Here is a 72,089-nt window from a genome sequence, read left to right as displayed (position 1 = left end):
GGCAACAGATTTTATAGCAGCCTGCCAATCAAACTAGAGCTTGCATTAGAGTTTGTCATTTTTTGTGCTCAATATACATCACTGTTGGTGGTGAGAAAAGGGTGTGAAGCACAATAAAAACACCTATAATTCAAGTCGACAGGTATTTTCATGGGATTCATGAGAACAGAATAAATAGGTGTTAGGTTCATTTAGCTCAGCGTTCATCCTGTTGTATCCCTTTGTTCTCCAGAGCACCCATGCTTGAGTTCAGGAAAATCCTATGGATTTACAGCAAAAGCGTTCAATTCACACACCTAGCATTCAATTTAAAGAATTTTCTTGAATGCTGAAAGGAACATGGAAATGCAAGCAGCCCAACTTTTGACATAAACATTCTCTAAAAAAGAAGAATGAGAATAGTTATGCTTAGCAAATCAACTATAGGCTAAATATAAACAAGTAATATTCAGACATGCTGCCACTGCTGCACTATAGGACACACTCTCCTTGTGCACATTTCATTACAATTTAATTTGCATAGCTCTACTCATAATTTGTTTAATGGTAACTGAAGACAGAGATATATAGGACAACATGAGCGTCACACAAAAATTATTTCTCTTTGGAGAACAGGAATATAATATCCACATGAAAGTACCAAAATATATTACCATTATATTACAACCAGTTTGAGTAAAAGGGTTTGTAGAATTTTTTGACACATGAATTCTTGTCAGCCTTTAATGAAACACCTGTAATGAGTTATAATGCTGCATTTGAGAATGCTGTGTCTGCCACCAGGTGGCCAGATTGCACTCTGCAAATAATTTACTGTTCAACCTGCCTCTGAATGCAGTTCTACTCCTGCATTAACTCACGGCCACTAGCAATGCAGGTGAAAAAACAAAAACCAAAGGATGGAGCCCGAACATGCACATAGCTCAAAGCAGGGGAATATACACTGTAAAACATGAACTGTTGCTTTTTACAGTCGATGCCCTAAGAATCTGACACACAGACACACACACACACATACATATATATATACATATACATATACATATATACATATATATATATATATATATATATATATATATATATATATATATATATATACACACATATATATATATATATATATATATATCACATCTACATCTTTTATTTGCATTGATATTCAGTACACTTCTTATATTCCACCCCTTCGGTTAATATGAAATGTTCATATTTTGACAATATGTGCTTTTAATTAAGCAGTTTCTGTGGAAATATCCAGTACACGCATATTCCCTGCTACGTCCAGTGAGAATATTAGTATGACACATCTTGACAGTGTTTCTGGTCAGGTGCCCTGATTTCGATAAAGTATTACAATATTTTACTAGCGATCATACTGAACATTCATGTGCATATTTAGATTTTGTAACTTTTATAATATACTAACCTTTACGACCCAAAAATTTTGAACGGTGTATACAGATAAGTTGTCAATAAAATAAAATAATCAAAATAATCTCATGGTTTCTGATCAGTCATGATTCATGAGTAATATTATCCAATTTTAACTGAAAACAAAAATAAATTAGAATAGAATAGAATAGAATAGAATAGAATAGAATAGAATAGAATAGAATAGAACAGAACAGAATTGAATACTTTTGGTACTTTTGCTTGTCATGAAAGATTTTTTCTCTTTTTCTTTTTTTTTTAGAGCCAGTTTCACATGGATGAACATCCCACTGAAGAGTGTTCAGGGGTTTACTAATGTCTTAAGGGAGGCTAAAATGTCTATTTCCTACATATTAAAGTCTTTTTTGCATTTTGTCCCTTCCTGGCTGGGGAAATGCGGACCTAGCACTCCTCTAGCAGGAGCAGATGTCAACACACTCCTCTCTCCTCTACTCACCATTGGTCCTTTTCTACTTAAGCTGTGCCCATTTAAGCATCCTTTTCATAAAGAAAGGCTTGCATGAGCAAAACACACAAGCCTCGTCACGAATGGGCCTTTAAAATGATTGATGTTTGATTAGTCATTTAAAGTGCCTGTAGTTTAATTAAAATCACCTAGCAATTAGCAGTGGCATCATTTTAAGTGTATCTCTATCATCTTCAATTCATTAACTGGTCTTAATAATCATAATTGTGTCAGTAGTGCTGTAGTCTGTGTAAACACATTGCTTGCAGTGAGCATTGATCAGGACATCCCACGTGCACCTCATTGAAGAAAACATAGACAACAACAGAGTTATGGATATCATGCGATTAATAGGACATGCCCATTTAAATGAGGTACTCATTAAATTGACAGATTATTCCTGAAAATAATGATCAGCTATCTGATCAGCATGAATGTGGTCCGCAGACTATGCTTGACTGCTGATGAGTTGGTGTCTCCAAAGGGTTTCATCTGTCATAAAAGCATGAATTACTGAATTGCATGATGAGTGATTACCGGGTAAAAGAAAAAGAACAGACATGACACACAAAGAGAACAAAAACTTCTATCCATTGTTATGACTGAATGGAGTTTTAAAGAGAAAACACACTCAAGTTTGTCTATAAATACACACATAATCTTTCAGCCTTGGCAGACGAACAATGAAGCTTGTAACACTAGCTACTTACCTGACTGGAGAGATAATGCAAAATCGTCTATGTGATATTATAAAATGCCATTTCTTTGGTACACTGTGCATTGTAAGACTATGGCTTATTTCCAGTGCTAAAAATATTGGAAAAATGTTTTACAATTTTTCTTCCACTGCAAATACACTATAAGTAATCAGTAATCACCCTAGTTCCCTATAGTAAAACAAGGTACCATTAAGACAAGATAAATGTTTAAAAAAGTTATTAATTTACTTTGATATTATTTTCATAGAATATAAAATATATTGTGTATATTAAGTCTCGTTATTATTAGTCAGAGCAATAACCTAACAAAAATGTATATTTTCTAACATATATTTTGATTAAAAAAAAAAAAAATGGCTAAAAACATGTACATTTTATTACATTACATGAAATATCAAACCAAGTGGCATCTGCAAACAAATCATGCTAGACCTTTATTCAGAACTGGCATCATTAATGTTTGAAACCAGAAACTTTCCATTTATAATTTTATGACTTGCAACCAAATTTCTTGTACAGTGTTTTGCTTGGAAACAAAATTAATATTCTATTTTATATTTTGTTATCAAATGCATTGACATATATGCATCTTTAAAGGGGTCATATGACATTGCTAAAAGCACATTATTTTGTGTATTTGGTGTAATGCAATGTGTTTATGTGGTTTAAGGTTCAAAAAACACATTTTCCACATAATGTACATTATCGTTGCTCCTCTATACCCCACCTTTCTGAAATGCTCATCGTTCTGAAAAGCGAGGTGAGCTCTGATTGGCCAGCTATCCAGTGCATTGTGATTGGCTGAATGCCTCAAGCGTGTGACGAAAATGTTATGCCCCTTACCACAGCGGTTCCCAATCCCAATCTTCACGCCCCACTGCTCTGCATATTTTGCATGTCTTAACACACCTGATTCATATAACCAGCTCGTTAAAAGAGAGCTACGTGAATGAACTGCTTTCCGATTGATATGATCCCTGCACTGTGTTCAGTGCTACCTACTCCCTGAGCAGGGGAAATCCGTTGAAGTTTACTTGACTTCCAAACATTCATTCATGGATTTGCGATGCGATACTGCCTTTAGCGTCTTCACACACAGACGAGTGTGACATCTTATACCTCTGTAAATAAATACAATTTAAATTCACATCTCGCAAACTTTAATGCCCTGTGAATGGAACATATAAACTTGTTTTGAACTGTAATCATGGCAGAATATCCAGTGATGTCCACTTCGCAGGGCACTTACGGTTGAATAGAACAAACATTGTATGTGATAAGAGGACTGGGATTGGGAAACGTTGCTTTACCATACTGTGATACCGTGTCCCAGAGTGACAAGACAAAAATAATATAACCCATTATAAATTAGGCATTTGTTGCAACCAGTGGGGACATAATTACTGATTATAATGACTTATACTTTCTTTTTACGCATTGTGTTTCGCCCTGTGTAAACATAAAACCATGTCTGCATTTGTGATCGAAGAAAAGACAAACAACAAACGCTACTCTACACTGCTTAAAACTCACGTTTGAATCATCAGTGGCAAATTCTTTACATATGAAAACATACTTACAGACTGTGAGTCAGAAGTGCCAGACTGTCCTTGCAAAGCTGGTATTGCCCCACTTTACAGAAACAGACACCAGCATTGTAGGCTACTCTCACAGGAAACAGCCCTTGTCATCTGTAAAATGCGCTGCACAACTGAATAACAAAATCAAGACTTTGAAAAAGGGCATAATAGGACCCCTTTAAAGGAGTAGTTCACCCAAAAATGGTTGAAAGTGTACTCACCCTTAGACCATCCAAGATGTAGATTAATTTGTTTCTTCAACAGATTTGGAGGAAGTGTAATTATGGACTCATATTTTGGATAGAAGCGACAGTTTGAAGTTAGCACGCCTTAATTATTATTTTTTTTATTTGTTTATTAAAAACACAGATTTTAACTTCACAAGACATTATTTGGTTGACTGGGGTCATGTGGATTACTTGCGGGTTATTGTGATATTTTTATCAGCTGTTTGGACTCTCATTCTGACAGGACCCATTCACTGTATAGGATCCATTGGTGTGCAAGTGATTTAATGCTATTTCTACGAATCTGTTCTAATGAAGAATCTTACTCATCTACATGTCAGATGGCCTGAGGGTGAGTACATTTTCAGCAAATTTTCATTTTTTTAGTGAACCATTCCTTTCAGATTACTGTATGCCTCTGAAATATCTTGCATTTATGTATGTATACACACACACACACACACACATACACACACATAACTTTGACATAATTTCATACTACCATACATATGCATACACTGTGAAATGTAGACCAGAATCAAGCATGCATTACAATATCTTCAATAAATCTGAATAAACGGTCTGCCATTAGAGCTCTGACCTCTGTTCAAACGATCAGTTTCCGAAAATTAAAGTCACTTGCAGGCCTGCCTCGCTAATCACCAATGCATGTCATGCATTTCATAGATTTCTTGCTTTAAAAAGCAGTGTATTTCTAAAGAATAGGTCTCCTCATTGTCTAACAGCAATTACTGAAATCCACAATGGCACGTTTGTCTGCTTTTATGTGTGCTTTTCCTCTAGCGTGCTGTTCAGTTCTCCCTTTCTATCACATTCATCCCACACTGCCTCCAGCTTTCCAGATGAGCCTTATTCCCATTCCACCACTTAAACATAATCAAAGGCATTACGCAAATCCATGAAAGACCTCTAATTCACAGCAAGGCCATAATCACGGTCTACCCTCTTTATTTTGCATGCCACTTTTTCTGAAAGCCTGCTCCATGTAATCAAGGGGGTTCTGAATTTGACACAATTCTTTTCTCTGTCCCCATTGAAGGAGACAGGGCTAAAGAGAATTTCTTGTTCACCTGACAGCCTTCTTTTTGTGTTCTTCAAGATCTCTGATACAGCTATGTGCTTTCTGAATATGTGCTAATGGATTAGGCCTTAAATGAAAAAAGTACAACTTTCAGAGGCTGGCTCACTGGCTCTCCTCTCTCTTTAGAGGAAAGGAGTTTTGTGGGTTCACAGTTGCCATGTTTTACTGTAGCATTCTCTATGGTTCAGTCACTCTGTCTCCTGGCAGTGTAAAGGAGATCGATCAAAGCTTGTTGTGAGGGTGCTGAACTGCCTTTGGCTCATTTTGCTCATCAAATGCATCCTATTACACATAATGTGTCCTCTACATTTTATTGCCAAACTCTCTGCCTCTCCTCTCATTACACTCAACCCTAACAAACTAGCTCTTCTTCATCTCAAAAATAATTTTATCTACAAACTAATGTCTGATATTGATGGATTGTAGTATATATTAGGAGCAGATCACTCGTGTATTTCCATATCCCATGTTCTTGAATATGTTGGCGTAAACTTTTCAATTATTATAAATTGTGTTCCAGGAAAATGAGAATTGTAGCCTTCCTCACCCATTTGTCTGCATGATATATGGGTTTTATAAAGCTATCAAATTGTCAGTGCTATCATTAGCTTTCACCAGAAGAAGGTGGAACAAATTAGCAACTGATTTTTTTTTTTATTTTTTTTTTTAAACTACATTAGGGCTGTATATATTTTATTTCATTCAATTTCCGTTTCATTTTTTATTGTCAGGAAATCCTAGGCAATATCATAAAATGAAAATTACAATAAAGCAGTAATGTTAGTAGCCTCAGGTGGTCATAACAACCTTCTTCACATCTGCTGAGTTTTCCATATGCATAATGGACACTACAGACACAACTTGATTAAACTATGTATAATTTTATATGGGTCATAGTAGGCAATTACATACAACAGTAATGGCTTCATGCTGCATTTGTCCACTTCACCAGTTCAAAGGATATAGATAATATACAATAACAATAAATCTTTTCTTGGTGAAATTTCAATTGCAGTTATACTGTTAAATGTAAATTCATAATGAAGAAAACCGTTGTCATTTAAAAAAAAATATAAAATAAAAAACCTTAAAGACTTTATCGTGGTAGAAAGAAAATAGTCTCCCCTGATAAAAGATTAACAAATAATGTTTATCAAATATAGACTAAGTATATCCCTGTTCAACATATATTTGTATAAATGTAGGACAGCCAAGTATCACAATTTAAAATCCTTTTACCCAACTTATATACTGTAAACTGAACAGATCACCCAACATTTCTCAGTCTTTTTGTTTAATTGTGAATTTCCCTTAAGCTCCTTCCACAGATAAATGAAATTGAATAAATGAACAGAAATGTGCAAGCAATGTTCATTCTGTTCAGTCTGTCAGGAACTCTTTCTTATATAGCAGCAGTTCTGTACTCAACTGTAATATACATGATATATAATATTTAACTTGTTATATATCATGGGCATTACAGTTGAGTAACTGTGTGCATTACATTAGGTCATATATGTAGATTTAAAATATATAATATCAAAGTGTCACAGCCAGAAAATGTGCATTTTATATACAAAAATGCTTTTATTTACACATCATGTTTTGAGGGTGCAGCTTGGACTGCAAAAAAGGCATGTTATTACAGTCACGTTTGAAAAATTACCTGCTTTGAAAAATATATCACCTTTATTTGAATAAAGCAGTGAGCTTTCGTAACCCTCACATTTTTAGCAGTTAGATTAAGCATTTCGTGGTGTTTACTATAAGCAGCTCTATTAGTCAGGATTTTAAGCTGTAATGTATACTGTAATATCTCAGTGCCTCAGCTGTTCCCTGGGTTTATGACAATTCTCTGTTCTGCTAACAAGCACATGTTAATGCCTGACAGGTTAATGACTGTGTGTTTAGGTGATAAGTGTTTGTTTACAGTGTGACATCCACCAACAATTCCTTAGCGTCTGTTCTCTAACAAACAGAAAATGACTTCTCTGGAAGTATCATTTCAGAAGATAACTGCATTGCAGATGTGTCAGGCTCTTCAGCTCAGCTGGGGGTGTGAAATTCAAAGTAATTGGGATCTGAAGCATTCTGATAACTCCTTATGTCCCTGAGAGTTTATACAAAGAGGGTGTCGATGATTCATAGCATCTACGGACACATTAAAATGTCTATTTGTGAACTGCAAATCATTCAAATATCTGTGAAATTGAAAGCTATGAAAAAGGAAGTGTATGTTAGACTGGACGGTGAATGTGTAAATGAAAACAGAGTGTCTGCGTTAGATGTCATCCAGACATGATCAAAGTTTTATTTTATGAACAGGGAATAAATAATATATCATTGCCAGCAGAGGGCAATAGAGTGTAAAAAAAAAACTGTATATGGCTGGGGTGTTTTTTTCACAAACTAACAGTAGTTTTACACATTATGTCCACCTCACCTACAGTAGAGCTTGAAGATGTCACCATGATTTCACATAATTTAAAATGGACATGTATGACCTCTTAATGGTAAATAACCCAATATTAAATATTTTTATTAAGAATTCAATCCAGCATTTTCACATATAGTGCTACTGTACAACAGGAAAGCACTGAAGTAAAATTCAAAAATGCAAGGATTGAACTGTAAAAATGAAGTTTTGTATCCCATTGGCATTCATCATATGGGTAAAAACAATTGTCCAAACACTTCAAAATATCTTCTTTTGTGCTTCAGAAAGGAAGTCAGTATGGTTTGGATTAATGATGACAGAATTTACATTTTTGTGTGAACTATAGCTTTAACAGCAGGATTTATTTCTGAAAACAACAGGTCCAAAGCAAAGAAAGACCACATACTGTTTCCATCTCTCATATGTTACGTAACTTAGTGAAAGGTAAATGTGCCCCCTCAAATTATATTAAAACAAGAGGACAGTGTGTAATAGTACAGTTTGACCTCTACCGAACAAACAGTACAAAAACATGAATTCCATGGACACAATGAACCCATCAATGAAGAAGAGTAACAATTTAATTATTCTAACAGCCTTCCTTTAAAAAAATAAAATAAAATAAATAAATAAATAATAATAATAATAATAATAATAATAATAATAATAATAATAATGCAACCACTAAATAAGCCATCATTCCATAATTTTAATAAAATTAAATAATAAATTTTTTGTTTAACACAACGGCTAAAAAGTTTAAGGCCATTATTATTTTTCCAAAAAGAAATGAATAATTTTATTCAGCAAGGATTAATTAAATTGATCAAAAGTGAAAATAAAGACTAGTGTTTCTTGAGCACCAAACCAGCATATTGGAATGATTTCTGAAAAACCATGTGACAGTGGAAATGGCTAAGAATTCAGCTTTGCACCATCACAAGAATAAATGACATTTAAAAAAAGAATAATATTAAAATATAATACAGTTGTTGTAATAACATTTCACAAGTTACTGTATTTTTTATTCAAATAAAATCAGCCAGGGTGAACAAAGGAGACCTCTTTCAAGAATACTAAAAATTCTTATGCTCAATACCAATATGAACAATACGCATAATGCCAGAACTGCTCAAGCTCTCAATATATCCTGACCTGAACCTGACCACGAAACCTGTTTCAGTCTGTACATATAGCATAGATGTTTCCGTTGCCTCATCCTACACTGCAAACCATTCAGCAGACCATATTTTCACATTTATAACACAAAAGGCCATATAAATAACGAACTAACCAAATATACTGCAAAGAAAATTCAGATTCATCTCTCCAGTGGCAATCTTTCAAAGCATAAGCAGCATTATTATAATATAGTATTATATATTTCAATTATTGATTACGTAAACGTTATGAGAAAACTGTGCTTTCCTGCCTCATGATTATGTGCTTGTCTGAGAGCGGAGAAAATAAATTACAATTTCACCACTGAGCTTTTTGCTTAGAGCTGCACTTCATTCTTGTCACGGAGCGATGGGCCCCTGAATCAAGTCCCATTTTCAATCCAACAAAAGCTCTATTCTCTCTAGGCTAGCGGAGTGATGCTGTTACCGCCAAGTCACATTTAGTGGAAAACAATATACGACATTCTGATTAAGACAAAAGCTTGAGCTTAAACGCAGTGCTTTGGGTTAATAAAGGTATTGACCCACACAATGGAAAAAAAAGCTTTTGAGGCCTTTTAGGCCTTAACTGCACTGTCCTTCTCAAATTGAAAGGAACAGAAAAGAAGAATGTTTAAAGAATCATCATGCAGCTATTTTCCATACATCAACAGTTCAGAGTGACCACAGCTGTCAAGCTTTAAAAAAAGGCCAAAAATAAAAACAATGCACATTAATCATGTGCTAAGTAGGCCTGTCTAGTTATTAGTAATATTCTGTTAATATAAATTGCAAATTTTGTGCAAGAAAAAAACAGCATAATTTACTGTGCATAACCTCAAAATCTGTCATTTCGGTTTCTCTTAGACGACCTATCTGCCAGTAGGACTACTTTATTTGCTGTAAAAATATACACAATAAAACATTTTAATTTAAAACATGGGAAGGAATAGTTATCCTAAATAGCTCTCATGTACTCACCACTATGTTGCTCCGAATATGTTGTTTACTGATCGTGGATCCATCTGGCTCTGTCAGGATCTGGATCAGGATCAGCCAGTTTATGGTCAGGTGTTGGGTTTGCGGTGACAAAATCTTGATTCCCAAGATATTCCTGAACAATATGTATGCTTAACAGTATATATTCAACTACTGGTTCAGTTGTAGAGGCAATATGCCAAAAAGAGATGTTGTTACTCACATTCACAACCAATTTTGACTGAGATAATTTTTTTGAATTTTATTTAACTGGAAAAAAAAAAGAAGAATAGCATCTACTAATTAATATTGCATTAATGCATTAATAGACTGAATGAATGATGACAAAGTATTGATTTAGAAGTGGAAAGGGGACATGTATCACTGCCCTTTCATATTGCTCATGCCCAAAACTAATCATACGGTACACAATACAGTCACAATTTAGAAGAAAAAAGTAGCATCTTACGTGGTAAAATGAGTGGTTCGTTTCGGTGTTAGTGTGTGTGTTATGCCAAATCAATGGGAACACCACTGCAGAAGACAACAAAAAGAAGAGTGGCTTAACATTCCAAAGGGCTCTAAATGAATAAGGATGGAGAGGAAACACAGGCACATTCTGTTCCTTTAATTCTGAATGAAATAGTTTAGGGCTACTGCTGTGTATCCATGCCAACATGATTCTATTCTTCTGGGTTACTAGGCTCTTAGCCATCTCAAAAGAACCATCCAGTGAGCAAATAAACACACACACACACACACACACATTCTAGTACTAACTATATAACAAGCAACTTTACCTATCCTTGTTATGTCTCTTATTTTTTTACACCGCTGCTAAGTATATTCTGTTTCTTAAAAACATTTATAAATATTAAGAATAGATACACAAGTATAAGTTAACTTTCTTATGTGAATTACACTTGGAAATGTAGTCATCACTTATAACCTGAACAAAAACATCACTGGCACATTAATAAGTCCATAAATCTTACCATACTAACAAGATAACTGACATGTAAGTACAAAAAAACAAAAAAACTCTGACCTACAAGGCAGTAAGTTATTAAATGAGACCACATTTTTGTGAAGTTGACACAGTTTATTCAAATTACACAATTAAAAACTTTTTCAAGTCTATATTTAGCATGTCAGCAGAATCTTAGTACTACAATCATTCTATATAAAAATATTTTAAAATGTATAGGTTAAATTCAGAACAGCAAAACTACTGTTACACCACAAAGATAACACAAAGAAGAAGTGCTAACATGATGGTCTAGTAGTATGTCTCTCTTTCCACCCAACCTGCAAAGAAATAAAAACATTTTTTTATGTTTACAGTTGAAAAAAATTAAATGTACTCATACAGTACTTAGACATACATTTGTGTACTATTCATTTAAATCCTACAATAAAGTACAATTGGTTAAAACAAGGTTGCAATTCCCTGATTACCTCCGGGGTTCCGTCTAAGGATGAGCTTTCTGATTTCATCATAAATAAAGATGAGAAGAGAATACGGGAGGGCACAGAACCACCAATTGAGCCTGTAGATAAAGCACAGAATATAAACCAAAGAAGCAGCCAAGAAAAAACTGCATATTTATTTTATACAACTACATTTTAGCCTACTTGAGTGGGTACATTCTGAGAGCCACATCCATGCCAGGGCAATAAGACAAGAAAGCCGCCAGTGCTGTTTCCTCAAACAATCCAAAGATCAAGATTTTGTTCCTTGTAGGACAAAAATGCAGTAAACAGACAATGAATAAAAGAAAAACTCCTCAAGAACATGGTTTACGCTTATTCAGAGCTCATTTGTTCTTCCAGACTCACTTCATTCCCTGCTGGAAGACAGAATTACGCCTGGTCTTGCAGATAATCAGATCGGCCCACTGCACGATCACAATGCTGGCGAAGAATGCTGTGTGGCAAGTGAACTCCACAATCTTTCTCTGTTCATATGTCTGAAAAAAACATAACATTGTTTTGGTACAATAATTCCATAGTATCACTTATGAAGACTTATGCACACCTAAATTGACTAACTGTTGACTACATTAAATTTTAGCTGATATACAGTAAGTCAGTAAGATTGTTTCAAAAGAAATTAATACATTTATTCAGCAAGAATTCATTAAATTGCTCAAAAGTGACAGTAAAGGCATTTATAATGTTCCAAAAGACTTCTATTTGAAACAAATGCTGTTCTCGAAAGAATTCTGGCAAAAAAAAAAAAAAAAAAAAAAGTATCACAGTTTTATCAAAAATATTAAGCAGCACAACACTGATAATAATAATAATAATAATAATAATAATAATAATAATAAAAACGTTTCTTTAGCATCAAATCAGCATATTAGAATGATTTCTGATGGATCATGTGATAGTGAAGACTGGAGTTATGGCTGCTGAAAATTCAGCTTTGCCATCACAGGTATAAATTGCATACAAATAAATACAGCCTTGGTGAACATGAGAAGAGACTTCTTTAAAATAACATTAACAATTTTACCCATCCCAAACTTTTCAACAGTTTTGTATGCATTTAAAAGGACTTCCTCTTTTGGGAAAATACAGTAATATTATTGACTCATGTTGCACTTACACTAAACATATTTTTTATCCAAAATAATGCTCTCTAGAATAAGAATATCCCTCCCCCTGACTAACATGTAGCAAATTTATGGTTCACAGCTGTAAAGTAATTCATAATACCTACCCATTGTTGCCCATAACTGTCCTCCAGGTCATTAATATGCTTGTCATCCCAAAATACACGAATTCCTAGTAATCTTGATGGTAAAAAGCCATTCTCAGCGAGAATGACAAAGTATGTGAAAAATCCAGCCAGAGCCTGAATCATACCTGCACAACGAGATAAAATCTTGCATTAAAAATATTTTTAAATTTTCACATTTTCACATTTTGACATGAGAAGCTTTTATATGATAGCATGTTAGTCAGGAAAAACTTGGATCAACATATTAATTTAGCACCTTATCAAATTTCATTAAAAATGCCAGCATTCTGGAATCTTCTTCTTGGATGTATTTTCTAGAGAATTTACTGACTATTTTATCACTTTTAGCGCCATCCTCTACCATTTTAGCTACTGAAACAAAGACACAAAATAAACACCTACCTATCTGTCCATATGCAATGCTAATAAGTCTTTCATTCACCAACTTGTCTGTTTTAGGGTTTCTGGGCTGTCTCTTCATGATATCACTCTCAGCAGCCTCGTATGCCAGAGAAATAGCAGGGGCTTGAAAACAAAACAAAATGATTAACTGTCATCTCTTGTAGAGATAAAGTACCAAATGCAAGTGTGAAAAAGAAAACAACCCAGTGAGTTCTGCACTGACCATGTCTGTTCCCAGGTCGATACACAGAATGGTAACAGTTCCTAGAGGTAAGGGGATGTTGGCGATAATGAAGAACAGGAAGGGTGTGATCTCAGGGATGTTACTGGTCAGGGTGTAAGCAATGGACTTCTTCAAGTTGTCAAAGATCAGCCGGCCTAGAGTGGAGAGAAAACGCTAATAAAGGAGCCCAGAACATTGAGAAGAGATGAAAAAAAAAGGTCTCCCATACCTTCCTCTACACCTGTGACAATTGACGCAAAGTTGTCATCCAGGAGGATCATGTCAGCAGCCTGTTTGGACACGTCTGAGCCAGCAATGCCCATAGCAACACCAATATCGGCCTTCTTCAGTGCTGGAGAATCATTCACACCATCCCCTGTTACAGCCACAATGGCTCCCTTTGGAACAGAAATGGTTATTTATTTATGTATGTATACATGTATGTTTAACATTAACCCCAAATTGCAATTTTCTAAACATTTTTTGTGAAAACTGTGATACTTTTTTTAAGGATTGAATAAAAGTATTAATCTCTTTCAAAAACTTCTGTAAAGTACATAAAAATACTTAGTTGCATTTTTATTTTAGAAAGGGGATCCCTCACAAGGGGGATCATATTTGGTGATCTTTGGCATCATAAAGTTAGAAAACCACTGTTCTGAACTGTCTAATTGGTGTATTTAGTACACAGCCCATTAATTAGATATATTCAGAAGTTCAGTGATTACCTGACGTTGACAACCTTCAACAATAATAAGTTTCTGCTGTGGGGACGTTCTGGCGAACACAATTTCTGTGTGGTACTTCAGAATATCATCTAACTGTTCAGCTGTGAGGTCCTTCAGGTCTCCACCGTGAACCACACAGGCCTTTGCATCTCTGAAAAGAGAGTATTTTATTGACTTATTAGTGTAATGTAAGGGGAAATTAAGAGTAACATTTTTAGTAAAACTAACACGATACCTGGGATTGACCTCATTGACAGGGATATTCAAGCGAGCAGCAATGTCTTCCACAGTCTCATTACCCTCAGAAATAATCCCAACACCCTTTGCTATGGCTTTGGCAGTGATTGGATGGTCACCAGTTACCATGATAACCTAACAGTTGAGAAATGTACTGTATGTGTAAACTATAATTATAGAATCATTTCAGCACATTGTAATGGATTTGCATCTCTGCTTTACCTTGATTCCTGCACTTCTGCATTTGCCCACAGCATCAGGTACAGCAGCACGTGGAGGGTCGATCATTGACATGAGACCCACAAAGCACAGATTCTCAGTAGGGAAATTCACATCTTCAGTATCAAACTGGAAGCCTTCGGGAAACTGTTCATCAGGGAGGTAGAAATGACAGAATCCTGTTGGAGAAGAATGCGAATGATCAGTCCACAATGTGCTTAGGTGAACTCACAACTTTTCTTTGAAGAAGCAGCTTTTTCTCTTTTACCTAAAACTCTTTCTCCAAGGCCCCCAAGCTCCAGATAAGCATTCTGAAAGGCTTCTTTCATTTCATCATCCAAAGGTTGCTCCTTCCCTTGGATCAATATAGTGGCACAGCGGTCCAGGATTCTCTCTGGGGCTCCTTTCATCACCAGCAGGTGTTTAGACTCTGTGCCACCATTTGGGTTCTTGTGCACTGACAGCTGCCAATGCAAGCACCATATAATTTCAGATAATGATGAGATATATTTTATTAGTAATATTAAGGCTGCCAATTTAACATGTAAATGAAAACCCATTTTCTATACTATAAGTAGAGATGGAAGATCTTAATTCCAGTACCTGATATTTGTTTGTAGAGTTGAAAGGGATTTCTGCCACTTTGGTGTACTTGTCTCTTATTTCTTTCACTGATCCACAGCAAAGCTCAATGCATTTCAGAAGAGCAGATTCAGACGCATCACCAGCAACATCTCTCTAAACATTTAAACACACAAGTGAGAAATTTATTAGAAAATATTGCAAACAATATCCACAATGAAGAGATGACATACGTGACATTATTGGATGGAACAAAACATTTAAGTAAATAAATAAACATAATTATATATATAACATTTGAACCATTATATATATTTTCTTTCAGAGAGTCAAAAGTCATTGTATAACTTGTGCACTGACCTACACCCTGTGACACATGTTAGCCATATAATTGCTATGCATCAAATCAAAACCTAACCTTCAGAATTGGCACATCTGTCTGTTCTGCCAGGAACACAGCCCTGTTGCAGAGCCCAGCAATACGAGCCAATGATGCCCAGGTGGCCGAGCTGCGGTCAAAGGAGGTCCCGCTCTGATTCTCTGTGGTGTCAGCCTCATGGATCTGGTTATCAAACCACATGTGGGCTACGGTCATGCGATTCTGCGTTAATGTGCCAGTTTTATCGGAACAGATGGTTGAGGTTGAGCCCAGCGTTTCAACAGCCTCAAGGTTCTTAACCAAACAGTTTTTCTTAGCCATGCGTTTAGCTGTGAGGGTGAGACAAACCTAAAGAACAAGAAACAGAGAGTAGGTGTCATGCAAATATTAGGGCCTAATCTTCAAACAAAGTAAGTTTTAACTAACTAACCGTGACTGTAGCGAGAAGACCTTCAGGCACATTGGCCACAATGATGCCAATAAGAAAGATAACAGCCTCCAGCCAGGAGTAACCAAGAACGAGAGACAGAATAAAGAAAGAGACGCCCAGGAAGACAGCCACGCCTGTGATGATGTGGATGAAGTGCTCGATCTCAATGGAGATGGGGGTGCGCCCAACCTCTAGTCCAGACGCAAGTGTTGCGATTCGGCCCATTACAGTACGGTCTCCGGTGCTAATGACGATGCCACGTGCAGTACCTATAACAACAACATGTGAAGTACTGGATGAGAAACAGAGGACACCAAAGTATCAGGCTGTTATTCTAAAATTTTAAATGTAAAATATACACTAACGTAACACTGTTTTTTATATTTATATATATGTATGGTGTCCTATATTTGGAATTTGTGCTCTGCATGTAATCCATTCAAGTAAACACACACACACCGTGAACACACACCCAGAGCAGTGACTCATTAAATTGATCAAAACTGACAGTAAAAACGTGTAATATTACATAAGATTTCTATTTCAAAATGCTGCTCTTTTGAACTTTATATTGAGAAAATAAAAAAACATTTCACATATGATATAACTCACATATGTGATACTGCTTTTAAACAGCAAGATTAATATTAAGTCATTTTCATTTTAGATACAACATCACAAGTTACTTTGTCTATTTTTGCTTTGCCAACAAACGTAGCTGAAGATAGCTATAACTATAGAAATACAGTAGAAATAGCAACACAGTAGAATTAATCATTGGCATTCCACTGTTTCATTTCTGAGCAAATCAGTGTTTTTTAATGAATCGATTGAGTCAATGACTCACTGATTGACTCCTTAAGACAGTCATTTGTCACCACCTAATGGCAAAGTGAGCAATAATAAAATAAAAGTATAAATATAAAAATAAAAATAAAAATATGAATTAATATGAAATAATATAAATGTAATTATAATGATTTCTACTAGATATTTAAGAATAGGAGTGAAACACTTTATTCAATATCTGTAGTGAATGAGAATATAAAATACCTTCTACACAGTTGGTGGAGAAGAAAGCAATATTCCTGGTCTCTAGAGGATTATCATTTGAGAAATCTGGGGACCGTGTCTGAGGCTCTGATTCTCCAGTCAGAGAGGAGTTATCCACTTAAAACACCCAATTTAAAAGCTATTTTTACATAATGTCACTGCCACAGCAAGGAATTGTGATGTTCACACTACACTGATCAGGCCAGATATAGCGGCTCATAATAACCTTGCAGCCATGTGAGGCTATGATTCTCAGGTCAGCAGGGATCCTGTCACCACCTTTTACCTCCACCAGATCACCAACCACCACCTCTTCAGCGTTGATATGATTCTTCTCACCATCACGGACAACCAATGCTTGCTAGAAAGGAAAAAGTTTAATCTGAACAAAAAATTCATAAGGATACAAAACTACTATTTATTTATACATTATTATACATTAGTTTATTAGATTTCAAGACAAATAGAATTGCAAAAATAACTAAATTGAGAAGAAAATAAAACTACCTGGGGAACCAAATTCTTGAAAGAGTCCATAATTTTTGAGCTCTTAGCCTCTTGATAGTATGAGAAACATCCAGTGACGATCACCACAGCTGATAGCACAACTCCCAAATACAGCTGCATTACAAAAAGAGATAAACAATACTAAGTAAAACATATCTAAGAAGCAGAACACACATTTAAATATTTTTTTCAGCATTCCCTCTCACATTGTCATTAGCTGGCTCATCTTCCATTGCCGCCTGAATGCCATATGCAAGAAAGCAGAGAACGGCACCAGTCCACAACAGCATGGAGAAACCACCAAACATCTGCTTACAGAACTTCACCCACTCTGGGGTGGTTGGAGGTGGAGTAAGGGCATTAGGTCCATCACGGGCCAGAATCTCTGCTACACGGGCGCTTGTGAGACCCTGGTGAAGTCAAAGAGAGGGCGATGTAGTTATTAATCACTAGAGATTTATTAAGAGTCATTTCATAAAAGAGAATGACACTTGGAGACATTTCACGAACTTACCCTGCTCAAGTCTGTGCCATATTTACGGTGGAGCTCTTCCAAAGTCAGTTTGTGATCATCCTGAAATAGATTTTATACAGAAAGACTCAGCCTTGGAAAAATTATCAGAGTATACCATAATGACCAAAACTAAGTAAAGTCTTACCAAATTTACTTCCTTTTTTAGCTCATCCATATCTTTTTCCTTTTTCTTGTTTTTGTTCTTTTTCTTTCCTCCTTGCTCTGACGTTGCCGCCAGCTCGTACTGGTCCCGTCCATCCTGAAATAGATGTTCGAAACATCAAATAACAACTTTGTAAGATCTTGTTACTGAGTCAATTGTTTACTGAGTAAGTATTGTGGAAAAAGTTAAAGAAATAATTAACCCAAAACAAAACAAAACAAATAGAATAAAATGATTAACCCAAAAATAATAAAATAAAATAAAATAAAATAAAATAAAATAAAATAAAATAAAATAAAATAAAATAAAATAAAATCTGTCATTGCTTACTTTCATGTTGTTTCAAACCCATTTGGCTTTCTTTCTTCTATGGAACATAAAATAAGAAATTCTAAAGACTGTGCTGCTAACAAATTTTTCATGCAGTTACTAAGCTTTCTGAAGTTTTCAAGCTTCTAAAAAGGTTCAAAATCAACATTTAATTGATCCATACGATTTGTGCACTACACTTTCCAAGTTATCACTTTTATGATACCTTTATGATGCTTCTACATACGTCCTGAATCTTGAACTAATTACCTTGTACCTCATATGGTGAAGATGAGAGCAAGCCAAGCTATCCGATTACCAAAACATATTCAAATTGCTGCCAACCTCCTGAGTTATCAAGGGTCTTTTATGTATTTCGAAGGGATCTGTTTTTTCTTGACGTGATCTGCTACATGGAATGCAGAAATATAATAATGTTCTGTGGCAGATTGCCAATCTCAACTAGGAACATGGAAGCAACCATGTCATCTTGGATTCTTTCCAATGAAAAGAAATAAGCAGCAACAAAGCCTTTTCCCTCAGTACATTTAATTTCCCAAAGAGAACATGAGTAAGCAACGGTGGGTGTATCATTAGTTTATCTCAGAATAACACAAAGTGTTCATGTTTTATTCACCTGTTCAGTCAACCAGAGTGCAATTGTTGCCTCAGGCAAACATGTTATGCCACCTTAGTGGCGACACACACAGGAGTGTGATAGGATCAACTGTTTGTGAGAATGAAAAATGAATTTGAAGATGTTTTTCCAAATTAGATATGATTTAACTGTATGACCTCAAACAAATTCACAGCAGTTGTAAACAGTCCCAATTAACAAAGCTGTTTGGTTGTACAGTAAAAGAACCTTTATGAAAATAGCTGCAGCACATTAGGAGGCAAAAAGTAACTGCATGTTGACATATTTGCTTTATTCTTATTACAAAGGATTAGGAAAGTTTTGTGGTAATTCAGGTGCACTGACCTAGATAAATCGCACCATGTTCTTAAGGGAAGGAGAGAAAACTTCACTCTGAAACAACAACCAGGGGCTCTAGAACTAGCGTTAGGAAGTAAGGAAAATGCCTATGCACTACACTACACAAGAACAAATATAAAAAAGTTGAACATTATTAGCAAAACAGTGAAAACTCAATTTTAAATCCTGATTCCACACTAAGTATGCAAATAAAGCCATGAATAGTGATGAGAACTGCATGCACTGCACAGGTCATACTACAGCCTACTACACTCCTACTTCTCAGTCAAACTGAATATAAAATGCAATCATAGCATAAGAAACAATAAATTACTTCAACAGCACAATTACACAAAAATGAATCTGAAACACACATAAAACTTTTTTTGGTATTGTTTAATATATATATCACTTACATATCACAGACTTTTTATATCTAATTAATTTGGTCTCAGACTTTTGGGTCTCATGTACATAAATTCCATATCACCTATGCATATTTGGTGTGTGTTTGTGTGTATAACTTTATAACAGCCATACATTTTTTGATAAAATATAAGTATATTAATAATATTTTCGTTTAAGTTATACAAAATTCGTGGTAACGTCTAGTTATTTAATACAGTGCTGGTATTTGTCACCAGCGATCTTCACATACTCAATATAATCAATATAATACTCAGTTATCGAAACATATTTTACTTACCCCAACTCCCATTTTCGCTTGTGAACGGCGGCTGTGCTAACTTCACGTTCACTTTCAAAGCCCCTTTCAAGTGTGTGGAGCAGAGCATCAGATAATCAGCGGCTCTGCTGCAGCTTAACTGATATATGTGAGTCTCAATCACACGTTCGTGTAGAAACGGAACAACCAATAGGAATAGAGTAAATTCTTTGTGTAGCCTGTGTGTCTCTCTGTGTGTGCGCGCACGAGAAGGGAAGTGTAGTACATCTAAGGTCTGAATCCCCTGAGAGACAACGTTCTTTTTTTTACCAATGCATATTACTCTTAATAAGTAACAATAAGGCAAAATTCACAGCACTAGCTTGCCTGCCTGGAATAAGATAAATAAAACAGGATAAACAAAACTTTGACTTGATTCAAATGTTAATTAACCAAAAAAGTTTATATTTAATTTATTACCGTAGCCTATATACAGTACCGGTTAAAAGTTAATATATTTTTTAATGTTTATGAAAGAAATCTCTTCTGCTCTCCACGTTTGCATTTATTTGATCAAAAATACAGTAAACCGTAATATTGCGAAGTAGCCTATTACAACTTTAAAGAACTGTTGAATTATTAAAATATTTATTTAAAAGAACTATATTAAAATGTCATTTATCCTGCGATAGTAAAGCTGAATTTTCAGCAGCTTTTAATCCAGTTTTAAGTGTCACATGATCCTGCAGAAATTATTCGAATGGTGATTTTATGATTTGAATTAAAAAAAAAAAAACTTAATTATTCCAAATTTTGAGCAATACAGTGTCATAATCTTATAAGAATAATAAAATTATGTATTTTATGATGCACAAAAAAAATCATTAAAGGGATATAAGGAGTAATAACTGTAAAAATCTTGCAAAATTTGATCACAAATAACTTAAAAATAATGTGATGAACAAACATTACTGGAAAAAATATAAAACACACACATACACACACACACACACACACAGAGAGAGAGAGAGAGAGAGAATAATGTCTGTTTAGTAGGTGAGCAAAAATGGCAGAGATGTTCTTTTTTCAACATAAATCTTTCCCTATGTTTAAATGATTAATTAAACAAAACAAAACAAAAACAAAAAAAGTGAAAATCAGTTTCATCATTGTTTGGTTTTTCCTCCCTTGCATGTTTTACACTGCTTGTGAGGAAACCATGGCAATGTGGGAAACCAAGAACAGCGCCAGGAAACCTCATGTGGCTAAAAGATAATACAATCCTGCTGTTGATCTGTATACTGTGGAGCCAAAGAGAGGTTGTGTAGTATTAGTATAGTATAAGTATTATGCAACGTCAGAAATGTTAGCCTATGTCTAAATACTATTCCATGTTAAAGCCGTTGCTCTGTAAATCTGAAAGCTTAACATGAGGTCTTAGAACCTATTATGCAAGAGCTTTGGCGGTAATCTGTGTATATAGCTAAGCTGCGCTTTTCTGACACCAAACATTCTTAAACGCCAGAGAAAAATCAGTCACACACAAGAGAAAGAGCTGCAGATGATGTGAAGCGAGGCCATTTTGATGAGTGTTCCCATTTCATTTAATGCATTGCTTTTATTTTGTGTGTAAGCCTGTGATTACAAATGGTTCTCTGTGTCGTTTTATCTATTTATGCTAGAAGGACACAGATGCAACCTTAGACAAATGCATTGTAATTCTCCCCTTTCAGTCCCTTTTGATCTGATACAAATCCATTAAATGTATTTCTCTCGTTGGGCCATATCAAAGACCCGCTGTTTTTTCTTGATCTCCGTCCAGCTCGCATTCACCCTCTCCCCATTTCAGATGTCTTTAGAAGTCCAAATTTAGACCACATACACACACACACACACACACACACACACACACACACACACACACACACACACACACACACACCTTTTTAAACAGCTTGGGTGCTCTTTCTTATAATGGATCCTATAGTAAACAAACACAAACGTGTCGTGCTATAGACAAGGTTTCAGATAACACCATCCATATCTGCACTGAGATACAATGGCCACTGTAACCGTTCTGTCATTTGATGGACAAGCCATTTCTTCTTTCCTAGAAGAGCACCAATGCTACTGGGCATTCTGTCTGAGATCGAATGACCTCGCTTTATTGATGCCTTTTTGTAATGACGTGTCAAATTCTGTCAGACAATGAGAAAATTAATTACTGGGGATGTGACCTGAGCCATGACAGCAAACAGAATGACACTTCATATTAACATGGCATATCAAACATCAGGTTCGACAAAATACATCTTTATAAATGCAAAACAGATGCTTGTATGTGCATATAGTGGAACTAATATTTATTTTCAATTTAATATGCAATGAGAAAGAGACAAAGTTGCATCAAAGGTATAAATATGGTGAATGGCTATATGATTTGGGATACAAATTGTCAGTATTAAATTGTATTGCTCATAGGTTCATTGTAAAAGTATCCTGTTAAATTTACAGTGGATAACTGGCTGTAGTTGCAAAACAAACAAACAAAAAAATGTAAGAAATTAAGAAATATGCTGACAATGTTTTAGGTATTGCAGGATACCTGTATATTTTACAACCAAAAATTAGTAATTTATGCTTTTTAATTAAAAAAAATATTTTACATAATGAGATTTTACATTCAATTTATAATTTAATAATCACAGAATATTCAGTTTGGATAAACTACACCTTTTTTTATTAACTATTAAGTACAGTATAAACTTTCTATAATTTGTTTCACCAAAAATACTGAGGTAAAAATAAGACAGTTGTTGACATAGTAAGAGTACACAATCATTACAATTGCTCTGATAATTTGGTCTTGGAAGAATCTGATGAGAGTTTATATGGAAATCTCAGACTTTTTATTACAGACTTTGACATCTTGGCATCTAAAATTCAGGAAAATAAATCTTTAGCTCAAAAACAAGACGTAAACAAAAAATCTCTTCCCATATTTATCTCTTTCAACATTGGCTGGGTTTCCCAAAGCAATAACCTTACTGTCATACTCTAGTTATCATACTCCTTGTTTACTCCCTTAGTTTCTGTCTGTCTTTGTGTATTTGTAACTGTCAGTCTATATCTGTGTCAACGGCAGACACTTCATCTTCACGTCAGTCCTATTGTCACGCCAGCCTTTCTCTCTCCTTTCCTCTGCCCGCAAACAAACTCCATGCATTTCTCTCTATCAGAGCACCTGTCACCGCTGTCTGTCTGTCTCTTAGACTGTGCCACTCAATCTTGTCTTGATGCTGAACATCTTCGATTGAAGCCATTTGATGTTAGCTTTGTCACCAGCTATGAAAGATGCAACAGATGTGGAAATATCTCAGACTCGAATGTAACATTATTCACATTAAAGGAATAGTTCCCCAAAACCCAGAAATCTGTCATGATTTACTCATTCTCACATTTTTTCCAAACCTGTATGCTGTTATTTTTTACTGTGAAAGACAAAATTGTATCTGTGCCATAGGAATCACTAATGGATTACTTTTATGATACTTTTATGGTGCTTTTATAGTATTATGTGCCACTTTTTATTAAAAGTAGTCCACGTGAATCATGCACTACATTCCAAGTCCGCCCCATATGGCCAAATATTTTCAGATGTATGTTTAAATATATTTCAATATACATAAAATATACAAAAAAGGTGTAAAAATATTTATAAATATTTATTATAAATGTTATAATTGTATAATCATTATAAAGTTATTTACTAAATATTATATAATAAAAATGATAGATTTTAAATTATTTAATTTACTAAGTTGTAGCATTTCCACACAAATATTGTTTTTGCCTAATTATATATATTTTCAATATGAACATGTTAACCAAAATATATTTATCCAAAATGTATTTTAAGATCAGAAATGTCTTGTCTTTTTTTTCACCTTGCAATACATTTTGTAATATATATTGACATCTGAGGTTAAAATAATATATATATATATATATATATATATATATATATATATATATATATATATATATATATATATATATATATATATATCCTTGCTGTTTACAACATTTAGCGTACATATGTTAAATATATTTATTTCAGTGAATACTGACTTAAATTTTGATCTTTTTTAACACAAAGACATGCTTTTTCAAAAGGCATGGAATTTAACATAAGTTGTATAGACTAATTTTATGATATTTCTTCTTTTCTGTGGCTTTTTATAGCTTAATCATTATAAATATTTCGACATCATTATAAATATTTATTTGAATGGATGTATATAAAGATAAAAAAATGCAGCATACAGGTTTTAAATGACACGAGGGTGATTAAATAATGACAGAATTGAAATTTTTGGGAAAACTATTATTTTGTTTTGTAGCTTAGGTAGATATCTTGCACTCAGTGGTAATGTTTATACTACATGCGGTTGAGTAGAAGCAGAGAATATGTTTGCATTTGACATTTTTATGGGAAAGGGGGGTTTATTCCTCAAGCCTTAACATAATAAATCTTGCCACCCAGATGACAGAATGTCCAGGGAAAGTTGTCTCACACTGAAACCATTATGCCATCGTCCCAGCAGGATGTTTCGCACAATAGTCCCTTTTCAAAGCCAGCGTGAAAGAAAGCGTGTAACAAAGAGTGAAAGAGAGGGTCACTATGCCGCCATCCAAGGGAATGTTCCCTCAGTCATTTACTGAGGCAGTTGCAGGGCTCTCCTCTACTTGAGTGCCCTCACTGAACTCAACCTACCTCAAGGGCAATTCATGTTTAATAGTACATGATGCAAAATGTGACTGATTTTTATTGGATACCAGTCTAATCACAGTAATCAAACTATTAGAATTAGGAGAGTGAAGGAGATAGATAGAACAAAAAAAGGTGAAAGAAGGACAGAGGGAAGATGAGGGTCTCCCAATCTATTGCAATGCATGAGAGGATGCCTGGCACATAAAACAAAGAGCTGCTTGTTTCATGAAATTCACTACAAGTGAAAAGGACTGCATTAAAACACAGGGCACAACAAATAAACACAACTGGAGCTATATGCACAAAACAGGCCTAAAGGGCAGAACTTTCCAATATGGTTGAAAGAGAAGAGTGAGGAAGTTCAGTCTTTCCAGAAGTGTTAGGAAGACACATTAAATGAATCCTGCGTAAAGTTATTAATAATTGGAACTGAAAATAAGAACAGTGCAATGATGATTTCTCAAAAGTAAAAAGTCTGTAGCATGTAGACATTACATAGTCTACCATGAATACACTGTTCAGAGGTTTGAGATCAGTATTTTTTTTTTAGAACAGTTATTTACAATATCTGTTTTCTGAAGAACTTATTGATGCTCAGTTCTGCTGATGAAAGCTACTGAAGAAGAGAAACATGCTTTTAGCCGGCATAATTGTGTAGTTATCCAAAACTCCATCAGTGACAGAAATGGAGGAAAAAAAAAAAAAAAAAAACTTGGGAGAAACCAGGCTCAGTCTCCTCTGGACAGATGAAACCAACATGGTGTGGTTTAATTCCAGGCTGCAGTGCACATCAGATTGAGCAGAGGACTATGGTTCTCGTGGTCTTGTGGTCGAAGAGGTCTAGATTTGTCTAGTTGACATGGTCTCCATTGACATTCAGGGACTGGATATGGACTGGATCCAGGTGACTGCAGTCTCCAAAACAATAACAATGCTAAGTGGATTGTTCCAGAGTTTGGGTGCTAAATAGGAAAAGGATCTGGCACCCGCAGTTGATTTTGATATTCTAGTTATTATCAAATGGCCTGAGTTTTGAGACTGCAGTGGACGTGAAGGACTATATTGTGATATGAGCTTGCTCAAGTATTGAGGAGCTAAACCATTCAGGGCTTTATAAGTAATTAGCAAGATTTTAAAGGGGTCATGAACTGAGAAATCAAAATTCCCTTGATATTTTGACATAGAAGAGGTCATTGTACTATAAAAACATCCTGTAAGTTTCAGAACTCAAAACTTTCTCTTTAGTCTAAAAACAGCTTATATTGAAGCCAATCTGCCAAAACGACATCATGACAAAATAGCCACTCTAAAAAACAACATCCGCACAAAAAAACGCCTACACAGAAGATCAACGCCTGCTTCAGCATCACTGCCTGTTCAGCCCCGCCCACTGATTCACACATGTGGTGTAAATAATGTGAGAGGCAAACGCCGGACAAAAAAAAAAAAAAATAGCCTATTACTTCTGAATTATTATGTTATTTGATGTAAAAATCTTGATAACATTATGGACCTCAGAGAACAGTACACAATAATATAAAAGGCAGTTCAGGACATCTTTAAAATGTTTACGATGTTGAATAGGGAGCCAGCGCAGTGTTGACAGAGCCGGGCTAATATGGTCATACTTCCTGGTTCTAGCTGCTGCATTTTAGACCAGATGGAGTTTGTTTATTAAGCGCGCAGAGCAACCACCCAATTAAAATCTAACCTTGAGGTCATGAATGCATGGATTAACATTTCTGCATTTGACATTGAGAGCATAGGTCGTAATTTGTATATATATTGATATATTTTGAAAAATTCGGTTTTACAAATGCGAGAAACATGACTTTCAAAGGGAAGGTTGCTATCAAGTAGCACGCCTACTCCCCTTAACTGATGACTAAGAACTGACAGCACAGTCATCAAGTGTTAATGTTGTAGTTTTTATATATTCTATTGGTTTTGCGAATTGGTATGTTTTGTCAGGCCATGAAGAAATATAGAGCTGAGTATTATCAGCATAACAGTGAAAGCTAACACCATGTTTCCTCATTATATCTCCCAAGGGTAGCATGTAAAGCGTGAAAAGCAATGGTCCTAGTACTGAACCTTGTGGTACTCCATACTGCTCCTGTGAAGAATATGATTTTTTTTATCCACTGCTACGAATGAATGTCGGTGAGATAAGTATAATTTGAATTTGCAGCTTTAGCTATATGGAATACACAAGACTAGATAATGATCTGAGATATCATTGCTCTGCTGCCGAATTTCAAAGCCATCAGCATCAATTCCATGTGAGAGTATTAAATCTAAAGTAGGGTTATGACAATGAGTAGATCCTGACACATGTTGTCTAACCCCAATAGAGATTCCGGTAGAATGCCTATAAATTCTGATCCCAATGCATCCTTTTCATTATCTACATTGATATTATGAAATGTCCTTCTAAATGAAAGATTACAGTACAACTAAAGAAGAGACAAATTAAAAATATGAAGTAAAAGACAAATGATGGAACTGTTTGATTGTTTGATTTTTAGGAATATGATATGAAGAAAAACTTTATGTTTAGAAGATTCAAAGCTCACAAATCTGACACACATTTCTGTAACCTCAGGGAGATAAAACATATTCAATTTGTGCTGAGAAAAGCTAGACTATAGTTTTTCTTTTTTTCATAAAGTCTCCCGGCCTCAGTTTTCCATATACTTACCCTGCATTTCCACTTCAGTGATGGATTTCTGCACTGAATAGACACAGAAAACAATGCTTCAAGCTGGATGTTGTATATTACTCAGTACTTCATGAAATGTTCTGGGTTGCTGTTGGATATGTTGATGCTGGACTGTTATTGTCAGTTTGCAGTTGTAGTTCCTAAAGGGGGTTTGGGTCTTCGAACTGTAAATGTAAACTTGTGTAGACAATGTCAGATGAAAAAACTCAAGAAGAATTGTCATGAACGTGCTAAATTTATGATTAATTAAAAACCACCAAAAAAAAGAAGAAAGAAAGAAAGAAAGAAAGAAAAAAAGAAAGAAAGAAAGAAAAGCCCAACAAATAGTAGTCTAGACTCTCCAGTGTAAATGTACCTCATCCTTTTTCAGCATCAAGTTGATTTCATCATGTCATATCAAGACTATGTGCAGATTTCACCCTCTAGTAACCCCATAAAACCTGGTTAGGAAGTGAGTAGGTATAATGCTTTTTGTGTAGTTAATTCATTTATCTGAATCTTGTATTGGTGATCTGTTTTAATAGATCACAAAACTTTACGGAACTTGGTCTAGTTCAGTTATAATACGGATTATTGTTTTGGTGAATGTCTGTTTCACTTTTGGCCCCCCACTAAAATTAAATGCTCCCTCCTCCACCCACCCAGCTGTGTTGAACTTACCTTTCCATTCTGCAGGTACAGACACACTGAGCTAAAGAAAGAATTCAGCTGATATATGAGAATGAAGGCATGAATCTTATTAGAACATGTCTCATTGTGACGTCACTGAGACTGGCTGTGTGTATTTGACTATTTAGGTGCACAGAAGACTAAGGCCGCATGTCCACCAACACGTTTTAGCCAACAGAAAACCAGGTGCTCTCTGAAAACACCTACCTGTGAAAGCATTTCTGCATTGCAGCATTTTTTATTTTTATTTTATTTCTCTGACAGCATATGTACATCACAGAGACTCTGTTGATGTCTGCATTTACATCTGCAAGACTTCAATAGCATTCAAAACGCGCTCCCTTTGAAAACAATTTATGCTTGTCATTGTTCCACTCGGAGCGCGTGCGCAGACAGAAAATCCTGTCAGTAGCGGATTCAGTTCTCTTTCTTGGCTTATTGCTCTTTTAATATTTCTTTTTAATATCAAGCACATCTCTTTACTTTCTCATTCATCCATGTTTCTTTATTAATAATTTCAAACTTTCCCACCCACTGAAAGCTGCATGGATTATCATGCAGAAATACGACACATTTAGAGAATATAAAAGGTCTGTGCGGCAAAAGCGGAAGTACAAAATGTTCCCATTGCACATTGAAAACTCCCACTGAAATCAATTAAAAAAATACAACTGAAAAATTTTGGTGGACACACGGCCTAGTGGTTTTGAGTTTATTGCTGCTGCAAACAGCACTGAACAAGCAAACGAGCTGTGATTGTTTTTTTTTTTTTTTTTGCAGAAAGCTGAGTGATGTGTCTAATTTTTTCATTGATAATTTCTTGGTAAAGAGTGGAAGACCTTGGGTACATGATTTCTGTTAAAGAGACAGGTTTGGCTCACGAGCCAGGATCTTGACCTCTGAGTTAAAGAGTATAAGACACACTATTAAAAAGGAGTTATGTTCACACTGCTCTTTTTTTTCTGTACAAAAATAGCATATAGTGACCATAAGTTCTGAAACTGACACAAAACACCATCAAAGCAAATGTAACCTCCAAATCTTAATCACCAAATCCAGTGGTTCACTTTAACCACTGGATTTGGTGATTAAGATTTGGAGGTTACATTTGCTTTGATGGTGTTTTGTGTCAGTTTCAGAACTTATGGTCACTATATGCTATTTTTGTACAGAAAAAAAAGAGCAGTGTGAACATAACTCCTTTTATGTTTTATGGGGAAAAGTTAATATGGGTTTGGAATGACATAAGGGTGAGTAAATAATGACTGAATTAATCTTTGGATGAACTACTCCCTGAATGTCTCCTCGGATTCACTTACTACTATGACAACTTACTCAGTGAATCTAGCTTATTGGTGATGTGTTTTATTTATTTATTTATTTTTGTAACAAACATATTATTAGCTGAAATTGAAAATAATAATTCTTTATTAATGACTTGTGCTATTACCTCGTCATGTTTACTATGGATATTTGTAACACGTGTTGCTGTAATCACAGTGCCCTCTGCTGGAATAGAATAGAATTAGGGTTCCTGTAGTATGCTATGAGATCAACATGTAAAGTACTCAGATATCTTATTTAAGCAGACTATGCTTGTCCAGAAAAAAAAAAAAAAAAAAACAAGGGAATTGAAAAAATATAAAATACAAAATAAAAATAAAAATATAAAATAAAAACATTTCTGATAAGAAAATATTTAATTATTGGATTAAGCATTCTTCAAGTCAGTCATTCAACAAAGTTTACAGCCTACTGTATAAAAAAACAACAACTGACATCATAATTCTGGTGAAAATTTTAGGATGCAAGGAAATCCATGCATACTTACTTTATCCAACCACAGCCTATTTCCATGATCATCTCATCAATATGATGCAGTCAGAACAGAGCACAGCTAACATAGATCTATGCAGTCTAAGCCACAAGCTCCTAATGAACGTATGTTCCTGGGTTGTCCAGGAAATTATTGATCTTCTTTGGCACGTCATCAAGCTCATTAGTATTGCTATATTTCAGGAGGTTGTGGGATCGTACAAAGTAATGCCGGAGATGATGCTGGCTAACACACTTATGTAGCTTTTGCATCAGCCGTAATACTCATCCTCTGAAGTCTCTCCAGTCCCTGGTGCAGGGGTACTTCTCACATGTCCAGAAAAGCAGCATCTAAATGATGTAAGGACAGTGCGAAAGTGTGTAAATTTGAATTTGTGTACAATGTATGATGTTTCAAAAGCCATATTTACAGAAATCACTTGAAAAGAAGTGACAGGAAAGGAGTAGAAGGCTGTTTTCTTGGGCTGGTACCTGTAGGTGGTAGGCAGTGATGATGGGTTTGCTTCCAGGACACCAGACACCCTCCTTGAGCTGTCTGACCACCCGATAACACTTCCTGCGGCAGCCACCGTCCCAGTCAATATTACTCAATAGCACTTGCTCCGCCCATGAGATTGACAGCAGCCAGTGGTAGTTTGATGTGGCCACCGCTCATCTGTCATGAAATCTCCACTAATAGCTGCAAACAAACTTTTCCTGATTGTAACCAAAATACTTACAGTGGGATCCTTCTGAGACCATTTGCATTTTTCATTCAAATTATTCAATTATATTTTATGAAAAAATAAATGAGAGAAAAGTTTAATTAAACAATGCAGTTAATGTGGCCAATGTAACTAATTAACATAATTATATAATTATTAAGTAATGTTATATATTACATGTGAATAAAATACATTAAATATTACTTATTCTTATACATAATTCTTCCAGGTTAGATTAAAATTATGTTTTTGATCTTAGATTGTCAATGTGAACTTAAGCACTACTGTATATTAAACATTATAAATTAGGGAGACACCAGCAAGTATTGGACCACTGTCTGCAAACACCCTTGATACTCTGTTTGTGGTTTTCATGCAAATTCAGATACAGTTGCTATTTATGGAAATCAATCAATCAATCTGTTATCCCAGAAGAGTTGTATATCAGTAGAGTATGTTTGTTGGAGATTTTTGATTATTCATCAGACAATGTGTGAAAAATGAAATCAGAAGTAGATAGAAAATAGATCTCGTTCTGTTTGAGTAAACAGGTGGATACTGTAAAAGCTCTAACTTGTTAGTCTGCAGGTCTTTATGGATGCCTCAAGATGCTCTTTGAAGACATTCACTACCTTGGCTGGCACAATATCACCCTCAATGATCATACGGGCATCATGCCACTCCTGACTCAGATTGACAAAACTCTCCAGCTCCAGCCACTGGTGGAGCTTCTCTGGCTCACGGACCGGTGAGAGGAGATGAGACCCGTTCTGTGTGTAGTACCGCCACTGACGTGTTCGCCTCTTCTTATAGCCCATCAGGCCCTGTAGGGGCACTAAGATCAGGAACAGAGTTGGGGTGAGCACCTGCAAAAATTAGCCCAAAAATCTATTAGTACACAAAGCAATGAAAATCAGCTGTACCGTTTTACCATTAAAACACTTACTTCTACATGTTACAGTACAACAGTTAAAATTATACCTCCCTTACATTAAGAAAATTTAATAAATTACATATTAACAGTCAATATATTTAAGATTTAATGTATATGAAAATGTACAGATTAACATTTTGTGTTACTATATTACAGTACAATACATACAATATTACTTGGGGAATTGTAGCTTTTTATATTGACAAATATGTGACAATATATTTTCTTATATATCATATGTAATTTAATATTAATCAAAACACTTAATAATATATAGATGTATATATGTGTGTATAAACATATTTGTGTATATCTATCTATCTATCTATCTATCTATCTATCTATCTATCTATCTATCTATCTATCTATCTATCTATCTATCTATATTTATTTATTTATTTATTTTTGCCAACAAGACATCCAAATGTCCAAAAATATATATTATATATTTTCGTACATGAAATTTGTAACTATGCCGACAATGAAGATAAAGGTTTATGAATATGTGTTCAGCTTTATATGCAAACTTATATGTTAACTTATGAAAGAAAAATAAATTAAATGAGTTTTAATAAGGCTATTAAAAGTAAAAATGTAGTGCAGTTTTGTTTTCATTGCTATAAATATATATATATATATATATATATATATATATATATATATATATATATATATATATATATATATATATATATATCCATACATGGTCCATGCATATATTGCAGTATACTGAAAAATTGTTTTGTTTTGTAAAGGATATAGCTGACAGTTTTGTTGCTTACTTGGATGGCAGGGTTGTATGCACATCTTCCCCGGATTAATGCAGAACATTTTGACACTAAATCTGGCTGGTCCTAAATAGGATTGTGGACACCAGAGGAGTTACGATGTTACAGTAGAAGCCATAATTAAAATGCAATTATTCATTGTATAATAGACAAGAGGCCTACTTCAAGTATTACTTTGAGGATGGCATTATGAACTCCAGAGTTTGCAATGGACTGGAAACGAGCATCCTTTGAGCTGACCTCAGCTATAAGATCTTTGATTATGTTCTGCACATCTTCTACAGACTTTGAAACCAGACGATGCCTGAGATCCACCTGACAATATCACATTCGACCACCATTAACATATCATAACAAAATTAGCATCTTGTAAACAAGCCAAAGCAATCACCCTTGTCTTTGAGCTATCTGAATAAAATAAAACAATAAAATAAAAATAGCAAATACTTCAAGCTTTATAAGATATATTTTTTTTAGCTGATTGCAAATAAAATAAAATAAAATAATAAAATACACACAATAAATCAGTTAAAGTTCATACTTTAGTCCGGTTTAGGTCTCAGTACCCATGAAAGCATAAATAGGTCACCTGATTTTGCAAATAGTTGTCCAGATCTTCATCTGTGAAGTTGGTCATTTTGCAGTTTATCTTTAGAATCAGTTCTCTTTGAATGCTATTTTTATGCCCTTTTTTTCAGCTGCACAGCTGGATGCAAGGATTTTTGTGGCCCTTTTTGTGGTTCTTTTGTGTCCCCGTGTACGTGTGACACAGATTGTGCGAGGGAAAAGCACTTTAGTGGCGACCCATTGATCTCACAATATTGATTTCTGAGATGCTAAAAAGCTCTCATGGTCCTCTGGGCAAATGAGTTCACCAATTCCTTACTCACATGGCAGATCACACTCATAGAGAAATCTGAATGTAAACATCTGTTTCATTTTAATCTAGTGGAATATACAAACATGCAACTGGATCCCACTTACTTCTTTCTAAATTATGCCTTTATATCAGAATATAATGCCTTTATATGTCTGAATAGATCCAATTAATATAAACTGATTTCAGAAACAACATCAAATAGAGGCCATTTTATAAATGAGATTATATATAATTATATCTAGCCTTGAGGTATGAAATTGGGGACGTACATTTGAGTCCATAAATTTGAGACCAATTTGAAACATGGATTTTAATTAATTCTGGATTTTAGGTAGAGAAAACTATAAACTCTCCTGGAAAAACAAACAAACAAACAAACACAAAAAAAACCCCTCAAACTAACCTGAATTGTTTGCTGATCTTGCAAGTCTCACAGAATAGGCAGACTTTCATCATACTGTGCAAAGAAAATAGCAGCAGTTATGTCCTGCACAGTGGATGAAGCAGTGAATTTTCAAATTGATTTTTTTTTTTTCTTTAAGGAGAAAGAAGCCTAAGTTATGAATGTTCCTGCAATGTGGCTGTTAAGATTTGTCTCCACCTAAAGGACAAATACTATAACGCGCTTTGCCCTGCAAACAGTGACTTGATAAATCCGCATAAAGCTTTAAATTTCCATTTCTTTGTAAAAATTCAAACGCTTTGCAGTGCTTTGTTCAATTTGCACCATCAAAATTAAACAAATGAAAAATTGGCTTCAAACTTTAATTTTCCATTTCTTTGGAATAATTCACAAACGGATAATTGTTCCTCAGTTTAATTTTCAATTCTACAAGCTTGGGTTGTTGCGTCCGAGTCTGATTTTTGAACAAACATAAAAAATTACTCATTGCTCTGATTTTCCATTTCTCTGTTTTGCTCGCGGTTGGACCGTACCAGTTCCACCGGGGGGGTGGAGCGGGGGGTGGGGATGTGGATGCATCAACCATAGGCATTAGAGCGCTGTATGACGTTATGTGTATGACATGTCTGAGTCTGACCATGATTTATCGCCTACATATCAGAACCCTATTTAATGTGTGACTGCGGTTAACAACAGATTTTCTGGACGATGTGTGAGTGGAGTGCGCTTGATGATTATGAAACTGAAATTCGTAGGTTAGTAGAGGAGCAGGGATACACATGCACACAAGTTCAAGAGGTCTTACAGCAGCAATATGGACTTGGGATAGGTTCCAGTATTTCCTCCATTTCTAAATTCTGCGCAACGAGGAATATTCATCGTTTCGATTACGCACGGCTAGGGAGAGATGGTGTGGATGCAGTCGTTCGACCAGCAGTTAATGTTTGCGGCCCTGTGTACGGTAGAAAGATGATGACTGGGATGTTGAGAGCCTCGGGATACAGGCTAGGTGAAAGAGCTGTAAGGCGTGCACTGGCACAAATGACCCCGCAATACACACAGATGCGAAGAGAGGGAACTGCTCGGCAAACTAATCCACATGTCTATTACGCGGAGTATGCCGGTCACAAAATACACATGGACCAAAACGAAAAGCTTGTGGATTTTGGAGTGACTGAAGTTGTTGCCACTGATGGTTTCAGTGGGAAAATTTTGGGATTTTCTGTAATGCCGATCAAAAATAATCTGATAATTTATGACGATGTGTACAGAGAAATCTGCTTGAGACATGGCCTATTTGATCAGCTAAGAGTTGATCATGGACGTGAATTTTATTTATGTCTGTTTCAACAAGACAATCTTAGGGACTTTCGCACTAATGTCAATAGACCCCCTTTCATTCAAAGTCAGTCAAGACAGAACCACGCTGCTGAAAGAAAGTGGGTCGAAATCAACTCGCGAATAAACTACCCAATTAAGTACACATTGTGCGCCTTGGTCAACAATGGTTTTTTGGACATTGATGACCCCTTTTGGAAGCACTGTGTCTCAGCCATTGCTTCAAAATGCTGCATGGTTGGGCTACAGAATTTCATCCCTGCCTGGAATGCACATACAATCCCATCCAAGGGCATACCCGATGCTGAACCAGAACATGTCACTACTCTGTCATGCTTTATTTCTACTACCCATGTTAATCCTCACCTGATTCAGATAAATCTGAATATTATTTTAAACTGTGTTGGAGCAGGGTTTAAACTAAACTCTGCAGGGTTGTGGCCCTCAGGAACCCCTGGATTTTCTATACTTAGATCTGAAATTCCTGTCATTCCTGCAATTGGATCTTTTGATCTGTCTGTATTTGTATATAGCCATTAAATTGTACAGTACCCATTTTACAACCAGAGCTGCAATTGAGACTAGTTTATAAAGACAATATCATTATTCTCTAGCATTTTATTATTATCTGACATCATATTGTATCTCTCTCTCTCTCTAGAAATGTGTCTTGGAGTGACTTGGAAAACCCTGAATTCACCCTATATATAGGCTACAGTAGCCTAAGCCTATATACTTTATAAGTACCTAAAACAATAATTAGGCTACTAATGATGACTTATAATAGCTATTAATAAATCGTTATGTTATTTAATCGGTGATGTCTTATTCTGTTTGTCGACAACTTATAAACACATTAATTTAAAGAGATTAGATAATTATATAAAAAGAATTGAGACTGGGTCAAAAGGACCAAGACTGAACGTGCACGCGCAATATTTCAGCGAGTCAGCGAGAGCAGAGAGAATTTTGAAAGCGTGACCCGACATTCGAAGAGACCCGCCCTTGCGCATTAACATCCACTCAAGTGTTACAATAATACGCTCTTGACAGTCGTTATTAAAATTACACGATAGAAAGAAACTGCCTCAAAAGACCTATAGCTAAAGAAGAGAAGAATGTCGTGAAAGCTGGCGCGTTGCCACTGTCTGATATGTAGGCGATAAATCATGGTCAGACTCAGACATGTCATACACATAACGTCATACAGCGCTCTAATGCCTATGGTTGATGCATCCACATCCCCACCCCCCGCTCCACCCCCCCGGTGGAACTGGTACGGTCCAACCGCGAGCAAAACAGAGAAATGGAAAATCAGAGCAATGAGTAATTTTTTATGTTTGTTCAAAAATCAGACTCGGACGCAACAACCCAAGCTTGTAGAATTGAAAATTAAACTGAGGAACAATTATCCGTTTGTGAATTATTCTAAAGAAATGGAAAATGAAAGTTTGAAGCCAATTTTTCATTTGTTTAATTTTGATGGTGCAAATTGAACAAAGCACTGCAAAGCGTTACACGGACCAACAACAAACCCCAGTGCACATATTCAAAACATACAAAACCGTGTCCTTCATAACACAAAGACATGCTTACATAACTCACTCTGCAGTGGAGAAATCCGAGCTAAATCAGTGAGGTATGGCCTTGCTATATATTGTTCGTGTTGTATTTATTCTGCATTATCGAAAGTGTTCATTCTTGATATGCAGGCTAGTTTTGAACATTAGCATTTATGCTACTACACACTTGACACACTGGAGTATTTTGTAAAATTTTATCTATTTATATATTTACTTATTTATTTTAGTCATATTGATATATAACCCCCCTTTTTTGCCCTACAATCAAGCGCAGCAAACCTGGAGTATCTATCTATCTATCTTGAAAGTATTAGTTAGTAAAATAAGCACTTTAATACTTTGCAAGTAAAATATTTCACAAAAATAATTTTGACAAGTTTCAAATTCTAAATATCTATAGTATTTGGAGACTTTCTGGTGTTTGGTTTGATATTTTTTTATTCAAATTTAATTTTAATTTGTTCAACTCAGTGTAGCTTTATTTTGTAATTTCCTTATATTTATTAGCTTTTTGCATATATAGACACAACGAGCTGCTGGATGTTGTTACGGTTGCACAACGGGGACCTCCACAGATCTCTCCTGCCTCTGTGCTGTTCCCTCAGCCTGCGAGCTCTCAGTTCTGGAGCTATTAGCCGCAGCTTGAGAAAGAGTTACCGTATACTGCAGCTGCCTGACGATGGAGCCAGCGACCCCGCAGAGGTCAAGGAAGCTTACCTACATCCAGATTCCGGTGCTCCCACGGCAGACGCAGCTCGGAAAAAATACTGAAAACTGATCAGCTGCTCAGGCAGGAGAAGGAAAGAGAAAAAGAAAGGAAGCGAGCAGATGGAGACAAGAACATCTCAGCACACCAGAAAAGGACTCGTCACATGGATTCAGAATCTTCTTAATTGAGGGGGCATTAAAATGAAGAGTTGTATTTCACCTCTTGGACTATTGTTAATTAGTGTGATTAAGATTAGTTTGCCCCTTCCTTGTTCTTTTTATAACTGTAATACAGTATGAAACATGTATCGTCTTGTTTTATTAAAAACTAACAGAAAATTAATAAATATTAATAAATATTACCCTGGTGATGTATAAATAGTTTAAAAATTTTACTAGAAAGGAAAAGTATTTCTATCTATCTATCTATCTATCTATCTATCTATCTATCTATCTATCTATCTATCTATCTATCTATCTATCTATCTATCTATCTATCTATCTATCTATCCATCCATCCATCCATCAATCCATCCATCCATCCATCCATCCATCCATCCACATATTATTAAATATATTATTTAAATAAATTTATTAAATTCATTTTCTTATTACAGAATAAAATATTTATTTATTTTTATTTTTTTTTTATTTTTTTTTTACAATGTAATTGATTACTGTGATGGCAAAACTGAATTTGGCAGCAGTCATTACTCCAGTATTTATTTAATTTTGGGTGATCTTTAATATTAATTATTAATATGAACAAATCAATTAAATCATTTGGCAGATAAATATTAATGTAATATAGTAATCATGTATAGTAATAAGGAGGCTTGGCCTTTTTGACACTGTATAATTTGTCTAAAATCTAGAGCCCTAAAATCTCTGAATAAAAAGGAATTTAATTCCAATTACAAGTTCCTTTAAGAAAGAAAGAAAAAAGAAAAATGTGACTGACTATTTTGTCCACAGTCTCTAGAGGGCAGAGTAATTATTTTGTTTCTGTGGAGTTGGCAGGAAAACTTGCCTCATTGTCATTCCAGTCATTCATGATCAAGCATGTAAGGTATTCTTGGAAAATCGAGACTTCTCAAACATTCCATGACCTTATAAATGCCAACTGAACATGATCATTTCATGACAACAAATGGCAACAGTTAATACACTGATCCAACAAAATCCCACAACTGTTGAAGGTTCGTGTTTGTTGGGACATTGTGAACTAGCCTTAAGACTGCAGCTGAGATAAAGCTGTGGCATTTATAAAACAAAACCGACTGTAGAATTCAACTGTTTGATTTATTTTTGACGTAATTAAATGAACAACGGTGACACTTATATATATATTAAATTTAATAAAGCAGAACATCAAACATAGAAATTACTTAAGTTACTGACAGTAATCTAGGCCTGCTCCTGCTCTCTTCCACTGTAGCCCGGAATGTGTCCGAGAGCAGCTGGGTTGCTGATGACCACAGGAGATGCTACACTAGCCCAGTCTTTAGCTATATACTGATGATATGGATCCTGTGAGTTCTCCACCTTCTTTGAGCGAATATAGCTGAACATGATGCCAAAGGTAAAGAAACTAAAGAGTCCCACCATCAGACAGATGTAGATCATGCCGTGACCTCTATCTTGGACCGGAGCTCCACTCAGATGGACAGGTGGATGATGTGGCGGCGCATACGGAGCTGCTCCCACCAGCCATGTCTCATTAATGTAGTGCTGCAACCAGGATACCAGCAGAGCGTGTACATCTGTGAAGTTCTGATCTAGCATTCTTTCCACTGTTGATATAGAGTGTGAACTCAATGTACTGTATACATACAGATATGGGATTCATCGTTAGTTTTTTTTTCTTCTTTTTTTCTCCATAACTTGGTTAATTGATCTGAAAGAATACTATATAGCCAGATATATACAACCAATCAAATGTTTGAAGACTCTTGACTGATTTTGACTCTCATATTCTTAATACTTTCATCTACATTATAATGCCTAAATGTTTTAAAGACTGTTTTAAAGTTTGGGATCTGTACTGCAGCACAGCGCTTTTCAGTATTGATAATAATAAATGTTTAATGACTACCAAATCAGATCATTCAAATTATTTCTGAATGATCATGTAACACTGAAGACTGGTATAATGGCTGCATAAAATTAATCTTACAGGAATACATTATACACACATATAAAATTAATTATATACATAAGTAATTTTAAACATTTGAAAAAGTTATTTTAAATTGTAATTTAAATATATATATCTTTTATTTTTATTATTGCCAAGTTTAACATCATGGGTAAAGTATAGCAGCCAACAGGTGTCGAGTATACAATATAAGTATACAAACTGATATTTAAGCAAATGAGAAAGTATATATTATAAAATCAATGTAAAAGACATACCTTTTAGTTTTTGGTGCTAATAGGAAGTTTTAGTTTAATGCAGAAGAGCCAAAAATGTACCGTGGATCTTTCCTGCTAGTCCCCTTGTTGCTCTCCTAGTAGAAATTCACTAAGAAAGATAGGACAGTGTCTGAGATCATGGTTCCACCCCATTATGAACAGAGACTTATTCACGATGATCCAACCCTCTCAAGATGTCAACAGCTTTAATGAATCTAAAACAAGTCAAGGTCATCAGCTGCTTCATGGGGAAAAGTCTGGGTCTGAATAGAAGGCCAGCTGACCAATGACGTGGTCATATCCTGCTCCGATCAGCACCAGGCCTAATTAACAGTCCACATGGGAAAGAATGATATTTTTTGAATGTATCTTTTTGACTTTAACAAGCTAGTTAAAAGATATGTTGGTGGAGATGGCCATGAGTCACTGGGGACTGTAGATATTTCTATCAGCTCTGCCAGCTTGACCTTGATGTTGAATAACTCCACATGCGAGTGGGAACAATGGTTTATATTGAGACAGGCAGGCATTCGAGACTCACAGATTCTATTCCAAGGCATAAAAAAAAGAGACATCACCTTGAAAAGTCCTCGACTTGCGTCAGTACTGCAATTCCAGCATACTGGATGAATGCTGAGTCATCTTTTGAAAATGGCTTAATGCATAAAACTCAAGAGGCATGTGGGCTGAAAGTCAGAACACTCATAATTTCACAGACTAAAATACTGTTTCCCTTAAAAAAAAAAAAAAAAAAAGGTAAAAAGGACACGACTTTGAAGAAAAAAACTTGTTTTAATGACATGTTATGGCTGTTATTTATGTATGACAGGACAAACACCCAAGCCTTTGTCGAACCAGTGACAGTTTCAAAATAAAGTAAAAAAAAAAAAAAAACGCATATACCATTATATACAGACATAACAAACAGTAAAAGGCATCAGAAATACATTATTAAGCTCAATGTATTGAAATCAATTGGTGTTCATCCTGGTAAAGAGTGTAACAGTCCTCCATCAAAACTAATTACAGTGTTATGGTCCTACAAACAACTCAAGCGCCTGAAATTGAGGACCTTGCCTTTCAGTACATCCTTAGGATTTTAAAACAACGTTTAAACAATGGACTCTTGTATAACTCGCCTTCCCCCAGAGGAAAATTTATAAAAAAAAGCTCAATCTTAAGCTGTAGATATCTAGTCAAATAAAACATTTTTCTTTTTATATCCGAGAGCTCTTAATCGTGATTCTGTAATTTATGAACATGCTGAGGCACATGGTGGAACAAAATTTACAATTGACATATGAATGGGAAAAACAGCCCCCCAAATTTTATGACAAAATATTTACTTCATAGTCAGTATTTAATCTAGTTCAAGTTCTAGTAATCTTGATTCAACAAGGGCCTGAAAATATCAAGCTAAAATTAAAAAGAAATATAAACTAATCATATTATCACACTCACTGACTGGGATTCAACATGCTTCCCAAGATACAAAAACCACTACACAATAGGACACTCATGTTCTCCATGGCCACAGTTACCAATGAAGCACTCTTGAAAACCCCCAGCCTGCAAAAAAATGAGTCACTCTACCATTGAATGCATGCAATGAACCCCTTTGCCCTGATGGTGGACATTTACATTATGTCTCTCTCTACAGGGCTGAGGTTCTGTCTTAAGGCGTCCTCTGGTTGTCTGGAGGACCAACTGCATGCCACAGCAGATCCCCCAGAGGGTCCTGTGATAGTAAAGCAAAGATTATGTCACAATGAAAGGTTCCCTAAGATCACTGCATGACAGAGGGAGTGTATTCTGGTCGACGGGTCTGGATGATTTTTGGATGTGGACGGCTGTCTCCGTCCATATCCTCCTCACTTCCTGAGCGTTCTTGATCATTTTCGCAAACATGAACAACCACGCTGGGAGTGGTGGGAGTTCCTGGTTGGAGTTCATACTTCTCACCTGTTGAACAGAGAGAATTTGAAAGCAGGTCAAATTAAATTAATAATTTATGCACTGACCTATTTTTTTTTTTTTTTTTAAATGGTACATTCAGAAAAAAAGGATTAAATTTAGAAACATGTTTCATACCGGGCCCCAGCCTGGCGATGGCACACAGTAGGTCATAGTTAATGACAGGTGTGGCATCCTTTGACTGCTCCCAACCAACAGGTGGTGATGGAGGAGGGGACAGAAGGAACTGCTTATCTGGTTTAGGAGGCTCCAGGTGTGGACTGCCAATGTGCACAGACTAGAAAGAAGGCAAGGTGGAAATCAGTACACTGTAGCCCTAACTAGGCGTGATAAAATAAACAGTAACAATTAAAGATTAATATACAGTCACAATTGGTCATTATTGCAAAATAAATCCTACATAACACAAAAGTGAAAAGACATTACAGTTTTGCAGTGATTACACAATCATTTGACTGCAGAATGCCACGAGGAAAGAATCTTTTTAAATAATAATAAAAATAATAAAATATTTTTATTATCATCATTATTATTATTATTTAGTTGTTTTACTTATACAGTTATACAGTCAGTTGGTCATTATTAAAAAATAAACCCTAATGCAAAGTGTCTCATTTAGACAGTTTAGCTGTCATTATAATATACATTTGACAACTTATATAAAAAAAAAAAAAAAAAAAAAAAACATAGTAATAATAAAACATTTAATAATAATAATAAAAAAATGAAACAATTATTATTATTTAATAAATATATATATATAGAGACCATTTTAAACAAAATATTAAATCATATTAATTTATTAAGCTACTTATAAGGGGACATACCTGGGCAAAATAGAGTCGCACCTCCCTGCCATTAAAGTCACTTTTGTGCAGCTTTGCTCTTGCCTCTGCAGCGGCCAGAGCATTGGTGAAATTAATTCTCACCCGGCGAAAACTCTTAAAGTACTGGAAGGTGACGTTTCGGTCAAAGGCACGGAACAGATCCTCAAAACTTGCCTGTGGATGAGAAGAAAACATCTCAAATTAATACATTTGACTTTATATCTTCATGGAAACAGAAATTAAGAAATGAACATTTTACATGGGACTCCAGAGTACACAAATAAACAGTCCCTGTGGAGCAATCTGAGGTCAAGTGTTAAGTGTGCCCCCATTTAGGCTCAGACTGGCAACCTTTCTAAGCAGCCTTAAGCCTAAACCATTTGATTATCAACCACCCTGTGGTGAGTCTGCACTCATTAGACATTATAGTGCTGAATCCATTTAGCTTGTTTTTGAGGATGCTGCCAGATTGATATTCAGTAAACGCTTCTATATTAAACTGTACTGACGCACATAGTACTAATCTAATACACATCCTAAAAATGACCACGTCTGTCAGTGCTCGGTAAGATATTGGTTTCCAAGGTAACAGAGACTTACTGCATGCTGTGAACATGCAGACGGACTTGACAGAAAGAGTCCTGATGGACCATTTCAAGCTATGCAGAGATTTATTAGAGTATGATCCACAAATCCTGTGTTATTGTGCATAGGTGTTGAGTGCGTAAGAGCTTACGTCAGATACAAAAATCCCAAACTGTCCAGCCAAACACTCATTAAATGTTCCCACAGCATCTTATTCCATGACCTAACCACTACTACCATAACCAACCAACTAGATCATTAGCTAAATACATAAATCCTACTTAAGTAGGTCATTTAGTCAACCTCAAACCACACAGAAAGCACAAATCAAGCCATCATCAATAAAGACAAGAGACTGCATTAGGAATTCAGAGAGCTGTTGGATAGCTTTCTATCATCCGTTCTGTCATTCATTCTGACATTCTAAATGGCTGTAACACCTGCATTCTAGCAGTTTGACTTAATTATTCCAGTATTTATTTAAAGCATAAAGCTTTTTTGATTTTGTAAGGCACCATGTCAGTGAAGCCTTACCCTCTGCTCAGGTCTGTTAAACATATCTGGATCCTCCAAGGAAGCGATAAGGCAGAAAGGGTTACACTTCATGGTTTTCAGATGCATGACTGAAGCCCGTTGACGGATCCTCCGGAGGACTTGAGAGGTTAGAGAATGTAAAGGGCAGGAGGGGCTGAGACGCGTCCGTTTTGCCTTCCCCAGCGTGAGGACACGAATGAACCCTGCTTCAGGAAACAAATGCTTCGAAATCGCCTTCTTCGTTTCTGCTTTTCTTCCTGTCCTTCTCAGACGGTCTCAGTCCAGCAGAGAGCCTAGAGCATTTTCACAAAGGAAATGGGTCAAACTGAGCAATGAACTGAAAATAACCCCCCCTTGCGTTCTCGTTCTGTGGTCGCGTAACGCTGATTGTTGAGACAGAATCTTCTGGAATAGTCTGTGCTCCTGCACCACCGATCAAGCTTCTAAGACTGCAGCTCACTCATCCGTCTCCTTTTATATAAAGGCCCTTCTCAGCTAAACAACAACAGGCTCCGCCCACTGCATGGGAGGGGTGACTCGGCTAGCAAACTCCTCCCCACTTTCCCATTCTGTACTGAAACGAATGGCTCTGCTGATTTATCACAGACTCTCTCTCTCTCTGTCTCTGTCTCTGTCTCTGTCTCTGTCTCTCTCTCTCACACACACACACACACACACACACACACACCCTGAGAGTGCAAGTCTTGGAAACTATGTTCCACTGCTTTCCATGCAGCTCAGATCCAGCCAATCTCTGCTCATATCAGTCATACCATTTCAGGACACGCAGTGTGGTAAAACAATGATCTGTATCGCTCATCTCACAGTATGCCTCTTTCATGCTGCCCCTCCCATTGTGATGGAAAATCTAAATCAGCTGAGCTGGGCAGAAGGACAGCTGTGTTATCAAGCACTCCCCACAGCATACTTTCCATGGGTGTTCTTTTTCTCCTGTCTGACTCCAGGGGCAGTGGCTTTGTACTGTTATTATTGAGGAGCAGCTTTTCATTTTCTATCTGTTTAAGCAGCATTCAGTTTTCACATCAGGCTTGTTTGTAACATGTCTGCATAATGTTATTTTCTCAGAATCTTGCAAGCAATACAAACATGATCTATATTCTCTCACTCTCCTGTGTACACACTGCTATCACCAAATACTGAAACTGATGACAGTGCAGCTGATGGACAAAGATTAACTGTTATTCTCTATTAAGATAAACATCATCTGTGTGGCCTTTCAAACTAACTGGAAACATTTACAGGATTTTTTTATTTTTATTCTTTATTTATGATACATTTACAGGCTTGATAACAATATTAAAGTGACGTGACATATAACCAAATATGGTGACCTATACTCAGAATTCGTGCTCTGAATTTAACCCATCCAAAGTGCACACACACAGCAGTGAACACACACATACCATGAACACACACCCGGAGCAGTGGGCAGCCATCTATGCTGCGGTGCCCGGGGAGCAGTTGGGGGTTCGGTGCCTTGCTCAAAGGCACCTCAGTCGTGGTCAAACTCTCTAACCATTAGGCCACGACTTCCCCTTTAAACAGACGTTGTCAACCTAAAAAATAGGTCACAGGTCTTAGGGTTGTGGCCAGCAGAGGGGAAAAAATAATGCTAAATGCAAATAGTAACACTTTGACAAACTGAGCATAATGTAGACTTTACATGCATTTTAACATATTTTGTAATGATTGACTTCAAGGTCATTTTGAACATATAGGTAACAAATTTTGGTACTGTGTTGGGTCATCACAATTTGCTACCAATCAAAACCAGTCAATGAAGACTGCAATACAAAAGTGTAAAGTAAAACAACAAAGATAAAAAAGTGAAATGATATGTATTTAATATGTATTAAATAGCTCAAAAGTGACAGTAAAAACTTTTACACAGTTACAAAAAATGTATATTATTAATAAAAAATTACAGAATATAAATGCTGCTCTTTTGAACTTTCTATTCATCAAAGAATCTTGAAAAAAAAAATACACACACACACACACACACACACACACACACACACACACACACATATTTATATAAAATATTAAGCAATACAACTGTTTTTGAGTAGCGTAATGGCTGCAGAAAATTAAACTTTATCATCACAGGAATTAATTACATTTAAAAAATATAATAAAAAAATAATATAATAAAAAAGAAGACATTCATTTTAAATCGTAATGATATTTCACAATATTACTGTTTTAACTGCATTTCTGATCCAATAACTGCAGCCTTGGTGAGTATAAAAGACTACTTTACAAAAACAAAAACAAATATTACTTACCTGGACTGAACTAACTCTGAAACTCTTTTATCTTGTCTTTTCTTTTATCTATCTATTTTCTCAAATTTAAAAAAAAAAAAATCAATAATAAATCATTGAAGTGAACATACATACTAGAAATTTTCCCCTCTCTATCTGGTAAAAGCTTTCCTGTTTGAGATAATCACAGTTATGTCTACACTAGCCATAAGCATCTGTCAGTCACATGTGCAGATGTTTTATTCTAAAAGCTTGGAATCCAGTTCCAGTGGAACAAGGTTTCTCATAGGGAATGGAAAAGCAAAAACATGAAACCAAATTATAACAAAGAGGAAGGAATACAGGATGGAAAATAGTGAACAGAACAACATTAAGTAGTGTTGCAGTATTTTGTGTAGGCCTATGCTTTTACACGGTTGGAAAGCAACGGTATTATTATGCATACAAAAAAATTCAGTTCCGTTCAGAAGCATACAACACAAACAGCTGAATCCATCATCTTTAAATAGCTAGAAGCCAAAAATATAGGTTATGTCTGTCAAAGCAATGACAAATCATGTTATTATCATCACTGCAATGACAAATTTAGATTCTTATTTATTTTGCTGTCAAAGTAACAAATAAAATGACTATCAAATGTAAAAAAAAAATATATATATATATATATATATATATATAATAACAATAAATAAATATAAATAATTATTAATAATAATAAATATTCTATTCAATTAATGTTTCTAAAAGTATTTATTATAATATTTACAAATTTAATTTGCATTAATTTGATTTATTGTTACTTAATTACTTAATTTACTGTAAGTGTAAAGGAAATTAAATTCCTATATTTATCATCTATGTATTCGTATGAAATACTTGAAAATTACATTTTCTGCTGCCATGTCATTATAGATAAAATTATTATGTCAAAGTATCACAAAACTGAATCATTATTTAATCAAATGGCAAATTACATTCTTATCTAACCCCAATGGTAGGGTAAATGAAGTAATTATTTTCTGTCAGTGTAATGGCAAATGAAGTGATCATCTGTCATCAATGTAATGGAAAATAAAAGAATCTGCTGTCAGTTTAATGGCAAATGAGGTTATCATTAGAATATGTGCAAAAGTGGGAAACGGGTCATGGCACAAGGTTAAGGTCAAGACTTGGCTCTATATCAAGTTTTCAGTAACTATGGCCATGACTTTCTACAGGCTGATTTCACCCACTTTTCCCTTTAAAAGGCACTCTTCATGTTTTGAAGCACCAATTCAGGAAGTGGGTTCCAAGTTTCTAAATGAGTCAGTGTTTTGTTTATAAGACCCTGGCTGTGGTTATGATATCTGAATGGGTTTGCTGAGGGTTTGTCAATTCATCTGACACTTATAAGAGAACAGCTTACATTTTCCACTGACTAGACACCCAGCTGAGTTTATGACGGCTCGAGGGCCCGAGTCGCATACAGCAAGTGTCAAAACTCCTTACAGACTTTCCACAAAAAGAAGCAACCAAAGTGGAATCTTTCATCATGAGACAATCAGCTGACTATGAATAACCCCACAAAAAAAAAAAAAAAAAAAAAAAAAACACACATTTTTGACACATTTATTGCCTCCAGGAAAATCAGACAGTGAAACCAGTAGAAAATACTCCAGAAAAAGATTACTAGTAAAACTAAATCAACTTTTAAAGTAGCAAATAATAGATTCAATGCTTGAATTAATACATGAATATTAGGCTCGGTTGTTTAATGTTGTTCAAATATGTTATTTATAGCCTTTTATATTAGGGGTATAAGAAAATATTGATACATGTGAGTATCGCGATATTTTGTTTGGCGATACTGTATCGATTTTGTTTCGTTTTGAGTTTATATCCCGACCGCTAGATGGCAGTCTTCATCTCTGAACAAATCCTGAGTGACAGGAAATACTACCATTAAGGCACGCCACTAATGTTAGCGTTAATATAGTTCGCTGCTAGTAATAGAGGAGGAAAGAATTGTCCCAGTTCCTGTTTCTGTTTAAACTGAAAAACCTGTGAAATCCAAGTGGAAAGGTTCAACATCTCTATTTATTTTATTTTTTACAATTGTTTTGTTTTCTTTAGGAATACTGTAAGCACTTTATTTTTCTTTGATATTAAGCAGATGTAATTCTTTTGTTCAGATCAAAATGTTATGACATTGTATGTTACAATTGTAAACTTAAACTGTGAAACTTTAAAGCATGGTCTAAAAATATATATGGTATTTTTAATAAAATACATATTATACGTATTGTACATTTAACTAAAGGATTCTGCAAGCACTTTATTTTTTCCCCCTTTACTCATACTGCAATAAAAAGTGGTTCAATAATATTGAATGTTACAGGGACTGATTATTGCAAAGCAGATCCAACTGTGTTCTGGTTAAATCATTTTTATTTATTTATTTATTGGTAAGGTTTGCATATGGTGGTGTGTTCTTAATGACAGCTTTCCTAAAAATATATCCTATTCCTAAAATAAGAAATATCTTAATATAAGCCTTGCTTATAGTATCGCAACATATCGCATTGCAACACATGTATCGTGATATTTATCGTATCGCCAGATTATTGGCAATACGCAGCCCTATTTTATATTGCTGCACAAATTAGCATTTCAGATGTACACATTCTTTATTGTTAAGAAAATACCCCGAATCTCAAGAAAATCACATACAAACCTTATACTATCGTAATCTTGTGTTTATTATTTGCATATTTCGTGGGTACAGACATTTCTGTGTTTGTTGTGGTCAGATATGAACGCGGAATGCATCACAGGATGAGACGGGGCTTGTTATGAGACGCAATATGATTGACAGGTTGACGGACGAATGAGATTCCTCTGAGTCAGAGCTCGAGCACGGAAGAGTAAACACACCGAGACAGCCCAGGGAGCTGCTAATTTTCATCAGATCACGTAAATCAGTGGAAAATGAATAGAAAATATGATTCTGTCTGAAGAAATAAAGTAAACATTTAAATATATCTAATAAATTGAGTATTTGATCTTTCTAATGATGCACTGTTTGTCCAGATCAAGTAAGAGTGTGATGTTTTAACGTGCTGTTAAAGAAAGTGAAACAATAGTCTGGGGCCGTTGCCGATCTTTGACAGTTAATCTTAGTTAATTTCACCATTTAATAACATTTTATTAAAATCAAATGTTGTAACTATATTATATATATATGTTGTAACTATATATATATAATGGACTCAAGCTAACATGAACTAACAGTTGTATTTTTAACAAAGAATAATAACTTCTGTAACAAATGTAGCTAATAAATTAAATAATAATGTGTGATAATATTATTAAAAATAAAAGGTGGGCCTAGTATTATTTTTTAGTAAACTTAAAAATAAAATGCTTATATTTACTACTACTTTCTTTGTTTGCCTCTTTAAGAAGAATCACTTTATGTATTCCCCAATTGTAAGTCGCTTTGGATAAAAGCGTCTAAAAATAAATAAATAAAAGCGCTGCTGAAAGCGTTTTCATCGTTTTCAAATTTAAAATCAGCAGGCTTTTATTTTGGCGGGTTGTCTGCAGGTAAGTATACGTGCTTCCGGATTTAGCACTGCTGCTGATTAAAGAGTGTCAGAAAATGGAATGGCATAGCCTAGATTTATGCTTTCAGTTTGAAAAGAAATCTCATATAGTACAGTTTATGGATCTAAAATGGTAATTGTGTATTAACAGCTGTCAACCATGTCGGTACACAAATACGCTGTCAGAACTTATTTATATAGCACATTTTTTTATTTTGGTCGTGCATGTGGACCTGCGGACCACTTATGTGCAACCCTGATTATAAGGTTAACTAATGAGACCTTATTGTAAAATGTTACCTGTCATCCTTTATAATTCTTTTGAACTTTAATTCATTTGAAACATTAGTTTATATATATATATATATATATATATATATATATATATATATATATATATATATATATATATATATATTTATCTAATGCTTTATTATTTAAATGTTCAGTTCTTTCTGTTATAAGAAAAAAGTTATCAAATCTGTTATATTATGACAACATTTTTGCAACTTATTTCAATACCGTGATAATACCGTATAATGAGATAAAAGCTTCAGCAATTATGGAAACATGAAAATTTGATACCGTCATAGGTATCAGGAAGAGAGGAAGAGAATAGCATGCTCTAGGTAGATCACAAAACTGCAAGTTGTGCAGTAGTTTGTTTATGGCTGTGCCACTGTAAATAGGCCAGTTCAAAGTACTGAGAGTGGAAGATGACACCACAATAATAAGTTCTGAAATTAAGATTGTTCACTTAACCAGAGATGATGATCATCTGCATTATGGAAGTGTAAAAAAAAAAAAAAAAACAGCCACGTCAAAATGCGAGCAAAGAACTGCTGAAAATGCTAAAAGAAACTGTGTGTTCCAGTGGAACTTGTGCGTACAAACATGCAGCCAATTAAAGTTTTTGAGTGGCTTACTACTGTTAAAGGAACAGTTTATACAAAAATGAAAATTCTGTCATTATTTACTCTCCTAATGTCATTCCAACCTGTATTCTGCTAAACAAACACAAAAGGTGCATGTTCATAACCAAACAGTTTTGGTGACTCTTAACTTCCACTGTGTAGACAAAAAACAACAGACATTTAACCAAATATGTTATGGAAGTCAATGGGGACCAGAAACGGATTGATTACCATTCTTCAAAATATCTTCTTTTGTGTTCAACAGAAGAAAGAAACTCATAGAAGTCTCGAACTTGAGGGTGAATAAATGACAAAATGTGCACTTTTGGGAGGCTGACCTCCACTCTGTCTGGTGGTGATTATATAACCTTCTTCTCCAATCATATTTGCATCCACATTATAATACGTGTCCTAGAACTTGCTTACTGTTTCCACATTGCAAAACACAATGGAACAGATTTTCCAATTTCTCCTTTCTCAGCAGCAGACTGTTTTCCTATCACTTTTATTTTGCTCTCATCCCATTTCCATTTAACTCAAGGTTTCCATTCTATTTAGAAAGCTGCACACGCCAGAAACCTGTTGCCTAAGCTCAAATTAACCTACTTGTGCTATAGACAACTTTTAGTCTTTGGATATACAGTAAGTGCTTGCTTTATTGTGCATTACATCCCAAAATCTCATTAACAAATGCTCCTTTACCATGAGACAAACTAACAAAACCTGTCGTGTGTCACTGTGGTAAATTAATCTCTTGAGTTGAACTATATAAAAAGGGCAACAGAAACAACAGGTCATTGCTCTACATTATAATAACAATGTCTACAACTTGACTTAAGGATGTCTGATAGCTCAACAAAGGTGATGTCAAGTGGAAAATTTCTTCAGCCAAGACAAACAAACCTATTCACCACTGGAATGTCATAATCATCTTGTAGAAAAATGGCAAACAAATGAGTGCAATATGCTTTGTTATTTATTGCTTTGTTTATTTACTCAGCTACTTGACTTGTAAAGTACTCCAATATTTCACTTAAACTCAAGAGACACCGTGGGTATATAATAAGTCTCCATTTCCTGAAAGCACGGCTACTGCAATACATCATAAACTGACGTTAAACAAATTATGGAGGAAGTATGAAAGGTTATACTTTCAAGACAAATAGCTAAATATTTGAAATGCTTCGTTTTGATAAATGATATGAAACAAAAGCACACAAAATTTCTGAACTGACACAAAAACTTGTAAAATGAGAATGTTATTTGATGAGGAACAAAGAAATTCAAGTCACACCATGATGTCCAAATCTGCATACATTTTCCAAAAACCCCATTAGCCTAAAAGTTTACTATTGTGACACTTTATACCAATGAAAAGCCAGTCTTTTCCAAGTTACAGTCATTCAAGTTCAAACATCTCATGAATCATCAAATCTAATGCTTGCATCATATCATTAGGAAAAAGATTATATCTGCTTATGGCCCATTAAATAAGATTACTGTGAAGATTATGCAGTATAAAGTCCCATGTCACAAAGCAAGTTATCTCTGGTTCCATGAGCTCACAGTCAACTGGGGCTGGTTGCATAAAAGGCTTAGACTAGTCTTAAAAGTTTTTCTTTAAGACTGGTCATAACTTTTTTTGAAACGTGTACATTAAAAAGTAGCTTGGTCTAACTTGAATCTGAAAATTAAGACTTCTTACCCCTTAGCTAACTGCTAGTTTGTCAAACTTGTTCTTAAAACACAATCTTAACATAGTGGCTAGGTTTATGCAACTAGCCCCAGATCTCAATCCAACAGAGCATCTTTTGAACAAAGTGGAATGACACAATTGCATGCATGAATATGCAGCCAACAAATCTACAACAAACAACTGCATGATCCCTTAATGTCAATATGCATGTTTTTTGCATTCGATAACACAATATCAAACCAAGAAAACAAATGCCAATTTATGTGTAGTTCATCACAATAAATATGGACGTGTCCGTTATGTTAGACAAGAAAGAGTCCAAATAGTTTTTTTCAGAATCAGAAACTGATTATGTATGACAAGATTGTGTCCAAATAGTTTTTCAGAATCAGAAACTGATTATGTCTGACAAGTAAGTGTCCAATTTGATCTATTGCTTTATAACATAAAACACACTTCGTTTTTGTTTAAAAAGTGTGCTGGTGCTCCTCTTTTACATATATATGCTACTTGGTTTGATATTTTGATATTCAATGCAATGTCTTTACATATTAAACTTATTTTTGGTAATATATGAATATATGCACTCATTAAATGCATCTTTAATCTGTATATCCTAGTTATTCATGCATGTCAGGCCTAAATAAGATTCTCGAGAGGGATACAGGAGTGTGGAGTCATTATTACTCACTCTTAAAGGGTTTTCAATGGCAAAAACATCCACAGGAACTTTCCAGGCCACCAGTGAATCAGTCAAGTCGATAAAATGCACGTCGACGGTGGCCTCCCTGTCCTCATTATTCGACTGCTGCATAATGTAAATATGGGAACAGATAGGAAACTGCTGTCCAGGTCGTAAAATAAGTTGAATTCCTACTGAACTGGTGTTAAGCATATGGCGTGACAAGCGAAGCTATCTGTCCATATATACTGTATGAAATGTCACTAGCTTTCAGCGACTCACGCTCACTTTGGGAACCGATTTAGATAACGGCATTGACGTGTTCAGTTGTTCTTTAAACTATATGCTTGTCCTTTATGCTGAGTATTATAAGAATAAGTAACCTCGATGCAACCCTTCATTTACTGAAAGCAGCAACCGACGTTTGCATTCGACAACTTCCCGTTTCCTTTAATTTCGACTTAATCAATGATTCCAGCAGGGGGCGGTAAGACATCATTTGAGTCAAATCAAAATATCAGGACGTTTTTGTCTTATTGAAGGCATTTGTACCACTAAAATTGTAATCTTTTAAATCTAGTAAATTCTAGAATAAGAACTAGTATGGAAGAACATGCTACACATGCTACCACTCAAACAGATAGCAATTCCATTTGGAATTACTTGAGTTGTTTTATATTATCTTTTATTTATTAATTATTAATGTATTGATAAGCAGATTTTTTTAAGTCTGGATTGTCAAGCTAATTTACCTATCTTAAAAGAAAAGAAAACACCATCAAAATTTGATACATTTCGATGTGCCAATTGTACTGTAAGGTGTTTTTCCTCAAATGAAACCAGATTAAATCAATGATTTTTCTAAATATTAAATAAGTGACAATTATCTTCGAATAATAACTGGTTAGAAAAGAAAACCCATTTTCAAAAGTCATGTAGATTGTTTCCTTTAATATTTGAAGTTGCATTATATACAAAGTGTGCCATTGTTTTTCACAATGTGATGGAAAGGATAAAAATGCTTTGTCAAAACTGAGGATGTTTCACATTTTATGCAAGGAATGTGGGCTTGTACCTTTTTCATACTATCCTTAAGAAGACTTCAACATGGCCATACTAATTTCTTAATGACAGTTTTCTAATTAAATGGATAGTCCAGGAATGAAAATTGTCATCATTTACTCATCCGCATGTTAATACAAACCTTTAAAATCTTATTTTGTAAATGTAAATGATGACAAAAATTTTCATTGTTGGGTGAAATGTCCCTTAAAATGAACAATGGCAAAACGAAATATTATAATTCACAATGCTTTAAATTTCCAGAAATCTGTAAATATTAATCTAATGAAGTGTAAAGAAATTCTGTACAGAAGTTTGTATCATTTCTTAAATGTGGACAATAACACAGTGACAAACCTATCACTTATTTAGTGTGGAACATTCCATCTTATTGAACATACTCTAACAATCTTTACGTGTCGACCTTAAGAGTTAAACTATTTTTAAGTTAATTAGTAGTAGCTGTGCCATCATCACATTTCTTTTTAGATAAACTGGTAAAGTGGTCTCCACCATAGAACACACTGAAAGGGAGAGGTCTTAAAAAAAAAAAAAAAAAATTACCTGACAAAATGGCACACCTACACAATATACAGTACATGTGTCTAACAATAATCTTATGCAAATAATATGCATTTTAATCACCCCTTATCTAGAATAGTAATGGGTGACGTTTTCACTCCTGAAAAAACAGCATCCAACCCTGCAGCTATGCTGGGTCAAATATTTCAGTCACAAAGATAAAACAGCATTGTATACCACACAACTGCATCGTGGTCTGTCGTATACAAGGATGCACTATATGATAAGACTAAAAAATGAGAAAAGAAACCTTTAATCTCAACAATAAGTGTCATTCTCTGTTTTTTTTTTTTTTTTTTTAGATAAAACCAGACCACAATATCAGTTACCATCAAGCAGGACAGAAAGGTTTACCCAATGTAACTAAAAGAAAGTATGTGGTCAGAACCCTTACAATGCACATCAATGCAAACATCATCTGTTAAGTATAGCACTCAAGTACAGCCACAACTCTGAACCTCAACATTTAATTTGCTTTAAAAGTTCACAAAAGTGTTAATGAACAAAAACAATTCTCTTCACCGATGTATTTAAACAAGTGATTAACACTTCATTAATTTTAAAAATACAGGAAAAAAAAATACTCCTAAAATGATCATGTCTCTGTATGTTAACAGAAAGCTCTGAAAGTGTGTACCAACAGACCTGACCTGTGATCTAAACTACACTTCAAAATCTGTTGTTGTTGTTTTTTTTTCTTTTAGGTACACCTATAAATCTGAATTAAATCTACCAGAGGTCGTTATTCATGGTATCAAGAGGCACCATATGTAGTGAAGGTAAAAACAAGCCTGAAAGCGAAACATTTCACTGTCAGTCTGGGCAGGTAGTATGTCTGTTCAACACTTCACCCCTTTTGTTCTACTTTTAGACATACTGAGTGGTCCAATCTGGTAGTTTGTAGTCTAAGGTAAAAAAAAAAAAAAAAAAAAAAGGTTCCTATAGCTTGCAGCTTTTCCAACAACTGACAATTTAAAGATAACTGAAAACAATGTAGCTTCAAGTGTCCAGATGCTCAAGTGTCTTTTTCCTGTGAGCAAACGAAAGGTTAATTTACATGATGGATGCAATCCTCTGGCAGAGTTCATCCCAAATACAAGCCACAGGTGTCCATCATCAGGACTATATACGAGATGCAGCAGAAGGACAGTGGGTTACTGCAAAACAGTTAAAAATAAAAACATTAACAAGAAGTACATACAGGCAACCGATAGAAAATGTTTAAATTAGTTCAATGACAGACCATGATTAATCTAGGATGGCCAAATAATAAAACTGCAATTAAAAGTTTTGGCCAAAAGCAATATTTCACCATTCATTTTGTCTCAAAACTTGTACATACTTGGCTAAAATAAAGGTGTATTGCTGACATAAATTTAAGCATAAATACTCACCCGTGTCTCATCATCATCATCTGAAACATGTGGCCGTGCAATACTCATTTCCTCCTTACTCTCTGCAATCTGTTTACATTTCTAAAAAAAGATGATTTGAAAAAATGAGTACTAACAATATAAGGATTGATTTTAAATAGATATATTAGCCAGGTCTTGGTACGAATTTTTTTTATGTTTTAAAAATAAGCCTATTATGCCCCCCCAAGGCTGCATTTATTTAATCAAAGTTACCATGAAAAAGTCATATTGTGAAAAAAATTTTAAATAATTGTTTTTTCTTTTTGAATATATTTTAAAATATAATTAATTCCTGTGGTGGTCAAGATGAATTTTCAGCAGCCATTACTCCAGTTTTCAGTGTCACATGAACCTTCAGAAGTGATTCGAATATGCTGATTTCGTGCTCAAGAAGCATGCTTTGTTTTTATATTTATATCTTTTCCAAAACTGTAAAAGTCTTTACTGTCACTTTTGATCAAATTAAATTATCTGTTAAACAAAGTACTAATTTCTTTAGAATTTATATATATATATATATATATATATATATATATATATATATATATATATATATATATATATATATAATTTTTTTTTTTTTTTTTTTGAGCAACTGGGATAGCACTTCACAAACATATCTCACCTCTGTAAACTCCTTGATGCTTATGCTGTTAGCTTGTTGAGCCACTTTCCTCTTCACCTCCTCAATACTAGCCAGATTAGGTGTGGGTGCTGAAGGGGGCTTGTTGGTAATGGTAGGAAGTGGGGGCATCGGGGGCATAGATGCCAGAGCACCCATGTTGGAGAGAGCAGCAGTCATTGTCGCCGCAGTCATACTTGCCATGGCAGCGTTCATTGTCATGTTTGGCATTGCAGGCATACCTGGTAAACCCATGGGCAGATTCATAGGTAAATTGGGCACAGGAAGTGGCAGAGGCAAAGACAAGGGGGCTGGAGCTGGGGTTGGCAGAGGTAACTGCAGAATTGCCTTAGGCTTGAGACTTTCAGGTATGGGCATTCCGGCTTTAGCGCACATTGCAGCAGCATTAGCCTTCGCAATCTCCAAAAGTTGATCTTTATCTAAGGAGAGAGGCAATTAAAGTTATGTAGACAGACATTATTTTATTATTTTGAAGTCAACTTAATGTTATTCATGCTTACAAGAAGGGAAAGCCGGCAAAGAGCATATTTACCTAGGTCAGTAAGACGTGGTGGCGTCTTGCTAGAACTGCGTCGAGATCTTGAGGTGGACCTCCTCTTACGAAGAATTAAAATTGGTGAATGGCTTGGTTCACGTTTCCATCGATCTCGTCTATCAAAAGATCGTCCACGAAATGCTGGTCTTCTCCGACGTGAAACAGAGCGTGATCTTCTGGATCGTGACTGACGAGCCCTTGACCGTGAACGAGATCTTCTCTTTCTAGCAGGGGAACGCGATTTGGACCTCCTTTTTCGAGCTGGCGATCTAGACTTTGACCGTTTCCGCTTGGGGGATTTTGATTTTGAGCGCTTTGTTCTTGTGTGAGATTTCGATCGTGATTTTGCCCTTCGATTGGATGATCTAGATCTTCTTTTCCGAACAGGAGACCGAGATTTTGTCCTCTTTTTACGACTATGTGAGGGAGACCTGGACTTGCGTTTTCTCACAGGAGATCTTGACCTCCTCTTGCTATTGACAGATTTCGACTTGGATCGCCTTTTCTGAGTGGGGGAAGCCGATCTGGAGTGCTTTCTTTGAACAGGTGATGTTCTGTTGGAGGACTTTGATTCTTTTACTTTACTCGGTGAAGGTGATCGTGAGCTCCCTGAGCGATCATCTTCATCTGACCCTACAGTAACTTGTTGAGGAACTGGCTCTGAGGACAGAGATCTGGATCGGTTTGGTCTTTCTTCATATTCAGAGGATTTTTCGGGCTCTTGCTCAATGTTTTTACTTTGTGTATCACATTCTGATGATTTTACCTCTTCATCTGATGGATTTTGCACAGATGTACATTCAGTAGACACTGGTTTCCATCCACTTGACCCTTTTATTTCTAAATTTTCCTCCACAGGATCTAAAACTTGCTGTTTAGTCTCTGAGATTTCTTTTGAACTCTTATCCTTTGAGGACTTTTCCTCTTTAGTTGGAGATTTAGAGTGTGCTCTTTTGGTAGGGGATATACTTCTATCTGTTGACTGGCGCTCCCTGGAAATGGATCTTGATCTTGATGTGCGTCTCTGAGAAACTGATCTTGACCGTTTACCTTTTTGCTTTTTAGTTCTTCTTAATATTGGGGATTCAGACTTTGAATTATGTGAGGATGTTCGTGACTTTGATCTTTTATGTCGTTGAGGAGATGCTGACTCTGACTTTGTGCTATGAGGGCTCCTAGATTTTGACCTCCTTTGACGGGCTGCAGGAGAACGTGACTCAGAGGGCCTGGGGCGTTGAGGGGACCGAGACTTACTTTGACGTCTTGGGCTTCTTGAACCTGATCTTCTGCGAGCAGATCTTGATCTAGATCTTCTGTTTCTTCTCAAGCGGGATCTAGAACGCTTAAGGATCACAATGGATCTTGAGCGTGTTCGTCTTGCTCTTCTGTCAGATCTAGACCTGGACCGCCTCACTCGAGGAGGTGTTTTCTTTCTAGAGCGGGACCTTGAGTGTCTTCCTCTCCTTACAGATCTGGACTGTGATCTTGAGCGCCGATTTTTCCGCCGAGAAATAGACTGTTTTGATCTTGACCGTGAACGTCTTGGTCTTCCAGTTGACCTAGATCTTGAACGATGACCACGTCGTGGAGACCTGGTCCTGGATCTTTTGGTCCTGGTATGGGACCTTGAGTCAGAGCAATATGCTCTTCTTCCAGAGATTGACCTTGACCTCCGTCCAGTTTTCTTTGTTATTTTGGATGGTGACCGTCTTGATGGAGACCTAGAACTTCTTCGTTTTGTTCTATCCTTCCCACCAGAGGCAGACACAGACCTATCCCTTGAAGATGATCTGTCATTATGACGTCCTGATTTACCAGATGACTTCTTTGGAGTTTTAGAGCAACTGTGTTTGGATTTTTTCCCTTTAGTGTCTGAAAGCGATCGTGACCTTGACCTGGAGAGGGACTGTTTTTTCTTTTCTTTCTGATTCCCATTTGATTCCTTTGAAATGTCCTTCTGCACAGCTTGCTCTTTGTGGACATTCTCTTGCTTAGGGATAATATCAGGAAGTTCTTGAGCTTTACCAAAATTTTCATGTTCGCCTACAATTTCCACCTTTATGTCCTTCTCTGCGATTATTGCATGTGCAGTCTCAGGAGACATCTGTCTTATCCCTCCTAATTTTAAACTTTCTTCTTCTTCAGCGTGATCAGAAGTAATTTCTCTCTTTTTATCTTCCAACTGAGGTGTGCTCTCTTTTAATTTGTCTTTTGGAATTTTAGCTGCATTGATAGGTGACTTTCTGTCCACCTTTAAAGATGCTACCTGCAATTTTTGTGATTGTTTGGAGTCTGGTTCAGATTCTGACCCTGACACTGAGGTACTCGCCGATCTTGAGCGAGATGAGGACTTTTTTCCCTGCTTTTCCTCCTCTTTCCGTCTTCTTTTTTTCTTCTTTTTCCCAACACGATGTTTCTGCTTTTTAACCTTGGCATCAGCTTCCACATCACTGAGGTCTGTAAAGACAAATATAATTGTGCTTTTACTTTGCAAATTATAAATTTCAGATTAAAACTCTTAGTAAATTGGTTTCAAATTGTGCATACATATATAATAATAATTTGCTAGATCGTCTGTTAATTTAGAAAACATGAACATACCTTCTGTACAGTTTTTTGTGGCATTCGCATTATCATCAGCCTCAGGGTTAGATGAGCCATCTTTTTTCACACTGTAAAAAAGGAAAATATTTGCTTTTATTTTAAAGAAACTGAAAGGATCAAGGTAAAAAAAAAAAAGAAAAAAAAAAAAGAGCGTTGCCAAGCAACTAAAACTCACCTTGTTCTTGTTTGGGAATTGCCATCTGAGTCTACTCCAGATTCAGAGCTACTCTCCTTTTCACCTTTACGCTTCTTACGTTTCTTTTTACTTTTGTGTTTCTTATGTTTCTTGTTTTTCTTTTTTGGGGTCTCACTTCCATCCGTTACAGTAATGACCTCATATGGAACAGCAGTATCAGATGGCTCATCATCTGTAGAGATAACATAAAATGTTTACAAACAAATTTATGTGAACGCTACAGCATGAAAGAAGTGGTTTCTAACCATTAAAATAAAATTACAAAAGTTACAAAAAAGCTACTTAATTATAATTATAATGCAGACTTAGCTAAACCTTAAAAATGGCCAACAATAACTAAATAACAACAGTTGGTGTTAACAGTGTGAACCCCAAATATCACACTTAGATCGAATAACATATACTGGGAATATCAGTCAGGTTACCTGAGAGAAAAATGTGGAAGAAGTTATATACTGAAGCAAGCGATCAGATAAATTAATAATGTGGCATTTCTGAAAATGTCTGAATATATGATAACATTAAAAGCACTTGTACTAACAATCACTGTGCCATTACCAACTTTCAACAATTAAAGCACAATGCTAAAACTGTGACAGTTTAAAGGATTAAGACTTTGTAATTTACCAGGCCCAGTGTTTACTGCACACTCCATTTCAAAAACTGAATCCCAATTTTTGGTTTTGGTGATGATTTCTGTAGTCTTTGCTCTGTAAATTGGACAAAATGTGTTGACCCTGTGTTTTCAGTCTGAAATTAAAAACAAATACAGAAATGCATATAAATTCAACAAACCAACCAAAAAACACTACACAAATAAAAAAGGGTGGTGGTGATCAAACATTTTATTTTCTGTGATACATTGTTGTTGTGAATTTTATGTCACCAAATCAGTGAGATTTTGCAAGAATGATTGTAATAGTCTTGGAAGCATCAGTTTGGATGGGCTGAAAACGAATCAAATCACCATATGTCATTGTTTTCAAGCAAGTATTTATGAAGCTATACCTCTATGCAGTTACAAAGCTCTTACAGTAAAAAAAAAAAAAGTAAAGAAAACAACATTTATTAAGACACAATTAAAATAAATATAGTTTGCCTTATATAAATGTTGCTAAAAAATGTTTGCTTTGCAATGCAGCCAGTGAAAATATCATAAATACAAATCTGAATGACTAGGCCAAGAAACCTTAATATTGAGCCCTGAAAAGACAAAAATACTTAATGCAACTTATATAAGGACGTGAATGTATGTTTTATGGGCTAGTTACATAATATCTGACACACTTGGCTGAGCACATAGAGATTATTTGCTCTCAATCAACAGAGCTGTTACATAATAACATCTGCCTGACAAATCACTTTTGATTCTCACATGATTATAAAAGATGATATTTTTCAACCTGTGAATCAGGCCTGGTTTTTATATAATTCATGATGTTGCAGGAGGACACTGAATCAGTGTGACTAGGATAGAAGCTACAGTAGTAGTAACTATCATAGAGACTAACTTAGATGAATTTTAATATTTCTCAAATTATTTGCAGTTCAAATGGCAGAGCTTGTATAAGACTCTAAATAAAAAAGACAAAATACACCTAACCAACACAACAATTCGTTAAAACTTACCAAATGCACCCCTCAACTCAAGGTCTTATCACTCGCAGTCATTCAGACAAATTACCTCTAAGCAATACACTAATTTGTTACTAGGTACCACCGTTTTTTTTTTTTTTTTTGTTATTTTTTTTAACCCAGTTTTAGCCAAAATAGCATGGATACTACAGTTATGGTATGTTTTATAAGGGGAAAAAAAAAAGTTTTTAATCTATATTTGTTTGACTATGGTGGCTGGAAGTATATGCCCCATGAAAGTATACAGTTTTCACACAACTATGGTTATCATGGCGAATTTAAATAGGCTATAGTACCACACCCAATTACTAACCCTAACCAAAACTTACCATAGTAACAAGTTTGACCCCGAAAGTACTACTGTTTAAAAAATCTAAATGAATTAAAGGGAACGCTTAATTTGTGAACTCTTAGAATGTGTGTAAAATGCCTTATTCTTCACTTTAAATATCCCTCTAGTTTGTGGACACCAATGTCTAAATGGTAGAAAATCAAGTATTTCGAAGAAAACTCTGGTTAGCATGGTAAGTTTCTGTAATGGACATTTGAAATATTCAAATAATCACACACACATACACACACAACTAACTTACACAATGAGAAATTCTAAATTATTCATATGATCGATAAATAGTTACGTTAACGTGTTGTAAACATACAACCGACAGAAACAACCAACGGCACTTTAGAAAAAAAAGTGTAATTATTCAGTCAGTGGCGTTTTTACAAACCGTCACTCAGGCCAAGCAAACAGAAGCACAAATATAAGAATATCACTACGTTGAATGATTGCTAAATGCAGTTAAGCAGCCCGGCTAACGCGGTAAAGAGGGCGCACGAGACACCTCGTGTGTGATTGTTTTGGTTTTATGCACCTCATGGATATACGACATTGTTTTGTGTAAATTTTATTTTAATAAACATGCCTACTGTTAATATAAACACCTATAGTACCTCGTACATGTTTGTTTGCACGTTGTTTCATTAAGAAGACAGTACGAAGATGCGCTCCCGCGCTGCTAACTCACCACGCGCCTGCTACAAAGGCTAACTTTACAAGCGTGCTCTGCAACCGCAATGTCAGCTCATTTACAGGTACAATAGAATTCATCTGTATTTGCTGTGATACTATTAAATTATGCGGGCGTAGAAAGTAATAATACATTATAAACACGGCTGGATAAGCGTCTCACAGAACACGCGGACAAAGACTCGGTAGCTTGTATTAGCTTAGCATCCAACTTGCAACAGGCTTAACAACAAACATATAGCCTCCAGCTCGGTCATTCCCGTCGTATTCTTAAACTAGGCCTCCATTATTCTTGAGAAATATTTCACCCACATATACTCACCAGTGTTGTGGATTTCTTGATTTGTGTAAGTTACGAATCCTCGGGAAAGTTGCCCGCTGTTGGTCGCCATGACATTCAGGGCACAGTCAGTCCGCCAGTATCCCAGAAACACATGAAACAGGACCCCAAGACTTCTTCGCTCGCCTGTCGTTGTATCTACAAGAACAGAGCGGCATCTAGTGTCTTCCTACTGACCAGTTACAGTACCGTTGTAAAAAAAAATAACAAAAAATAATAAAATAAAAATAAATAAAAACACTCAGTTAAATAATAAAGGCTCATATAAAATTATGTTATATTTCTACCTTTTCGAACCATAGATAGATAGATAGATAGATAGATAGATAGATAGATAGATAGATAGATAGATAGATAGATAGATAGATAGATAGATAGATAGGTATTTATTAACCCTGTAAATTAAACCTGCAGCCTTGGCATTGTTGGTGAAATGTTATAGGCCTACCAGTTGAGCTACTGAAACTTTATGACTGTAATATACAATGAAGACTGAATCAATGCAGGACTTCCACATTCTTAATGTTCTAGAATAGCAACAGTAATGGTGTTAATAGTCATAACTACAGTAAAGGTGTTCATAGTTCAAAAGGTTATAACTGGGTCTCAAGACGTTGCAGTAGCTAATTAACTTAAGTAACATTTTATTGTACATAATAATTGTATATTTTATTTTGGCTTGGGTTTTTCTTATGAATAGTAGTATTCAAAAAAATAAAAAAAAAAAAAATAAATAAAGGAAATTCTGCTGTCAATTCATGATTTGAACCCCATGCTATATAATATACATATACATCACTAGACTATCATTGTGCATTTTAATGCATTTGTTGTTTTCTGTCTTTTTTGTTTCTGCATCTAATTTGTGAATTAACTCTTCATTTGATTTATAAAAAGTCAATTAAATAATATTTAGGCTTTTGAAAAAATTATAATAAATAAAGAAAAAGAAAACAGCAACAGACACAAGAACATCAAACATTTCTTAGATGTTTGATGTTTTTGCCTCTGGTGCTCTTTGATAAAGGAATTCATAATTTATATGTGAATATGTGTGTGTTTTTGTTAAGGAAAAAGGTTTCAAGGGGAAAGAATCTCAAGTATGGAAAAAGGATGTTGCAGTTTCCTGCAGAGGGCAGCATAAGACCACACTGAGTGAACTATAATAGCTAAACATTGTCTCAGGTGTACAGTAGATGCTCTTTCATGACTCAGGGCCCCACTGGTGTGGACCGGGCAGCTCTTCTCTTTATTGCTGAAATGACATTTGATGCATATATGTATGTAGCCTCTAAATAGATTTTTACTATTTCTGTTTAGCAAAAGATTGTTGTCTTGTCAGACTTGGGAAGGAGAGAGAAACCAGGCATTTTTGGTCTCATATGGTGTGCTAAGGCTAACTCAGCACATCTCTCATACAACATGTATTGTATGAGATCCCTTACTCAGCAAAAGCACAGCAATCATGCTTCATATAAAGTGCACAAGCATTGATATGTTCTTGCAGTAAAAGTCATAAGAATTACTGGTTGTACAAAATTCAGTACTGAATTCAGTACTGAATTTCTGTCTGTCCGTCTGCCCATCCATCCATGCATCCATCCACCCAAACACACACACACATCAACCAACCAATTCATACAACCAACCAACCATCAACACAAACACCCTACCATCCATCCATCCATCCACCATCCATCCATCCATCCAACCATCCATCCACCCATCCATCCAACCATCCATCCATCCATCCATCCATCCATCCATCCATCCATCCATCCATCCATCCATCCATCCATCCATCCATCCATCCATCCATCCATCCATCCATCCATCCATCCTTATTTTTAAAATTGAAATTGGGTCATTCCGTGTCAACTCAACCAGAAGTCCCCAGCTTTTTAATGTTAATCATATTTATGGCACTCAGACAGGTGCGTTTTATGCAACTGAGCTTGTAGAAAAAAAAGAAAAAAATGTAGCTACATTTCTACTTTACACATTTGTTCTTTGGGTATTTCTCTTTAAAAGGAAAAAGTATCAGCTGTATGTAAAAATGACCCACATTTGGTTTTTGACCACTGAAAATGTGAACAATTTACTCATGGAGCCACATTAAAATCTCCATATCTCTGGGACTGAATCACTGAGGGCCTTTAAAATGAAGATACTGAAAGGAAAGCTAGTTAAGAACAAGAATCCAAAAGGATATTAAGATATCTTAAATACTTCTTGAGTACAGGCATGCAAACCTGAATCAAAAACACAAGAAGTGTTTTTTGACAATCTCTGTGTAAAAATAAAATAATGATGCTGCCAGCTTACTAAAGTAATTTTGACATCTCTGTAAATTGGCTCCAAATCTCAGGTGAAAATCTTCATTTTGACCCCCCTCTCCAAAAGAGTGGATTACTAAGTAAATATACATATGTGACATTTAATATTTTTGCTTTTATCACTATTTATATTTTATATTTTCTACAGGGAAAAATATTAACAAAATCAAAAATTTGAGTCTGGGAAGTTTCTGAAATTTGGTTGATTTGACACGGAATGACCCAATTCTGTGTTATATATTTTAGTAATTTAATTTGAATTGAAATTTATTCTCAAATACTGTATACTTTGTGTTATATTTGGACAACTTTATTGAGAATTCTCAAAAAAAAAAAAAAAAAAAAAAAAAATTTTAATGATGGGTCAGTAATAACATTGTGTAGTATTGCTGATATGTAAATTAATTATATAAAAAGCAAACCACACTTTGATTGTGCAAGGACATGCAGTATCATTTAAAATCAACTGAGGGAGCACTTGCATTGTGCTGCAACATTGCTTCTCCCTCTGAATGAAAACAAGCAAGACCACTAGCAATTAGGAGCTCACTGACACAACTAATCAGAACATTGCATTAAGGATTTCTTTTGAATTTTTAAATCATTTGAATCATTTTAGCAAGGAAAAACAAGGAACAGTGTTAAAAGTGTGAGATGACTTGTGATGTTGCACTGGATTTCACTAAATAGTTAAGGTTGGTGAGGTTGTTAACTTATCTCTAAGTATTGCGGCAGTTGCCTAGGTAACAGTTTGAGTTTCTCCGATGAGCCATGCAAATGTTATAAAAGTCTCAGAGGTGAAAAATTGGAATACACCCTTGAAACCTTTGGCAACATCTGCACAGAGAAAGATTCTCAATACCTACCACAATAGAGACTATAGGAGCACAAAGATGCTTTTCATTAGCCCATTTGCTGAGAAGAGACAAATACTTCAGGTGTCTGTGAAGACAAATCGCAGATGTTTAGTGTCACCGTCACTAAGATTTTGTCTATGCGAACAAGCTCTTAATCTTTGTACATCATCAACCCTGCAATTTTAGGATGCATACCATCATGCAGCCAATGTATCAGACGCCCTTGAAAAATTAAGAGTAGAACAGTTTATTTAAAGTCTTACGTAGGCCTCTAAATGAGTTTTGAACAAATGACTAATTCCTGGAAGCATTAACTGATGTAATTTCAGGAGAGGCCATCTTTTTCCACTAAGTTGCTTTTACAGCATGCACATTATAAAAGCTCCCAAGAGCTAAATCAGATTCCATTTAGACTTTTTTCTGTTGTTTTCTGCTCAAATAGCACATTAATGACTTGCTTTTAGGGCTTCAACACAACATGGAGTCCTTTAGACATAAGGCAAACACTGTTTGTTCTCTGAGTCATATATGCTCCACACAGGGGCCTAATCTAAGTAAACTGCAGGGGACTGTCAGTCCATCCAGTTTGACAGTAATTCTCAAACTGTAACCTTTTGGAATGAATAACCTGTCAGACATTTGAGTACTGCCTATAAACAGATCAGTATCATAATGGCAGTTGCATTTAAAGAAAATTTTGTCTTTTGATCGGCCCTTTAGTTTACCATTCATATGATGTTCTGTAACACTTCAACGGTTGGTCTAAATCCCTTTATACCTGAGAAGTCATGTACGTCAGTTAGACTCTTTAAATAGAGATATCTGACACAGTTTCACTATTCATTTGCAGAACATTAATATTTGTAGTGCCACTTCTTGGCATGTTAAAGGGTGCTTTTAAACCACCTCATTTTAAGATGACAACACTAATAATGTACAGTGGGACTCTGTGCTCATCTGCAAAACAGAAAGGAGAAATAATGGCTCTGGGTGCTTTGTTCTGAAAACACTACACCTTGTTGCCTACGGGAACAGATAAACGGGGTAGGCAATTAAAGTTTGAATTACACGCTCACATCATACCACATGAGTCTGCGCGCTCAAAGAGTCATACTTGCTTTCATGATCAGTCAACACTGCTTGGTAACATCTTGCATCTATTTTCAGATGCCTCTCAGTAGGACTTTGAAGAAGGGAAAGTTTTTCATTTGTCAAAGAAAGTTAAATTAATGTTTTGGTATCTCCTTGCTGTTTAATTTCCACTGCATACACTGCATATTTCTCTACAGGATATTAGATAGTTATATATAAGTTCATACCCAAAATGTCCAGTATTATTTTTCATTAAAAATGGGTTTGTAAAGAAGAGAATAAAATAACAATTTATATTTGTGTACAAACATTTATGCATAAGCCTTTAGATCAAACAGTTTTACAGCTCATAAATTCAGTCAGTTGTGTTCAAACTTTTGACTGGTGGTGTAAATGTTTATTAGGATCAGATGAAGACATGTTGACTGTTATTGTTGCATCTGCAGTGGTGATTAAAAGCAGACTATAAATTCTGGTTCATGATGTTTTAAATAACCTTTTATGAGATGCTGGCATCCACAAATGGAGGCAAATAATGATGACAATATTTGAATCATTTTGACACCTGATTTAATGTGTATTTCTGCTGTACAACTCTGTTTGTTTTATTGATGACATTATTTGATTAGACAGCAACACAGAGAGCCAGTTAGCATATTACTAGGCATTAATTCATTTCAGTTGGTCTGGACAGATCTTTAAATGGAATATGGGTTCAGTTGTATTATTTTGTGACACATTTAGATTTATTGGATCCTCTACCTTTACATTTCATCTCTAAAACCTTTCTGGCTGGAATACAACAGATCATTTCTGTAATCCTAGAGTAGTCTGTGGCGATGAAATATATTGTGATAAACTGCAGCAGTTTGATGGACATTTAATCCAGACGAGTCTAGTGTGAGAACATGACGTTATATTGAATTACCCACATCCTCAGTGGGCAAGATGCAATTAAGCTATGTAAAAAGAGAGAGTATGTGTGGTCTGTAGAGGAAGGTCAAGGGGGTGAGCGGTGTATCATTCCTAATCACTGCAATGGTGACACCATTTCAGAAAATCGTAGCTCCAATTAGAACTGACAGATCAGCCATTATATTATAACAGCAGCCATTACTGTCATTGTTTTTTTAATGAAAAGCAGTTAGTGTTTCGTATAAGTTCCAAGGCTAAAGTTCCTGAGGATATAATGTTCTGAAGTTCTGTTGTTCGGTCAGGGTGCAGAGCATAAATGTTATTCAAAAATAGAATGATGTTTTGTTTTTTTGTAGAACAGATAATTAACTTATTTTTGTGGGAAACAGAAATTGTGCTTCAAGGTCATTGTGTCCTTATTGCCCACTATTTTCTTCTATCACAACTGTTGTCCGGATAATTATGTTGTGTGACAACAAAGCATTTCTCACACACACACACACACACACACACACACACACACACACACACACACACACACACACACACACACACACACACACACACACACACACACACACACACACACATAGTGCATAATGTTGCACATTTAAATTCTCAACTGCTTCCACAAAAGCCAAACGAGACATCTCATCTGTATGTTATAACCCAGAAAGTTAAACCAGGTTTTCAAAGGAGGCCCATGTGATGAGCACCTGGCAGATGAATTTCTCCCATCACCTGCAGGTTGTTTCTCTCACACTTGTTTATATTCAGTGCTGTAGGCTTTGTATGAAGTCATAAACCTGCACTTCTTTCTGCTGCTTAGATTATTGGCCCTAGCAGATGGGCCAATGTTTATGGCTTCATAAAATCATGTCTATCGGGCATCGTCTCTCCTGGTGCTGTCACAGAGATGTGTGCCTCATGTTCTCATGTACCTCATAGTACAGATGATGTTTTTAAGCAGATAATGAAAGTGAGATGAAGGCATAGGCATAGAGAAAATGTATGTGTGTGTTAAATGTTATATGTTATGTTAAATGTTAGGAATTATTTATTAATTTTTTTTTTTTTTTTTTTTTTTTTAGGTTTTTAAGAAGCATTTATATATGAGGAATTGATTTGAATCAAACTCAGCCAACTTGAGTTTGACTAATGCTTTTCAAATCAGGTGAACTCTGTTCAGCATTGCCCTCTTCATCTCTTGATCATGGATTACTATTATGTAGTTTAACTACGATAGAAAAAAAAATTAAAATATTAGCACAGTTTTTTAAGCACAGTTTGTGGAGTGATGTTTCTGGTGCAGCTAAATGTTATGTAAATAGGTCAATTATTTATTCGTGCTGAAAGGAAATAGCAACGATCTCACCCCTGACCCTCAAGGGTTTATGGAACATTAGGATCTGTTTCAGGACTGGGAAAGTGAGAATTATAAACACTGATAGCTAACTACATAATACACGTAAACATTTGTGGTCCAGTTTTGGAAACCAGAGGCAATTAACTCATGGTGACAAGGAGGGCAGTTCATTTTGTTTATCAGTGCAACATATAACCCTCAGAGACTGCAAAATACAGCTGCAGGCTTATATCTGATGTTGATAGTTAATTTTGGCCTATAAAGACTGTTTAATATTACTGTGTGGGTGTGTGTGGTTTAGATACAATTTTTTGTGTGCCACAATTCTGCAGACAAAACATCTTCTATTAAGGCAGTAAAATAAATCTATTAATTTTACAGAACTCTCATAAACTTTTTCCATGGTGGTCTATTAAATTGAGTTTTTGGGGAAAATCTATATGGCACAGGTGCCATACGAAATTAGATAGATAGATAGTCTCTGCTCGATTCACTCGCTCGGCAACAAAGACCAGACATGAGGCTTTGATCAAGTATATGCGTCAATCTCAAGCCTTAGTGATGGGAATAAGTTGCAGTATTGATCCCTCCCAGACTGTGATCTACACATTATAGATCTGTGATAGAGGAAACAAATGAGACGGATGGAATCAAGGAGTGTCCTGTGATCTTCATTGATTCTGGTGTGATCTTCCTATTAAAATCTATTTTAAAGTGTCCTCTTTGGTATTTATGAAATAGTTAAGGCTTATTAAAATAGCCCTAGGCTGTTTTTGAGACAAACAAACCAAAGGGATAAACCCAAACAAGCTCACATTTACATTTAATCATTTAGCAGACGCTTTTATCCAAAGTGGCTTACAAATGAGAACAATAGAAGCAATCAGACCAACTAGAGAACAACAACAACAGTATACAAGTGCCATGACAAGTCTCAGTTAGTCTAGCACAGAACCCGTAGCGGGGTTTTTTTTTTGTCCTTTTTTTTTCTTTTCCAAGAATAGGATAGACAAGAAAAGGTAAGTGCTAGTATTAGTTGGTCAAGTGCTGGCGAAAAAGATGAGCCTTTAGATGTTTTTTGAAAATGAGTAAAGACTCGGCTGTTCGAATTGAGATTGGAAGGTCATTCCAGCAGCTAGGCACAGTACAGGAAAAGGTCAGTGAGAGTGATTTTGAACCTCTTTGGGATGGCACCACAAGGTACCGTTCACTTGCAGAACGCAAGCTTCTGGAGGGCGCATAAGTTTGAACTAGTGAGTTTAGGTATATTGGTGCCATCCCAGTGGTCGTCTTGTAGGCAAGCATCAGTACCTTGAATTTGATGTGAGCGGCTACTGGTAGCCAGTGTAACCTGATGAGGAGGGGAGTAACGTGAGCTTTTTTTTAGCTCACATCTGTCTAATTTTAACTATGCCCTTCGGACACTTATTTATTTATTTTTCTGACTTACACGATTTGAAGCCCTCCCCCACCTCTGATTCTATCAGAACAGAATCAACTCATTTTATAAGAGCTTAATCCTCTTGGAAGTCCACCAGAACCCCTCAGAGCGCAGTTGCATTTAAAGAAAATTTTGCTAAGTTCTAAGTTCTAAAATCTCATTCCGAGGCAAAGTCAACTCAATAAAAGCGTTGAACTGAGGATATATTGACCTTAAAGGAATAGATTGTCCGAAAATGTACTCACCTTCAGGCCATTCAAGATGTAGGTGAGTTTGTTTCCTCATCATAACAAATTTGAAGAAATTTAGCATTACATCACTTGCTCATCAACGGATCCTTTACAATGAATGGGTGCTATTAGAATGACAGTGCAAACAATTCACAATAATTCACATCACAGTAATCCACATGACTCCAGTCCATCAATTAACGTCTTATGAACTGAAAAGCTGAGCGTTCTGGCCTTAAGTGTAAAATAGAGTTTAAAATGACTTAATGGTTGATTTGTTTCTTACAGACACACAGCTTTTCACTTCACAAGACGTAAATTATTTGTGGATTATTATGATGTTTGTATCAGCTGTTTAAACGCTCATTCTGACAGCACCCATTCACTGCAGAGGATCCTTTGGTGAGCAAGTGCTGTAATGTTGAATTTCTCCAAATCTGTTCCGATGAAGAAACAAACTCATCTATGTCTCGAATGGCCTGAGGGTGAGTAAAATTTCAGCAAATGTTCATTTTTGGGTGAACTATTCCTTAAAATATACATTAATTCTAATGCTTGGAAAAAAATGCATTTTTATTGCCTGCTCACAATCCTTTGTTTTGTAATTTATTGCTTGCAGTTCTTGGCCCAAAACTGGAGTCCTAAACCTTTTTTAAGCATTCGTCTTAACTTAAAGTGTAAGTGTTTGTTATTGCTGGATGCAAGTAAATTCTGTAAGTCATTTCAACTGATATGAT

General features: G+C 35.4%; 4 protein-coding genes across 5 annotated transcripts; all 4 read right to left on the bottom strand.

Annotated features, from left to right (window-relative positions):
- Positions 1-10,438: 10,438 nt before the first annotated feature.
- Positions 10,439-20,435, bottom strand: LOC109052054 (sodium/potassium-transporting ATPase subunit alpha-1). The gene is made up of 22 exons (XM_042764065.1): positions 20,278-20,435; positions 18,269-18,382; positions 18,124-18,183; positions 17,816-18,019; positions 17,610-17,723; positions 17,328-17,463; positions 17,103-17,219; positions 16,050-16,318; positions 15,659-15,967; positions 15,262-15,396; positions 14,927-15,122; positions 14,662-14,837; positions 14,438-14,574; positions 14,203-14,353; positions 13,704-13,872; positions 13,475-13,629; positions 13,252-13,375; positions 12,829-12,974; positions 11,943-12,073; positions 11,739-11,840; positions 11,562-11,653; positions 10,439-11,411 (listed from the first exon to the last, which is right to left on the bottom strand). The coding sequence occupies exons 1-22, from the start codon at positions 20,287-20,289 to the stop codon at positions 11,383-11,385; spliced, it is 3,078 nt and encodes a 1,025-aa protein (XP_042619999.1). The 5' UTR covers positions 20,290-20,435; the 3' UTR covers positions 10,439-11,382.
- A 10,698-nt stretch (positions 20,436-31,133) lies between these two features.
- LOC109052053 (protein mab-21-like 3) lies at positions 31,134-33,299 on the bottom strand. The gene is made up of 3 exons (XM_042764452.1): positions 33,252-33,299; positions 32,837-32,977; positions 31,134-31,806 (listed from the first exon to the last, which is right to left on the bottom strand). Exons 1-3 carry the CDS (start codon positions 33,297-33,299, stop codon positions 31,510-31,512), a joined length of 486 nt encoding a protein of 161 aa, XP_042620386.1. The 3' UTR covers positions 31,134-31,509.
- A 7,462-nt stretch (positions 33,300-40,761) lies between these two features.
- LOC109052505 (calcipressin-1-like) lies at positions 40,762-53,518 on the bottom strand. Of its 2 annotated transcripts, none has more exons than XM_019069932.2 (4): positions 53,083-53,518; positions 42,791-42,964; positions 42,081-42,240; positions 40,762-41,951 (listed from the first exon to the last, which is right to left on the bottom strand). In XM_019069932.2, the coding sequence occupies exons 1-4, from the start codon at positions 53,284-53,286 to the stop codon at positions 41,776-41,778; spliced, it is 714 nt and encodes a 237-aa protein (XP_018925477.1). In that variant the 5' UTR covers positions 53,287-53,518; the 3' UTR covers positions 40,762-41,775. The 2 variants fall into 2 exon arrangements, with proteins under 2 accessions (XP_018925477.1, XP_018925478.1); XM_019069933.2 differs by lacking the exon at positions 53,083-53,518 and adding an exon at positions 43,910-44,443.
- Positions 53,519-54,004: 486 nt separating this feature from the next.
- LOC109077738 (serine/arginine repetitive matrix protein 2-like) lies at positions 54,005-63,247 on the bottom strand. The gene is made up of 8 exons (XM_042764064.1): positions 63,098-63,247; positions 60,738-60,860; positions 60,090-60,282; positions 59,912-59,982; positions 57,308-59,767; positions 56,758-57,194; positions 56,112-56,192; positions 54,005-55,874 (listed from the first exon to the last, which is right to left on the bottom strand). The coding sequence occupies exons 2-8, from the start codon at positions 60,763-60,765 to the stop codon at positions 55,872-55,874; spliced, it is 3,273 nt and encodes a 1,090-aa protein (XP_042619998.1). The 5' UTR covers positions 60,766-60,860; positions 63,098-63,247; the 3' UTR covers positions 54,005-55,871.
- Positions 63,248-72,089: the final 8,842 nt, after the last annotated feature.

This window comes from Cyprinus carpio, chromosome A9 (genome assembly GCF_018340385.1).
Source record: "Cyprinus carpio isolate SPL01 chromosome A9, ASM1834038v1, whole genome shotgun sequence".
NCBI lineage: Eukaryota > Metazoa > Chordata > Actinopteri > Cypriniformes > Cyprinidae > Cyprinus > Cyprinus carpio.
This window is presented reverse-complemented; position numbering and strand designations above follow the sequence as displayed.

Bases quoted from the DNA above. Each gene is read 5' to 3' on its own strand.
- LOC109052053 (XM_042764452.1), bottom strand. From the start codon at position 33,299: ATGACCAACTTCACAGATGAAGATCTGGACAACTATTTGCAAAATCAG. The intron at 32,978-33,251 runs GTGACCTATTTA...TGATATTGTCAG, and splicing joins ACAACTATTTGCAAAATCAG to GTGGATCTCAGGCATCGTCT. The intron at 31,807-32,836 runs GTAATACTTGAA...TAATTTTTGCAG, and splicing joins TTCATAATGCCATCCTCAAA to GTGCTCACCCCAACTCTGTT.
- LOC109052505 (XM_019069932.2), bottom strand. From the start codon at position 53,286: ATGCTTAACACCAGTTCAGTAGGAATTCAACTTATTTTACGACCTGGA. The intron at 42,965-53,082 runs GTGAGTAATAAT...TCTCATCCACAG, and splicing joins CCATTGAAAACCCTTTAAGA to GCAAGTTTTGAGGATCTGTT. The intron at 42,241-42,790 runs GTATGTCCCCTT...CCTTCTTTCTAG, and splicing joins TGCGACTCTATTTTGCCCAG to TCTGTGCACATTGGCAGTCC.
- LOC109052054 (XM_042764065.1), bottom strand. The intron at 13,873-14,202 runs GTAATCACTGAA...TCTGTTCCAAAG, and splicing joins TTGAAGGTTGTCAACGTCAG to GGAGCCATTGTGGCTGTAAC. The intron at 11,654-11,738 runs GTAGGCTAAAAT...CTTTATCTACAG, and splicing joins CTCAGAATGTACCCACTCAA to GCTCAATTGGTGGTTCTGTG.
- LOC109077738 (XM_042764064.1), bottom strand. From the start codon at position 60,765: ATGGAGTGTGCAGTAAACACTGGGCCTG. The intron at 59,983-60,089 runs GTGAGTTTTAGT...CCTTTTTTACAG, and splicing joins AATTCCCAAACAAGAACAAG to TGTGAAAAAAGATGGCTCAT. The intron at 57,195-57,307 runs GTAAATATGCTC...CTCTCTCCTTAG, and splicing joins ACCACGTCTTACTGACCTAG to ATAAAGATCAACTTTTGGAG.